This window comes from Blennius ocellaris (assembly GCF_963422515.1).
Source record: "Blennius ocellaris genome assembly, chromosome: 14".
Classification (NCBI taxonomy): Eukaryota; Metazoa; Chordata; class Actinopteri; order Blenniiformes; family Blenniidae; genus Blennius; species Blennius ocellaris.
This window is the reverse complement of record NC_137663.1, coordinates 23,776,655-23,848,743: the sequence shown is the minus strand read 5'-3', so window position 1 is coordinate 23,848,743 and position 72,089 is coordinate 23,776,655. Positions and strand designations below refer to the sequence as shown.

Below are 72,089 nucleotides of genomic sequence, written 5' to 3'. Positions count from 1 at the left end.
GAGCTTAGTCTGTGACAGGTGAACAGTGGAAAGTATCTTCCTCTGCAGAGGGAGCAGTGGATATGTTTGTGTTAAAGACCTTTTCTGGCAATGGTTCTGTGGATTCACAAAAAGCTTCCGGTCTGTCGGCTTGGGGATGTATAGTGGTAATTTACAGTTATTACTTGCAGATAATGAAACTGAAAACCTATGAAGATGGTGTCACTCAAATCGAAACGAAAAATTAAAGAATCCCAATATTATATGAAAATGACCTTGAGTGGAGATGAAAAACATGTACTTATAATACGTTTTCCATGCACAATAACTATGTCTCCCACATGAAATTGCTGTATATATTGTATTACTTATACCCGGCCTGTGTTGGAGCTGTAACACCTCCTGAAATACATTAACAGAGGAGTAGAGATAGCTCTTTGAGAGAGAATACACACCACTGGTCCACACATGAGCAACATTTTGTTGCAAATGGCTCAGATGGCAACACTTAAGGCACACATATTTAAAAGATTTTAAATAAAAGTGCCTAAAAACAAATGTTAATATAGTGATAAGGTGCATAAGAACTCTGCACTGGATTTTTGCATCATCATCATCATCAACAATTTGAAAGTGGATCATTCCAAATATGTCTAATAGAAACATTTATAAACATTTTATTGTATTAATTTGAAATTGTTTGTGACCCCGACGTAAAATGTATATTATCATCTATATCCATTTCCTATGACATAGAATCTGTACCCCTTGTATTTAATGTATGTTATAGTACCTGGGTAGATCTTTTTATGGCATAGAAAATGTGCCACATTAGATAAAATGTGTATTATGGTAATATTTAGGACCATTTCCTATGGCATACAATCTGTACACCCTTGTATTTAATGTATATTGTAGTACTCAGATCAATATTCTATGGCATAGAATATGGACCCCTGTCTAAATAATATATATGGTCCATGACCATTTTCTATGGCATATTTCGTTAATTTAATTTCCACAATTCCACACATGCAACCAGGGATTTTGACTTGTGCATGAAATATTTGAAAACTGTTAAAATATACACCCAAAAAAAGCTTGGCGCTTGGAGCTCAATTGGACTTCGTCTTGGAAGACATTTCAGCCGCTATCTCAGTGGCTTCATTAGTTCATCTGATCCCTTCGCTGGGATCCTTCCAATGAGAATCTTTCCCTCCAAAGAAAATACACATTCGTGTTTGAAACTTCCATTGTGGGATTATATTATGCACAGACCTTGTATGACTTTGGTGGTTGGCAAATGCTTTTGTCTGTCAGCCACCTCATGTGTACATTGCTTTGTCATTGCACAAAGGAAATGTCATGTCAGTGGCGTCTTTCCGCTCTTAAAGGTTAAGTCAGTTCCTCATTGTAGGCTGATCAGTTGTGGCTGCTGACAAGTAAAAGGATTAACGCTCATTATTATCTCTTTCCTTTGACACTTGTTGGTGGTTAGGATGTGTCAGGCAGCAAGTGAACAATATGTGGTCACAGATGGAAGAAGACACAGAGGGGAAACGGATTAGAATTTGACAAGTGATGAATTGTAGTGGATTATACCACTGGTCACCACTCAAATCACAATTATAATAGGGTGCAGTTTGATCTGTCATGGCCGAATTGAATGTTGCAGTATTCCAAAAACAAATTGATTATTGACAGAAGGACTAGCAAATGGGCATATGGAGAGAGAAATAGTTCCTTTTTAGCTCAGCTAGATGCATTTTATTTCACAGACTCAACTGTGGTTTCAAGTGCAAATATCAAATTAGATTAATCTCTAATTTGATGTTGTGGCGTCATCCTTTCATGTGCCATGTCTTGCTGTCTTGCGACGATGTTTTTGTCGTCTTTTGTCCCCAACATAATCAAATTCGTATCTCGTATTCAGCATCATGCTCATATTTCACCATGTTCTATTAAGCACATGGAATCAACGTTGCTTACTAAACCTACTGGGCTGTTGAGCCAATTGTGCATTTCTGGACTGCTTGAAAAGAATGCATAAAATACTTCTCCGGGGAGCGATATGCCCCTGGTTCCGACCAGCAAGTTGAGAAGAAACATAACATCTCAGAGACTACTGTGGTTAGTATTGATTCAAAATGATCTAAGGAAGGAAATAAAGTGAGTCAGTGACGGGGTCGTGACGGGGCTAGGAGTTATAGATAGGAAGTGGTGGTTTGGTCCGTGTCGCCGATTCAATAGATCAGAGGTCACTGCAGCTTCCACTATATAAATATATTAAACATGATGTTTTGACTGATCAGCGTTTATTATAGTCACACTTTTCGAAACGTCTCCTTGAGAGCGGCTCAGACCGGTCCTTTAGGGTTTGCTTAGCGTTGCGACAGGTGTGAGAAGTATAAGTGACTGTTGTGACATATATATGTAAGCACATGACGAATGTCTGCACTCCTTTACCGTTTTGCTCCTGTAATTGCTCCCGAGAACCTACAGTGTCATTTAACATGAAATGTATACGTATACGCGTTTCGCAGGTTCCCTTGGTGGTGGTTGACGACTTGTTGCAGGTTTTCTCAGAAGGCCCTGAAGACGTGGTACGCAAGCGAATGAGGCATAATCGCTGCCAACTGTTTGTTACCAAAACGGGAGAAGCATTAGGGGGAATTAATTCCACTGTGCACGTGTTTGTACATGGGATGAAATGTCTCTCTTAAGCCTATCCTGAAAAACTAAATCTTCCGTGTGCGGTTTGTGTCTGTTCGAGCGGGGTTGGTTGGGTAAATGTTTGCATACAGCCAGTTGCTATTCCTGCATTTTTCTTTCATTTTTTTTTTTTTTTCTTTCTTAAGCAGTTCTAATGTGATGTTGTTTTGAGCAAGATGAAGCATGGCAGGAGCAGGCCTGGCCACCTGAGGTCCATCAGATTGGAGAAATCTCTTTAGTATCAGATCCCCTATCTGATATATGGAAGCATTATATGAATTGGTCCGAGTTGAAAGTGGCTTTAAATTGAATATTGGATAAAAGCGAGAAAGGATGGTTTCTATATAGTCTGTAAAAAAAATAATAAAAAAAACCTGCTTTGAGAAGCATTTTTTCATCATCTTTAACAAGGCAGGAATCGTATTACAATAAAAAAAAAAAACATGTCTTATGACTTCATGGAACAAGTGAATTTTCCGGCTGGCCAGCATTACCGCTACAATAGAAAGAGCCGTGAGTCCCTGTTGTTCTGCAACGAGTTTTAGATCAAAATGTTGTCTCCCAGCAGGTTTCTGGATGTTTATACCAGAAGCTTCCTCTGGACTGGCGGTCAGCTGCTTCACTAATGCCCCCAAATTGTCTACTTAGTAGATTTCATTGCGCAAATGAAGCTGATTTGATTACTGTGGCCTTTAATTAGACACCCAGTCATTCCTGACATTTCTTCTCCAATCAGCTTGAAAAGGTTTCTTAACGATGAGAGCAGTGGGGATAAAGCGGTGTACGCCCGCCCGTGTCAGCGTCGTGTGGGCGTTAAAAGTCGACCCCGGTGGTCCTTCTCACGCTGCCGTTAAGTTTTGATTAGAATGAGATATTAAAGGGCGCCCCGCAGCGTCTCAGACTGCAGCATACGCACAAACCCAACGACTTGGCGGGTCTGTGAGTCAAGACTCGTCTGCGAGGTACAAGATGGACGCAGGTTGTACTTTCTGCGCTGAGATTTTATGTAGTAAATGTCAGCTGATTGAATCAAGAAGCTGAGTGGTTGGTTCTATTATTATTTAACCGTAATGTGAAAACATATTGTTTTCCCATTTTTATTTCATAAAAGTTTCCACAGCAACATTTTGAAAACTCTGAAATGTCTTTTTTATGTTTGGCCACTAGTGGCTGCTGCTGTTTGGACTCAAAAAGTTAAATTTGCCTCCGTTTCCACAGTGATGAACTACATGCATATTTTACACATTTTGATTATTTCACAATTTGTGAAATGGAACAATTCTGGTTGGGGAAAAAATACACCCTTTGTGATTTTAATCCTTGAAAGGCTGGTGAAATTAAAATGTGTGGATAAGAACTCAACACAATATTATTCAATCGCTTATGTTCGCTTAGTGCAGTTTACCAATTGACACATGCTGGATGATGTCTCTCGTCTTCATTCCGTTGTTCTCAAACCTAAAATGTTAATTCACCTGATAACTGGATCACAATTTTACATTAAGGAACTTTTTTTTTTTTAATTGTTCAATTTTTAAATGCAGTTTGTCTCAGGTTTGTGAGCCGTTTTCCATTTTAACCCAGACCTTAAGAATATCTTTGACTTGAAATCTCATAAACAACTTTTTCAGTAATTTTGTGTTTCCATACCTACACAAGCTTTAACATAATTACTGTATTTTTCCCACTCGTGATTCACCGCCTATGAATCAGCGGCGCGTCATGAAACATGGTCACATTGCTTCAGTTTTGTGGTTCTCATTTGCAAAATATTGTACAGCCAGAGCATCCACACAATTTGATCTTGTCACTTAATATTTGATTGAAGAGTTTCATCCTCTCAAATCTCCAATAGTGTTTAGCAGCAATCAGTAGATCAGTTTCCCCCCGCCTCCCGTTAAAACACTCAATCTCTGTTATCTTTAAACACCGAGCCATATTCGATCCCATCTAATGTTCATACTGGGGAAAAATTGTCAGCATGTGGCCACAGTATGTCGTCTGTCAATATGTGTTTTGTTCCACATGAGGACTTTCTGCATTGCTGATACCATATGAGTGTGCCTGACAACACAGACCACGCAAGAAAAAACAACAACCCCAAAGTGGATAATAATAACACTTTCTTTTGCATTATTCCAATGGGGGTAAAAAAAAAAAATCTAATGTATTCAGGTCATTGCATTGCAGATTGTCTTCCAGTCACATCTTGGTAATCAGAGAACAATCAGAGCTGATTGCATTGGAGGCTGTCATGTTGAGCCACACAGTGCAGCTCTCTTCACAAATACTGCGCTGCGGTGGAGAGCGAAAAATAAATGCATCACCGCTGAGCTCCGAGAGGAGCAAACATATGCTGCCGGCGAACCGCCGTGCCCTCTAATCTCCACCCCGGCTCGCATGCTGCAGTTACGCGGATAAAGACTGTATTTTCCATTGAACACAAATCGCAGCGGGTCTGCCAGGTGAGGCGCTCGTATTAGTCGAGACCTTTGTTGGAACATGTGCCGTCGCCTCCTATTTGCACTCTGTCAGAGACCCCCGGAAGACGTATTGGGAAAATATGCCTCTACATGAACAACCTCAGTCATTTTCGATCTGCTGTGTAATTCCTTGCCGGTGATTGAAGTAATCATTTTACATTTTGGACCTTGGACGGCCCCATTAGGGGGGGGGGTTGAAGGCAGGTTATGGGTGAAAGAGGTTTACTAATGGAAGCCAAATAGGTTCATTTGTTCGGCCTCCGCAGCCCACTCTCCCCTCTCACTGTAATTGGCTCTGTTGAAGCTTCACGCCCTCGAAATGCAGTTTGAAAGAAGGCATGGAAAACACTTCATATTCCAATGTGGCTCTCAAGGTTCTTACTGGATTAATCTGCCCAATTTCTTTTTTATCTCGGTTTGTTTACCTAATTAGAGAAAGATCATGTTCGGTTGCCGAAGCTTCAAATATTGAAATTAGTCTCTGCAGCAGCGCATTTTGTACTTCCAGAACAGCACCAATCTCTATAATTGCGTCCATTAAGAGCACTTTATTTCCTGTTGTCTGTACGTGCATTTCAGTTTCCAGCCACAGAACACATGTCCATACTTGCTGTGCACGCTGTGTTTGGCTTGCTGAAGTTCCGACGAACGTGATGGCTGTTTATTTAAAAGCAGCGAGTGAGAACGAGGAGGAAAGGCACTGAACAGGTTTCAAGAAGGCAAACACACATTTTTTCCATATCTTGTGTCAGTCGGATGTCGTTCCAGAGTATTTACCTAAAACGTGCTTTTGTTTGCTTCAAACAAAGCCATTGTGTATTTGTAAGTCTGTGTTATTTGGTGTCGTTCTGTGATCACTGAGCAGCTTTTTGTCATCCTTTTTGATCTTAAGAGGGTTTTGTTTTGGTCTTTATAGTTTCCCATCTCAAAGTTTTTTGCATGTAAAAGCTTGTTCAGACTCAGTTTTTAGCAAATGGATTTTATTTTGGGCATAACGGTGAGTTTTAACAACGTTGTCCTACTTCATGTGGACCAAGATTGCTCGTTTTTAGTGCAGGAAATAAACTCGTCGTGGAAGTAGATGGAGGAAATGGACGTCGTTTCAGAAGCGTTTCACATTTACGTGGCCGTGGTTTGAAAACGATGTTCGAAACGGCATTAATACTTAAGCGATGTCGTTGGCATGCCAGGAGTCTTGACACTCTGGAGGCCGCTACTCTTGTTGATCGGATCGTTTTCAAAAAGTAGTGCTTCTGGTGAAACTCGTGAAATTTTCACGACTGAAGTTTATGCATTTGTGTGTGTAAACTGGGGGTAAGAGAAAGAGCACTGTCTTTTAGGAGAACAATTCTCAAAGAACAGATACGTGAACATCATCTGTAGGTGTTTGTATTTAATCATTGTTATCTCGACACAAGATAATCGTATATCCACGCACCATTGAGATCTTAAATCCTGTCCCTGAAGCCCTCTCACTGTATAACGCAGGACCACGGATTCTAACTACAATCACACAGACAGACCGTATTACACTAAGTGCCTTCATTAAAAAAAAAAAAAAATCTGGGTTGTTTTTTTTTTTTCTGCCTCCATGGTCATTTAGCATCTTGTGGGAATGTTGCTCATCTTTTAGCACTCGGGGGGGCCCTGGTTTGATTTATTTTTACCGTCACCCTCATGATGCTCAGCCCTTGTGGGCTTATTAGATGCTTAACAATAACAAACATGATAAACAAAGAAATTTATCAAGAGACAGAAAGTAGCAATAAAAAAAAACATTTATATGACAACACAATAGATATGATTGATACAGTAAACGATGTATTTCTTAATCATTTACCAAATTTCTTGTTTTCTGTTGTATTTTTGGAATTCTTTCCTTCTATATTAGCAGTCTCTTTTTGGTCACTTTATATTGCTAATATATTCTCTGTACTACTTTTTTCACCTTTACACATTTGGTATTTCTTTGCAATAGCTGTGTGTTTTGTGGTTATTTGCATCCTTTTGCGGTCATTCCGACAGTCCTCTGTCGTGCTCTTCTGCCTCTTTATTCATCTTGCATCACTCTTTTAATTATAATATTCTTTGAAGTCTTGAGCATGAAGCCGGGGCATGAAGCGCTGTGGTTTTCATTTCACAAGTCAGAGGAAATTGATTCACCAACTGCAAGTTATACGTTCAAATGAAAGCGCCTCATGTTGAGGCATTACTCTGCACTCCATGAGTGTAAAAAAAGAACCCCTAGAAAACAAGAAATGACAGAGCTTTTGCGTTGACCTCCACTCAGCTTTTCAGTGCAGCAGCTGCTTCATTTCATCTTAAACATTCATCTGACAAAGAGGAAAAAGGGCCAAAGATGAAAGGAAGCGTCCGACCTGATAAAGAGAAATGGCCCTGCGTGCTGCAAACGCCGTGGTTACCTGCTCTTGTAAACAAATAAAAGTCGCAGTGCAGCTAAAATTAATAACCAGACTGCCGTTTCTCCTCCGCCTCCCGCCTGTGCCAGGATATTGCTCACACAGGCAGCGGTGCAGCGCTGGAGACGACCCGTTTCAGGACACACATAATCACCGCTTGGGATCAGAATTAGCAAAAATATGACGGCTCCTTTTTGTTTTTCTCCAATGAGTCAGGAGTCGAACAATGCCGCTGATGGGAAAAAGGTTTTTTTTCTGCCAGCGCAATCTATGTAGTTTGAATAAAAGTCGCTTGAAATATGCAAATGGCAGTGGGTAAATTATAGTGTGTGTGCATGTTCTCTACGTGTAACAGCGCTGACACATAATAGTCAATACACAGTATGACTCAACATTAATGACTTTATATTGGCATGAGCAGAAGATTAGCTGAACCTCTGCAATTTTATCTACTTTTGACTATTGTGTCATTTATTAGTTTTTTTTGTTGTTTCCTTTTACAAGCGTACTGACAAGTGTAGCTGTTTTATTTCATTTGACAGCGCTGGACACTGCTCCTTTAGGAACTTCAGTCTAGTTCTGTATCCCTGTGGCCTTTTTACAGCTCATAGCTTTTCTATTAGGGCTGCATAATGTTAAATGAACTTGTTATGTGTGATGGTTGTGTCAAGTATTGTGATAATGGAATGATTTGCAATGAATACAGACACTCGGTTGTTTTTTTTTTTTTCCCGTTACATGTGTGTCTGCAATTTCCAATCGTTGTCATTCTTCTTCTCCTGACTCCTGCAGTTCACTGAGTATTTATGTATATTGACTGTTTTTATATTGAAACGGGGATACATTTGCAATGCATTGTGTGCAGTTATCATTGAAATCTACAAAGCTCAGTTTTGACATACATGGATATTAAAAAAAAAAAAAAAAATCTGGAATTATGTGAGTATACTGGACTAGTTTTATCTGAGCCTGAGACAACCGGTTACTGATAGACATCTTCCGCTACCATGATCATTTTATACGCTGAAGTATCTCGTCTGGTATCAGTATGAGATCATTTCTATCTTGCAGAAAACAAATTGAATAAAGCTCACTAAGACAATGACATTAGATTGAGCGCTTCTGTCGTTTCGTCTTCATTGTGACCACAGATATTCCAGTTATGCGACCAGACTGTAGTTGGTTTTATAGAATTGATGCTCCTTTTACACATCATTTTAAGTGAAAACAGGAAAACCTTGTTGAATCATTGAAAACATCGCCCAAGGTAGAACATTTGGAAAACTACGGCACCTCGGCCATAGTAAATAGTTCTGCACATGCTCAATAGATGGACATTAACAACAACGTTTTATAGCGGAGTCACCTGTTATGTCTGTTCATACAAATATCCTGAACTCACCATTTTGAAGATTTATAGCATGTTCTTTCTGCGCACTGACTTTTTGAGGCACTCTTTGCTGTTTCTGTGTTTGGACATCGATTCAAAAATGTTGCTGTGTAAATGAGAAACTTTTCTAAAATGAAAATGCAAAAATTGTGTATTTTAACTTTGAAATGTTCTGTAAATTGGACCTGAGACTCAAAAGACTCAGTTCACCTTTTGAACTTCCACATCTATCTAATGTAAACAAAGACTGACCAGTTTTGGTTGGTATTTTGATATTTTTCCATTGCCGTCAGGTTTTACTGCAAAACCCAAGTAAGAATCTTTTACTTTTTAACTGTTTTGACATGAAATCTTTCAATACTGCATCTCCAGGAATCCTGCAATATCTTGCAAAGCGTGGGCTTTGATTGCAAGAGATCAGTTTTAATTACCTGTCTATATGGCGTGAAATCATCACGTTTGATCAGATGAAGCATTAAACCCGTAGAACAGTAAAGTGGATAACACTGTCCAGAAATCACGGGAAACCAACAATGGGCACCTCCCTGTCATGGATCTATTGCATCACAACCGCAGTAACGTAGGAGACGAGTATGAAGGCGGTGACGCATGACAACATTTGAAATGCACCGAGCCCTTTCTCTGTGAAGAGGAAGCATATTTACGCCCTATGGAAGGCTTATGTTGTGCGTGTGGATCCAGTATTTGTATAAATTGGTGCGGTCGAACTTGGTGTTTCAAAGGCAAGCAGTGACAGTGAGGACTGGTCTCCTGCACCGACACCGTGGCAGACTGAGATTTCCATTCCGAGAGGCACGCGGTGAGCACAACTTTATGAGTTTGGCATTTAGGCGGCCGTTATTGAGCCGTGGCTGCACGGATGAGTGTGACACACCTGGACAAAGTGGAGCGCTGTGTTATTTTCGAATCCGAAACTCGACCTTCCCTGACACACTTCAAGAATAGAATGACACGGCCCATTTACCGACTTCCTCACAAGTGACTTTGCATTTGGCTCCGTCGTGTCTCTTCAGACGGCCTGTTTTGAGGCGCCCTTCATTCCTGCTTTTACATACAGGTTGAAAAACCTTTTGAGGGATTTATTAGGTATTTATTACCCCCCCTCAACAGATGTCTGTGCCAGGCTGGTTTGCATCTCTGTGTTCTTCCACATGCACAACAAACCCTGAACCAGATGTAGTTGAGAGCTTTGATATTCCCTGTCAGTGGCAATCAGCCACTGACTTGATTTTCATTAGAGATGAAAGGAGGAAAGCATAATAAACAAATCCCCCTAAATATTTGTGTATACACACTTGAGCGTACACTGTATGCACACAATGCCTTCAGTCTTTCTTTGTGTCAGCCGATGGGATTGGGGAGGGGTACAGGGAACTAAACATAATTACCTTTGGAGGCAAAAGGTTGGGTTTTATCACAAGGGCTTTTATTTTGATTTATGAGCACATGTCTACTGTAGGTAACCTGAGCCACCAGACCACACACACACACACACACACACACACACACACACACACACACACACACACACACACACACACACACACACACACACACACACACACACACACACACACAACCAGATGACATGCCCTCTTTTAGTTGACAGCTTGATTAAATTCCAGCCTTCAGTCTCCCCGAGCGTTTTGATCAGTTTTACTGAAATAAACCCGTAGCTGCATCAGAAACGTTCAGTGACGCAGATCTCGCCGTTATTTCAGAGTACTCTTTTGATTAAGACGGTATATATGCGAATCCATATATTTATAACTGAGTGGGCAGCAATGGCTGTGGTCGTACGTTTGTACAAGGAGCCAGACTAAAACGAGATTAAAATCACATCATGTAAACGTTTGTAAGTGATTAGATTGTCCCTGTCTGATTGAAAAACTTTATCGCAAAAGCATAAATGGTCGAAGCAGGAAGCAGCATTGCTCCTGAACATTGTACAATCTGTTTCCAGTCACATTACAAAGAAAGGGAAGCGTTTCCTTGCAGTGATTTCAAAAGTAACAGAACAAACTAACTGAATTGCTCAATTTGATAATGGTTTTGAGTAAAGCGGCCAGAAACGGTGCAAGGCATTATGGGATTTATCCACTCATTGAATAGAATGAGATCTTTGGTACATACAAACCCTGTTGATCAGATTACTTCAGTCCATGATCATGTAAACGAGTTAATCTGATCTCTCAATCGGAATTAACCCAGATTGACCAAGAAATAAATAAAGTGAGCCTGTGAATGCAGTGATGATGGTTTAAGGTGTTTTACTTTGTATAGGAACAAAACACTTCATTATAATAGTTTCCATCCACATTTATTTGCAGCATAGTAATATAAATAATAGATTTTTGTCTGTACACAGCTCAGTTGGTAGATTTGTTTGTATGGAATAGTTTTCTGAGCTTTCTAAATTCTGCAGCTGCATTCTGATTTTTAATCTTTTTGGAAACTCGCCGTGAATAATAACACACTGCAATTATTTATTTATGGACACCATGCTGATGAGTTTACAGTGTTTTCACACCCTGGATTGTGTCTCCAGGTCCTGCTGCTGCAGGGAAAACTCCACTCTGCATACAATATGAGGAGAGACTGAGGGTCAGAATGAGGAATCAGAAAGACTTCCTGTTCCTTGTGAAGGTGGCTGGACCTCATGTTTTTAAGCCTGAAGGCTCCGGATGACCCACCGTGCGGTGGGTGAAGCCGGGGTGGATGGAGGATGGATTTTTCATGCATCTATCTTCCTGTCAGCTTGAGGGCAATTTAATTATGATTTATGGTTGTCCCATTAAGCCGTCCCCGCTTCATTACCATAATGTCTCCTGAATGATTCGTAGGAATTTCCAAATTTTGGGTTGAAGCGAAGACGAGTTCCGACTCATAAAAGTGACGATATCTTGTTGTTCAGATGGACACTTTGCCTCTTTCTGTCGCCGACGTTGCCTTGATGTTGGAAGCACATTTAAATTTCTACCGTGACTTCACTAGTCAGCAATTTTCACAAGTAGAATTTATTCAGAAAGCCTACCATTAAAATCCCTCCCGGCAGTCTCCTTGTACCGTGAGTGCAGACAGGCATTCATTTAAACAGCAACTGGTCTTGTTGAAGGCAAACGAACACAATCTAGTAATTTTATTTCTCTTTGTTGATCCTTTCCTTTTCCTTCTCTCCTCTGAATCTTGACATTGCCAGGAAAGAAATTGCCAGTAAGTGTGTGTTGCTGTAGATCAGGGCACCACAATATTATATTGCAATTGCAACACCGTAAAATAAAAGGGTAGCCGAAATATACGATATAAACACTAAATTTGACAAGAAAATTGCTTAACACTTGTGAAATTACATGTCCATGCAGTAAGTCAATTTTAAATGATAAGAAATCCAATTTTTACATTTGGATATAAGATTATACTGTAAAATCTAAAAATAAATAAGCAACTTTTAAAAGAAGCCAAATTAGCTTTAGTGTCATAAAAAAATGATTTTAAATCTTGGCAAATGCCAAATTATTTGCAGTTGATAAACAGAAATTCTATTGTTATGATTCAGCAGCATTTCAGAAGCAGAGGGTCTTTTTTACTTTGGTTTTTTTTAAAACCGTAAACCTTAATTTTTGTGCTTACGATATCTGTAATGCACAGAATAATAAATTGTTAGAGCTGTCCTTCACAGGTTTTGTGATTTTTTATTTTATTTATTATTTAATTTAATTGCAATTACCACCCCGTATTTCTGAATTTGTAGACACCGAATGCGCATGGAACCACTGAATATCAGTTCAGTGATATTGTGCAGGCCTGCTCACAGCCTCTTCCTGTCTGTTTTTTCCAGCTCTGGCGAGTCCCTGGGTTTTGCCCCCGCAGGCTGGCCCTGCTCACGTTGAAGCTGGTGGCCACTCCACGGTCCTCCCGCCGCCGCCATCTGCTCTGACGACACCCCCCCCCCCACCCCCCCCGGGCGCCATGGCCATGAGCACCGACCCCGGCCGTGAGGCGCTGGACCCCAACTCGTCCGTGCAGACCAGCAGTCTCACGGACATCATGGCCGCCATGACGACGAAGGACTCGGACGCCAACGGGCTGCGGAGCGACGGGGCCCAGAAGGACGGGGCGCAGGCCAAGAGGACGCACCAGTGTCGGCCTCATCTGACCGGGAGGAAGCTGTCGCTGCAGGAGAGGGGCACTTACTTGTCGTCGGGCCCCGGCGGAGGCTACACGCACATCTCGCCTCGCGTGGCCCGCAGACCCACGGTGGAGTGCAAGCGTGTGTCCATATCAGACGCCCAGGTGAGATTGTCCCTCTACTTGTTTTTGTATTCCAATAACAAACAAATCAATAATTGTGAATGAAGGTTGACTTTGTAAAAACGCAGTATCATTGGAAAGCCCGCGGTGCTTTCAGGTGAAAATGCAAAATCTTTGTTGCGAAAACGCTCACTGTGTCGTTTCTTACCTAAAACAAACAACGCCCACTAGTGGCTCAACATGAGAACTACATCATTTTCAGCTTTTCTGCTGTTTTAGCGCGAACGGACAATGTTGCATTTTTACTTGGAAAAGTTATGTAATTGGGGCCTAAGTGAGAAAGCATCTATGGGACAAATGCGACCTTCCGAAGATTCCACTTCTTTGTAGGAATCTTCAGTTACGGATAAAATACTTAGCATTGCTGCTTGTAAAGCAATAACAAAAATGAATTGCTGAAGCCAGCAGCAGCCTACAGAAGACTGGTATGATTTCATCTTTGACATTTATGTAATGGAACGAAATTCCACTTTCACTGCAGCTTCAAAAGAACAAATATAATGAGATATGAGTAAAAGTGGCAAGAGTATATCTCTCATAAAACCCGATCCTTTGTTTAAATAGGACTATTAATCTTACTTATATATTCCCATAATCTATTGGTATTTGTTAAAGAAGTAACCCCAGGATTCATGTCTCTCTCTCTCTCTTTTATACGTATTTGTTTTACTTTTTTGGCTTTTTCTTTCTCTTTTTCTGCATAAATGTTCTTTTTTTTTTATTTATTTTATTTAAACCTTGTAGAAAATGTGTGAATCATACAAGACCGTGAGAAAATAATTAGAATCAGTTCTTCATTCTTCAGTCCTCTGATCTGGAAGTGTGGACCTGAGTGTTCCACACTGCGATGGTACAGGTGGTACCATAGCGGGGAGTGAGACTCGCCTCCACAGCTCCATTAAGGAGCGTCGTATCTCCTGTTAACCTGTCGTCGTTCGCCGTCGGTGGATGTGCAGTGATTTAGAACCGCTTGGTGGGCACATGTGTGTCATAATGACATGTTGGAGCAGGGTGTCCTGGCTTTGACAAAAGCTGGGTACTGTTTGATGAGGCAGGCTTGGATTGCTTTCTGCCTGTCAGTGCGGTGCTGGGTGTACCGGGAGGGAGGGAGGGAGGGACTGAGGGGAGGGGAGGGGAGGAGGGAAAGGGGTCGAGGTGGCAGTGATTGTCATGGTAATCACATGAACCGTTTCTGCCCGATTTCCTCAGTGTGAGCGATTACTTATTGAAATAATGTGCAGCATGATGCAGCCCTGGGAACCGGCAGTGCTGAATTACACATGCAAGGTAAAAAAAAATTAAAATATAGAAGAAAAAAAAAAAGCTTTCGTCTTGCTTTGCTGCCTTTCATTTCTCTCTCTGTTCTTTCCTCCAAAGTCGACAGGAAATTGACAATGTCGACGCTGTGAAACTACCTGCTGCCTCTTATTCCAAGTCTGCAGCCCACTTCTTTTCTCGCATAGGTTTTATTGTTACTAATAATTTAAGCCTCGTGATCCCTTTCAATGCATCTTGTAACTGTTAATTTAATTAGTGATTATCTCCACTGCTTTTCAGAGCTGATTGATTACTGTTGAGGGATTAGTATTGCATCTTTAAGAGTCCTTGTGAATTTATTTAACAGTGTTCTCTCCATGTGGGGTGTTTTTTTTTTATATGCTTGAAGATGTATCATGGGCACAATAAGCATATTTACTTTTCAGTAGTGGTGCACACATGAATACTAATACAGATTTTGGTGAATAAATGCTGCAGTGACACAAGTCAGGAGGCTGTTTTGGTTTTGCTTCCTGATTGTTGAGTTAGTTATTCCTGAAGTTTGCATCTGATCTTGGCCCTGACCCTGACCTGGAGGCAGAAGCATGAAAATATAGGAATGTCATTATCAAATTATCCGGATCTACTGGTCTTCCTGTAGCAGCTACTACAGCGGGTTGTTTCCACCAGAGTAGAGCAGACGTTATTTATGGATTTGCTGCTGAAACTGGACACATACAACACATATCTGTACAGAAGGAATAAGGGCCACACTTTTGGTAAAGCTCTTATTATTTCCTTTTCATAGTTGTATAATACAAATACATCGCCTCACTGCCTTCAATAGCGTAGCATAGTACACACGATTGTTGAGAGGGAATAAGATGTTTATGTAATGTTCAGTTTAGAGAATCAGGCAGCCTCTTTAAAAAAAGAAAAGAAAATAAATGACTTCAAATCCTTAAGGTTTTGTTTACTTGGTGTTCAGAATATCTGTACTGTGTATCGCTCTTCTGTCAAGCCAGCAGGCTAAAATAAAATGTCCTTTTGCAGGGGTTAGGGTTGCAGGATGATTCAAGTGGAATGCGTGCGATCAGAGGTCAACATATGGTGGCATAAAGCACTTAAATGAGAGATTACCAAGCCCACTCTGTCCTTAAACAGATTTACTGTTTTTTAATCAAAGAATTCCATAGAATTTAAAGAAAGTGGTATCATTTCAGTTACTTGTCATATTTTAAAAGGTTTAAAAGAAGCTAATATAAGCCGTAACAGCCTTGGTGTTATCCATTATGGCTCTGTACACGACAAAGTTTCACAGTTTCAGTTTTAATATTTGCTTTTCTGTCGAAGGAACATTTCGTGTTTACACGGTAACGTTTTGAAAACGAAGTCCCTTTACATAGAAACTGCGGAAATGCTGAAAGTGGTGTAGTTGGATTCTGTCGTTTGTTTTTGTTATGACAGCACACGCATGCGCACAGAGAACAATACGATACAAATATTAACAATGGCGAGAACACAGGCGTCCATATGGACAGACGACCATGTTGATTTCATGTAATTTTCATGCAATTTTTGGAGAGTATTTTTCCCGAAAAGTTGGTTAAATATTACATACAAACCAATAAACATAACCTTCCTAGCCAACTTTGTTGGTCACCCATCTTTCGTTGGCAAAGGTAACTACTGGACTGGTCGTCATGACATTCTGGAGAGCGCCATTGTTGTTGTTGTACTCACATGTGCAGAGCCGCTATTTACTACGGTCGTGATGCGCCTGCAGCAGCAGCGTTTCTGCCGTCTTTACCAAGTCGGAGCCCCAGCGTTTCCACAAAGTTTTACACAAATGGGAACATTTTCAAAAATGTTCACCTCCGAGCACCGTTGTCATGTCAACAGGCACCGAAAACTCAAAGAATGTTTTGTTATCCCTTTAAAACGTTGCATAAATAAAGGCCTTCAAGTGTTTTTACTGACTTTTTCATCTCTTCAACTCCGTTGTCGAGCTCTCGTTGTTTACACTTGCATGCAAACAATCAATCACGCAAACTATGTGATGATTTCATTAGCAATCCTTAGCACAGCTTCGAGCTTCTCTTCTCAATTAGCAACACTGCTACAGGAATTATATAAATTGATTATGCAATGACTCTTATAAACTGATGCTTTGAGGCTTTAGTCGCAGTACGACTTCGATCAGAACAGTGATATACTTTATTTTCTTCCTTCTCTGTCAAGGAAAGCCAGCCGGTTTTTCCTAAAATGTCAAACTTAATATGACGCCAAACTGATATCTATTCTCAACAAAGCTATCTAGCCTTTTGACGGTGTGAATAAGTCTAAAAAAAAACAACTTAGATATCACTCTCCAGTCTGTGCTCGCTTATTAAAACTAGTAGGAGTGTCATGTAGATGTGGGTGACTCCTGAATCTCCATTTTCCTCTTGCCTCCCCCCCCCTCCCAATTCAGAGAGTGCATTAAAAATTCATGGAAGCTGAATTTAACAGACTGCTGCCATCGACTCACAGACCTGTCATTGTGTCCTTTCCTATCTGAAAATGGAGTCTTAGCTCTCGCACTGAACCATAAAAAGGACTGAAGTTGCTTGTATTCCCCCATTCCGACTCTGTCTGCAGTCTGACACGACACACACACACACACACACACACACACACACACACACACACACACACACACACACACACACACACACACACACACACACACACACACACACACACACACACACACACACACACACACACACACACACACAGGAACATCTTTTCCAAGCGCAAACATCACTTATGAGTGACATTTCTAGTAACCTGAGAGGAATACATACAAGACGATGAACCTTTTTTTTAAAAAAATTATTATTTTCTTGGCTTGTCTTCATGGTGTTCGGGTTTTCTCACTCTGCAGTCAGAGCAGGTACACGCTGAACTTCATGTATTTTTGCTCTTATGTAATAGGAGTGCGGGAGCAGAGATGTAAAATTAATAACAGTGACTTACACCTGCAGGTTTTCATCTCCAACATCATTAAACACAAAAGCTGCTTTAAGCCAAACCAGGAAATGTTGCATGTTTATCTTATGTAATCTCACTCCCGACTTCCATTACATCTGCTGCTGCTTTTCACTCTGTTATGTACACATTGTGTTTACATAATTTCCCCCCTAACCGTGAGAATGTGGACGGATTTCAACATGGTGACGTCTGTTTTGTGTTGAAAAGTTGAGATTAAGGGAGAAGTACCAAAACACTCATTGGAGTAGATGCAAATTACACACATCCAGCAGAGGATGGTGCAAAATGATGTCTTCACGCTGAGTTTTTATGTGATTTTGTGAAGGGAGTCTTGATTAAAAACAATTATATGGCATTTATTTGTGATACAGCCTATTGTTGTGTATCAAACTGCAAAATCAGATTCATATCATTACTTATAGATCAAAATGTTCACCAGATGGGATATTATTTGTGCATTAATTTCAGGAAAATCGTTTGCTGGCCTGTTGTCTAAACTCTATATACCAGGGATGTCAATCATTTTTCACCACATACAGAGCAATAAATAATAGCATTATAGTATATCAATAACTACAACTCTAAATCTCTTTGTTTCAGAGGAATAAAATATACATTTTTTCATTAAGTTTTCATTGAATGAACGATCCCTTTACAAACCTGTAATGTGAATAAAAGAACTGCAATTTCAACATTATTATACTTCAGTTCATCACATGCTTCACATCTTACAGATCACAGTACATTTTTATTACACTGTTTATATCTTCAAAGGTGTAAAACATTTGGCTACATGTAGCTGGAATGCTAACATACAGTAGGGTAGTTAATATTCTGATCAGTATAACTTGTCAATGATCTTAATTGTAGAGACATTTCTACATCTGTGTATTAATCCTGGTCACCTGGACTGATTAACCTCATGACACAGACTGAAGTGTGCCCCTGGTGGTCGGATAAGTACATTGCGGTTAATGTCATAATTCCACAAAGCACCTTAAATTACAGTCTGCTTGAAGGAAGTCACAGAGACGCAAACTGAATGGCCACCAATGAGAAGCTGAATTGAGTGGTGCAGTGGTTAGCTCTCTCGTCTTGCAGCAAGAAGCTCTGGGTTCAAATACCAGCCAGAACCAGGATGGGAAGTTGAATTTCTCCACAATAAATTCTGCTGCTTTTTCCAGTCCTACACCGATTAGTGCAAAGACTGAAACACAGAGTTTTCTCTTAAAATATACCGTTTTTCACCAAATATTTTCTACATTTCACCCCCGACTGCTTGTTATTTTGTCATAATGCTCAGTCATTGACTGTGAATGGCTCTGAGGCAGTGATCTATTCATTATGTGCTGATATTGATCGGCTGTTGAGTGATGGCTGGAGAGATTGGTGCAGATCAGATACAGCAATGGTGCAAAGGGAGGTCTGAACCTCTCCTGGATGGCAGTCGAGGCTAAAAAAAAAAAAAAAAAAAAAAAAAAGCCCTCCAAGCACTTGAGTTTGATGTATTTGTGCATATATGACACATGTGTTTATCCACCAGCCCTGACGGGGCAATAACTGCAGCATCGTGTCCACTGAGCATGTTCTCTGCAAACCGTGAACCCAATAAAACTCCTCTGAACGATCTCTTCTGCTGCTGCACTTTAAAAAAAAAAAAAAAAAGAAAAGAATCCTCTTCATTTGCCTTTCCCCTTTATCCTCCACCGGCCCATTTTCTTTTCATCTCTCTTCAGCCAATCAAAGCAATCCTTTATTTATTTATTTTTTCTAAAGTTGCTCTAACCTTCCAAAGCTCCCCATCTTTCTTTTCCCTCCATCTCTTTTGTTCTGATCCCTGCCCACAGTGTTTCACACCACCGTGCCCTCGTCGGCAGGAAAATCCACCGCCGGCTACGTTACGCAACTGCGCGCTATATCACGGACGAATTTTCTAAAATACCTCGAATGTTCGCTGTGGCGTCCCACACTGTGGCCGTGCTCTCGGTCCGTGCTTCACGTGAACACGCCTTCGGGGTGTCGGGCCTCGACCGGCCGCTGCTCTGCCTCCCCCGGCTGTAATCAGAGAAGCACTTTTCAATCCATTTTCCACACCGCCTGCTCACTTTTCTGCCCGTTTAGCTTCCCCGTCCCAGCGTCCCACCTGCTTTGAGAAGCCCGTCCGCACAACCCCCCCCCTTACACACACACACACACACACACACACAGTCCTCCGCCCTACCGTCCTCGCCGCCGTGCCCCTGGCTGACTCTGTGTCGAAGCGGCGGTTGCTATGGAGCCGCAAATCAGCCGTTTAAGCGGCAGCACTCTAATGGATCTGCAGGCCGTCAACAGAAACTCCAAACTGGGTCGTTGCTTACATCTCGCAAATAAATGACTTTGTGCGCACGCGGCAGACCATTTCAACCCGATGCCGGAGGGGCAGGCCTGTGTGTCTTTCTCTTTGTGTCCCGTACGTTTATCTCTGCTACTTGCTACGCTCAAGTCAATGGTCAATTTCCTGTCCTTTTTGTCTCCCGTCTCACAGGACTGCATCCAGTTGAACCAGTACAAGCTAAAGAGCGAGATCGGAAAAGTGAGTATGTCTGATTCTGATTACTTGTCATATATGTATATTTGTTGAGGTTTTTATATCTTATGTGTGGTTTTTTTGTGAATCTGAGCACGCGGGAACTCATCAGGTCTTTCCTCAACCAATGTATGAAGACGTGATTTGTTTAGCTTCTCCAACTCAGAATTTATAGTCGGGATTGTCGAGCTCATTCTGGTTCAGGGGGCCACATTCAGCCCAGTTTCATCTCGAGTGGGCCGAACTGGTAAAATAGTGCCTTAATCTTTGAATTTGAAGTTTTTGTATTGTTGTGGCGCTGAGTATACGTGATGGAACAATCAAAGATCAAACTATTATTATGAGAAATGACTACAATCTCAACATGAAGATCATTTTAATGAATCCTTCTGATGCACAATATAGTGAAATGTCTTAAAAACTTCTATAACTGTTGTATTATGCATGTTTTTAGGGCTTCTTAAAATCTTAATTAAAGGTTAGTCACGACCATATCTCCTACATAATTTCTCCATCACTATGGCTAAATATCCAATTTCTACTTGATTTTGTATTTTCACGTCCTCCACAAAGGTGTTCACTCAATGACATATAAAATATAGATCTTTAATATTTAGGAGTAAAGTGGTGCGCAGCTCTATAATAGAATTGATGATAGCTTCTCTGGGCTCAAGGCTTAGTTTGCCTACACAACTATAAAAATCACACATTGAGTATTTCTGGGGTTTTTGGGGGCAGACGACGTAAATCTGATGAGCCTGTGGTGATTTCAGATTCCAGTTTTGGACATGTAAAAAAAAAAAAAGTAATTCTTTACGAAGAGATAGCAACATTTTGTGATCATCGCATGTAATGTAAATCTATTTTGAAAGCTTCAGAGTAGATATACAATGAAAGAACGGATGCATCATAGGTCAGCTGTTTTCAAAAGAAACCTTTTTAAGATAAAGGACAGAGAGATAACGTAACACTATTGACAGATACGTGGAAGGAAAAGGAAAGTCCTTTATATCTTTACTTGCCAGATATTGGTATTTGCCATCAGATAGACTTCAAAGATAAATTATCTTGGGAGTGACTCTTGCAACACTCTTAAAAAGAAACTTTAAATGACAATTAAATGAGTAAAGTGACACTCTTGGCTCTCTCATCCGTCACGGTTTATATAACTGTATTTCTTTCAAACATTTTGTCAGCTTTTCCTGCAGTTTTCTGTGTTGGTGCAAAAAAGAACCACATTTTAAAAGCAAAGAAATGTCTGTGTGTGTATTTGTGTGTGTGTGTGGGAGGAGCCAGTCTGTGCTGCCAAAGCATAGAAATGTTGTTTTTGAATGGAATCGGCGAAGACGACATTCTGTCTGCATGCTGCATCCGTCTGTTCCATCACTCATCCACGATGTTGTTTTTAAAGTGAGCCACTATATTTGTCTGTACCGCGACACAGTACGAGAATATTCTCCTGTTTTGTTGTGTCATTGCAGGGGTCTTACGGCGTGGTGAAGCTCGCCTACAACGAGGACGATGACAAACATTACGTAAGTGGAGTCCGGTGATTTAGCAACTGAAGCGCTTCCCCGTCGCGCCGCACTCGTCCTCTGAGCATTCATCAAGCCTCTCACCCTGAACAGTCTAGACAGAGGACCAGTGCTATTGATTTTTTTTTTTTTCTCTCTCTCTCTCTCTCTCCTCTTGTTGCCTAGCTGTGAGTTTCATCCCCTCAAATTGCATCAGTTGCCTTGGAAGAAACTTGGGAATGAGAGGGCGAGAGAGAGAGATTTCTGGTGCCATTTGTAATGCTTGCAGATCTGTCCTCAAAGCCTCGCCGCCGTTGCTCTGTGTATCGGAGGTTCACAACGGGCGCTTTGAGTATGAGAGAGCGAGAGAGAGAGAGAGACACTGGGTCACCTAAGGCTTTTCCATCTCTGCTCGCTTTAAAGAAAAAAGAACCTCCAAATTGTAAGCCGTTCCTTGGCTTTGTGAAACTAAAGCTGCCCTGTGCAGCAGTGACTGAGAGACAGTTTGAATGCGTCAGATCGACTCGAGCTGCCAACTCTGGGTTTAAGATGCACTGTACTTTTGAACCAATGTCAAAACGGGAGCTTCTGGATGTACAAATGCAGAATGGCAAACTGAGAGATGTAGATGTAAGACCGCTGAGGAACTTTACACACAAAGAGTGAAATATTACAACGAGAGGTGGCTTATATAAACTTTGTCTCTGGAGTGGAGTTCTTAACATTCAGCTTTAAACAAAGGTGACCTTTAAAACTGCTCCGTCATGCAGCAGGAGGGAGCACAATTAAATACTACTGACTCATTAATGACGAAAACTTTGTATATTTATTAGGGTAGGGAAATATTTACACAGAATTTATAACATTATTCTACTATATTATACCATATTGTAGATCAGGGTGTCAAACATAAGGCCAGTGGGTTACATCTGATCACAAGAGGCAATCCAGCCCATGCATATTTGTCTTTCTTTGAGTTTTCATATCTTGTCTCTGTGTCATCTCTCTTTATATATACCATTATTTTCCAAATGTATATCAGGCCTGGGAATAAGTCACACCCGTCAGGAGTCATAGACGTACATGCAGGATTTTGCATCGAACGTCTAAGCAACAAAAATGTGATTTTTGCTATTGTATGCATAAATACGAACAAAACTCGGTCTATTTGTAGGTTATTACATTCGTTTTTAATTAGGCCTCCCTTAACAACTGTTAATGAGCGTTTATGAGGCGCCCTCCAGGATACTTCTGGAAAGATCTGTATCATCAGTACATTCACTGAGGTACGCCACAGCATTCCAACAGAAAGGAGTGTTTGTTGTTGTTGTCATGTCTGTGACGGCTACATTTTAATACAGGACACTGTATTAAAATGTACGGGGTGGTACAGTGGCATTCAATAAGTCAAAAGCCTTGTCCAATCTGGTCGTTTTTTGGGGGGAGAAAAAAAAAAACGGAAAAAAACTTCTTGCATTGCAGAAAACTGAGATCTGCAGAGGGCTTCTTCAAGAGAAGGTAAACAGTGGCCTGTTTAAAAATGCATGGGCGAATGCCCAGCAGACAAAGAGCCTTTTTGAAGAGTGCAGCAGCGGGCTGCAGGGTGGAAGAAACATTTTCACTATCAGCCAAACATGAACAAGAGTCAAACTCCCGTGTTGCAGATTGGAAGTGGAAATATTTTGAACGAGGACACAATTGAAATCGTATTAATTTCCATTTTCTTTTCATGGTCAAGACTCGTCCTCGGCTTGTTTGACTCTCATCGAGGTAGTTACAGTATCTTTCATGGCAGCGTCACCGATTTCTCAGTTCGGGTCTCAGTGTTGTGTCCACTACTCTTAAAGAAATTTGTTACAAAATCAATGTTTTCTTTACAATTTTTACAATTTGCTCGCTGGTCCGGTGGGTCAGACCGGAGCCTCTTATTGGTTTTGTCGCACAGTTTGACTCCCCTTGTTTATTGTAAATATACTTTATATGTGTGAGGCATTCTTTAATCTTTATTGCAGATGCAGGTCCATATAAAACGAGAACATACAATTACATAGAGAAAGAAGGAAAACTAGAAAATAAAGATACCCCATATTTAACTGTGCATGGTAAAAAAAATTTAAGTAATTTTTTTTTTTTTAATTAAACAACTATTACACAAATATACAAAACTGCATGTTAAAATATATACAGATTATATCACCAATGCAGTCTTAGTTTAGAGGTAAATCTGTCACAGCATTCAAGTTTCCTCACATACTTTGCACATGTGCAATGAAGATCAAAATGTTAAAACCAGGGTAGATTAAAAGATATTTCTGCGACAGATTAATGTCTGCAGTAAAGCTAAAGCTCGTCTAGATTAATCGTACCAACAGGGTGAAATTTTCTTTGATTTGTTTTTTGTTTTTTTTACATGAATGGAATATAATTCTCTCTTCAATAAGAAGCTTGAAAATGTTGCGTAAAGAGACATTTCATTCGTTCATCAGACAAACTGTTCATTCAACTCCTGAGATTCTTGACGCTGAAAAGTGACTGAAGATATTCTTTGTTCTTTTAACCTCGTCTCATGCGTCCGTCAGTCTCTGTTATCACTCATGGTCACAGTGTGTTGGATCACAGTTGACATCAAGATACAAAAACACACATTCACGCCCACAGCAGAGACATAAATACACCTAAAATGCATGTTTTTGGAGCGTGCGGAGGAAAAGTGAAGTAAAAATCCTCTGTGCAAGTATCCTCAAATCAAAGTGGGGATGTCCCCGCTGTGAGGTGAAGGTACTAACCACTACACCCCCTTTTCATCCGTGCATATGAAGAAATCTTTCATCTTCACCGTCTACATTCTAGTTTTTTGTGTCGCTGGTCGCGTTTGACGCAGATTGTTGATGGAAAGCCATCTTACCTTCCGGGACAGACTGTGGGCTGTCGCCCTCTGCCTTCAATAAAACAGACGCCTCTGAAATGACAATGCCGGGAATCAGAGGAGGAGGAGGAGGACGAGATGAGTAATGAAAGAAAATGACAGGAGATTTTATTTCCTGATCTTTCAGGATTAGCTTTACATGAATTTAATGGGTGCGTTTATTTAAGGGGGCTTGGAGCAATGTATAAATCACACGCATCAAAACACGGGAAGAGAAATGTCTAAACAATACGCTCATTTGGACGGCTTGACTGTTCTGGATTAGTTTCAGTTCTCAACATCAGGTTTCGGAGAACCAAATCCCAAAAAGTTAAAGAAGCAGCTGGTGTTGCTTTGAATGATTTAGAATTTCAGTTTTAACATGAAATCCTGTCCAACTGAGTGACTGAGGATGCGTCATACTACCAAAGGTTGTTGCGTCCTTTGTAATTTTGGCAGACATCCAATCGTGATGATGGACTTTATCGTCCTCAGGGGGCCTGAAGAGAGCTTGGCTCTCACTGAACTTCTTTTAGGTTAAACATGCTGCTAATTATTTACATTGTGAGTTCTTACATCTGTTATATTTGCTTATTGAGTGCCTGTCTTCAAGTGCTGTGAAGTCCCACTGAAATCACACGAGATGAACATAAAGTCTAAATTACATTAAAAAAAAAATTTGTTTTTCTGTGACTCTGAATCATTTTACTCCCTGATTATTAGATTGTGGTAATTGCGTTTGTGTTTGGCGATAAGCACCACTGAAAACATCAAACAAGACATAAGACTTGTAATCACTGTTTTCATCAAATCAAACGTTGGTGGTCTAAGTGTTTGTGTGCTTTGTGATGAGAAACAGTTTAGCTGCTGGTGGTCAGAACCCATGTCCTAATAAATTATACCTTTTGCAAGGAAACCGGCAGATTTTGTAAGAATCTATTGGATACATCAGTTTATTAAAGTCCCTCAAAGAAAGTTTTACATTCCTTTTTTTTTTTTGACAGATTATTCAAATGCCTTCCCCAGTAAGAGATTATATTAATTTCTTCTTCTGGTTTCTTCCTGTAAAATCTCAAAAAGATTTATTGCATTGAAAGTAAGTAATTGAAAAATCAATATCGACTCAAATCGCGGCATACTGGATAAAAGGGAGGGGCAATCCGTCAACTAAAAACTCATTTCAGAGGCCCGACTAATGGCAGACTAAAATAAAATAACGAGAATCATCATTTCTAATAAAAGTAATAAAGCTCAGAGGAAAAACAGCAACCATAAAACAAACCCAACCCAAACCTCAGTCAGATATTAACAGCCTCTTGTTTTCCTCTCTCGTCTTTAAATCTTCCCAACTCCTCTGCCTGAGCAAAATGTCTCTTATGCAGTCATGCCGGTAACGTGTTGCTCTCATGTGGCCACTTTTTTCAGTCACAAGTAATCGAACGCGTTTCCAAACCAGCAATCGCCAATCTCTTTGATCTGCGTCACACCAACTGAAAATGAAATCCTGTCCCTGTTGCAGAGATGTAAAGAAGGATTATCAATGGGGGGGGGGGGGGGGGTCGGGGGTCACCTACTGTTTATTGTTGCCCCTGAGCTTAACTCGGCACCGACGCTGTGATTTCTTACCTTATTCAACCTTTATTCGTCGTCACAGTTTGGATTTCATCTCTCTGCAAGGTGCTGCGTTGGAGTTTTGTTTCCTTGCCAGGCCCTGCTAGTCTACAGATAAGAGTGATGAAGCCTTCACAAAGGGTTCAGTGGCGCAGTGAGGGAGCAACGCGACGACAAATCTTACCCGCACCTTCTTATCTTCCACCTCCGTACAGAATCTACTGACTGCTGTTGTGCTTTGATCTGCTCACCCCACATTACCTCCTCGACACACGAGCGACTGAGCCCATGACATCTTATTCTGTGTTTGTTCTTTACACGATGCACAAAAACAAAATACAGTTTTTTTTGGGAGGGGGGGGGGTTTGGTTGGGTGAAATGAAGGTACTGATTGAATCTTGGATGACGCACTTCCCGCCTACCTGCAGAGTGAGAATTTAGAGAAAGAAGCTATTTACCGGAGCATCGATCGTCCTGGTAATGGCCTCTGATCGGAGTGTGGTCACGATTAATAATAACTCTCAGTGCCGCGATAGCGACGTGAGCCCTGCAGGCAAAAGCAGCCGCAAGATCGCTAAACAGTTTCACCTGTTTGCAGACGGCGTCTCTGAGAGATGCTTTATTTCCCCACATTAAACACACACACACACCATGGAAACTGCTCGAGGGAGGACCCGTTTCTTTTTTCTGGCAAAGCCCGGTTTCTGCACAGTCACAGCCATGGTGAGTTTTAAAAAAGAAAAAAAAAAATACCGAGCTGTAGCTCAGCGACTCAGCTGGTGATGCTGAAATAGTAGAAAATGTTCCACCTTGGTCTGAGTCAGCCTCACAGTTGGTGTTATCGCAGCGTGAGCGAGAAGTACATCGCTTGCAGCAAACAATGCGTCGTCATTGTGTCTTTATTACTTTGAGTTTCTTCATATCGGGACACAGTTGCTCAAGTTATTGTCCATCTTTCATTGTTCATGTCGCCAAGTTTCCTTGGGAAAGACACTGATCCCTAAATTGCCCCCTTTGGAGATCAGACATCTCGTATCGCAACCGTCACCATTGGCGTGCGAGTGTGTGCATGATCGCGACAGCGTAAAAGAAAACGGCGGCGCGTCAATGCTTCCCGATGAACCTGATGGAGGGTTTTGACTGTGAGTTACAGAAATATTGCGTGTGTCATTTTGAGGAAAACAAAAATGAGTTTCATCCATTGTGGAATGAAAAATTGTGAAAAAACAAAAAACTGTGACTACTTCTTGAGCCAAATAGCAGCGTAGGGATCAATACTTTAATATCGCTGGTGGAAGAGCAAGGTTTCCTTTCGATGTGCAGTTTGCATGTTCTCCCTTTGCGCGCTGAGGTTTTTCTCCAGTTTATTCTAACAATCCAAGGACGTGGATGTCGGGTTGAACTCTCAGAGATGCAAATCCTTCTGGTGCATGAGAAAACGCAATGTCATAGCAGAACCAATCGCTCCTTCACAGCAGCACAACAATGCCGTCCTCCATGGTGTCTCGACTCCCAGTCCATATTCTCCTGGGACTTGGATAGCAATCCAACTTGTCCAAACCAATGTCTGTGTACTCCCATTGTAAATGTTCATAGCGTATTGTTCTCCGTGCGCAGGTGTGTGGCTTCATTGCATAAACGACCAACGGCACCAACTCGTGTCCTGGCCTGCTAACTACATGGTTTTCAGTGTCTCTGCGTTTTCCGTGTGAACAGACGTAGTTTTCACAAAGTTTCCTTGTAAATCCAAAACTTTTGTGACATGAAAATGCAAAAACGGGCCTCAAATATTGTTTTTCATCCAAAGCCTAGAATGTCGGCCCAACATGGAATTTGGCTACACACACACACACACACACACACACAGATTTGTCCTTGAGAAAACTATCCGATGCCGTTCGTAATGAAAGATTCAGTGGCCTCCGACTTATCTCTTCAGATCTTCTGCTGACCTTTCACAGAGGAGAATAACATGGATAATAAATGCTGCGGCACTGAAACTTTCATGTATCAGGCTTTGATTCACGCTGGTGCCGAAGGTTACGTCAGCTGTAACATCTCTCGTTGAATATTCCGGGTGTTTAGTTGAAATGTTGAATGTCCTTACATGTTCTGAATTCAGATTATAGATTATGCATGCATTTTTTATTACGTTTAATTGTCTTTTATTGATGTACCTCCTGGCATGGGCTGCTTTAATATTCTTCCTTTCATTTTCATAAATGATTAATCCGATCTAATCTAAATCTTATTTTCTTTTTCTAGGCCATGAAGCTTGTGTCTAAGAAGAGGTTAATGAAGCAGTGTGGCTTTCCACGTAAGTCCCGATTTCATACAGTTGAGCAGAAGAAGCAGATTGAACAGTATTTTAAAAGATTTAAGCTCGATTTGAATGCATGCTGCAAAAGAAGGAGAAGCAGGTCACAGAGGACGGAAGTAATCCAGAGGTCAATCTACATTCTCCGTAGTCCTCGGCCCATCTGTCATCCAATTCCAGCACGGCAAACTCCTCCCCAGAGAGTGAAGACGAACGAGCCACGCCATAGGCTCAAACTCACACCAGCTAGTGTTTACAGAGGAGGTTAACCTATAATCCCAATTCTAAATAGCAGCGTGAAGGCGCGCCATGTTGGGCTAAGTGCTTCTCGGGAGGTCAGATCATCGGCACGTGAATGTGTGGCTCTTCAGAGCAGCAATAACGGAGCTTTTCAAAGCATCCTCCGTCTGCAGGTGGAAACTGTTTCTGACGTAAAAGGAGGGGAAAGAAACACAACCGTAACATTGAAGTAACGCGCATTTATGAAGAAAATTCAGCTTTGATCAGGAAACTGAAGGGATTTGGGGAAACGGGTCGTGGCGAAATCTTGCCTCACTTCTTGTTTTGCGTGGCGGTCTGCAGGTCGGCCGCCTCCGAGGGGACCGAAGGCAGCCCAAGGAGAGCAGCCCAAGATCTTGGGCCCCCTGGAAAGAGTCTACCAGGAGATAGCCATCCTCAAGAAGCTGGACCACATCAACATCGTCAAGCTGGTGGAGGCGAGTGTTTCGCTTCTTCTCAAATACTTGAACCTGTTGCTGCTCGCATTCAGAAACCAACTCACGATTTTCAAAAACAACCAACAGCGCCGACTTGTGGCCTGGCATGCCGACTACATCGTAAAATGCTGCGAAACTTTTCACAATCGAAAACCATTCATTTTCCCTTGAAAAGTTGTCTTGTAAACTGACTCTCTGTTGCTGGGTCACAACCAGACACGCAAAAGCAGCTTTCAGTTTTATCCAACAAATATTTGGAGCAAACTGCTGAAAAACTGCAGGATGGCTCTTTAAAAAACAAATCTGAAAAGCTTTCCATTTGCTGGTGCCTTTTAGTATTCTGTGTTGCACTGTATTTTTTATACTTTTGGTCTTTAATCACTTTCTATTTCATTTGAATGCGTCGGTGGTTTTTTTTCCACCTTTCTCATTATTCTTGCTTCTGCCATCTGAATTGTAGAATTGTTGCTGAAACGTGCGTTTTCAATAAAGTTTCCTCGCCTCGAGCGCAGGGTGGCGACATCAGATACCCGACACTGTTTTAGGTGATGGATCTGAAAGTACTCCATTTTGTGAGATGAATAGTTTTGACACAAAGATCAAATCTTCTAATAAAAAGTGTGTTTCAATTCGTGGAGGATTTTAGATAGAGAAGCAAGCATGTCCTGTTTATTTTGATAGATTTTTGAGTTATTTTACGTGATAATAGGATGTAGACAGCAGGTTGGAAATCCTGCATTCGGCTTATTTGTCACTGCTCTGTCTTCAGATCACCTTTCTGGCTGTGTGCTTTGACTCACGCTTTGTATTCATGTCACAGGGGGGAAGAAAAAAAAAAAACCCGGTGGATAAACCCGGCGCGGTGTGAGACGGGCTTCCCCTCCAGCACATTTATCGCGCGGTCGTGATATCTCTGCGAAAATCCCCTTCAAATGAATTCTTGTGTTTTGCAACGTTTGGAACAGGAGTTGATAACTTCTGAGCGCGAGCAGACTTTTTTTTTTATTTCCTGCAGAGGAAGATGATGGCTGATTGTGACTGTGCGACTCGAGGAGCTCGCCGCACCCCCGCGATATCATCGGAGTGTTTATGCGATCCGGGCCAGATGGCGGGGGTAACCTCCACCATGCTCGGGAGCGAAGCTCCAGCAGTCAGTCAGCAGGAAAGCGGTCTGGCTCGCCTGTGCCAGAAATATAGATGTTTTGCTTTTTTTGGAGGAAAGGGAACTGGAGTGCTTGTCCTCCCCTGTGCTCACCCCAGCAGAGAAGACACACACACACACATATACACACTCATCTTTTCTCTCTCCCGCCATCACTCTCTCTCTTATAATGGGCATATGTGGGCAGGAGGAAGACCTGCTGTCCCCCTTCGTCTCTCCCTCCTCCATCTAAATGTGCTCAGTGGCTCGCGTCTGGATCACGTTCATTAGAGCCGTCCAACTGAGTCCTGCGAGAGAGCCGTCCATCGTCGACTCACGAAGAGACTTTTTTTTTCCCTCTCGTTTTCAAACATTAAAGCCCACGCCGAGTGGAGCAGATTAAAAGCGATGAAAAGTGATATGGTCATTTGTCACAGATGGCTGGGAGCCGGCCTCATTCTCACAGAGGCGTCAAGCTCTTATAAGAGCAGACACTTTTATTAAAATCATAAACCCAATTTCTGTCATTAAAGATAAGTTTTTAATGCATTCCAGTCACTACATTTACACTATTCGACCTCTTCCAATTTAATGGCTTGACTGTTCTGTACTCGGTACAAAGACTTTCTATATAAAACATTTATTTCAGTGCTTTGTACAAGCTGATGTGTTCAAACGCGACTGGATGTCTCAGAACATTTTCATGCTCACATCAGTGAACAGTGTTGTTGTTGCTTTAAATCAGATCTCTTCCTCCAGCAGCGAGGAGATATTTAAATTCACCCGTCACTTTGCATGTCATTGGGAAGGACCATTTTTATTCATTTAACTACGTTGTCAGATCTAAAAGGTCTAAACTTGCTCGTGTTTCAGCGAGTCAGAACATTGTCCAAAAGTCGCGTTTCTCCCCCATTTACGTGGCGTCTGTCCATTTTTGAAAAGTTCCGCCTTTGGAAACCATTTTCCCTGTCCACACAACAATGCAGTTTCATGTAACCGCATATTTTTTGGCCGATCAGAGTGAAGAAATTTAAAACGCCGCCTCAGCGTTGACGTGTGGTCTGATATGATGATGTGATGTCATCACTGACTTAATCTCTGTTTTTGGTGGATTTCTGTGGTAGTTACAGTGCCACCTACAGGCTTGGCATATGTACTACATTGTTTTGAGTCATTTTCATGGTGTCCTGGTCGCGAATGTTTCCTGCACCGATGCTTGTGTGAACATGAAATAGAGAGAAAAACGATTGTTTTGGCTTGTGTGCACAGGCCCCGAGTTGGAACATTTTCAGAAAGTTGCATTTCCCCCTGCTTGCATAGAGTCGGAGTGTTTTCAACAATCGCAAGGTCGTGTTTTACTGCAGATGGAGTTGCAGGGTTTTTCAAAGAGTTGCTTTTTCTCCGTTTACAGGTCGTTGGAAAATGTTTTCAAAAACGTGTGTTTTCAGCGGCTTGTTCTTGTGTAAGTGGACGCCCAAAACATAACGAAGGTTTCCCATTTTCACTTGAAAACGTTGCGTAAACGGGGCCCCGAGTATGAACTTGACAGCTTTTCAGCAGTTCCATTCAAAAAGTGAAACGCATTCCTTTATTCATACGACCTCACCCTTCAATGTCATTTTAAGGAGATTTGCAAAGTAACTCGTCACTTTTTCTGAGGTAAATATCCGACCCGCATCAGTATTCAGAGCAGAGTGCAGTGTCAACATCTTCCAACATGTCTGGAGGGGGTCTTTAATTATTTGTGGAAAATATTTGGCTGTCGGGGGGGAGGGGGGGCTGAATTCCCAGAGGACGCTCTCCTCCTGTGTGCGCCCTGCACACACACACACACACACACCTCCAGCACTTCTTTGTTTTGAGTGTCTCTGCTCTCATTCTGGTCGTCATCCGGTCCAGAGCAGCTCATTTGGATGCAGCCCGTGTGGGATGTTTCACCTCTTCACCCCGGTGAGCTCTTTGGTGGCTTCCGCTGTATATTTAGCATTGTGGTCTTGTTGAATAATAAAATGTCATCCTGTATGAGTTTTGGCCGAGCACAGAGTGCTCCAGAATACGTCTGCATTCACCCAGCTGCCTCCGTCAGCAGTGAAATCATCAATAATTGCCGGCGTGCCAGGTCTATTGGCAGCCTCACACGTCAGAAAATAACAGAAGCGCCACCGTGTTGGACAGATGAGGAGGGGTTTGACTCATTGAGCAGCTCCCTGTTTTTTCCTTCTCATTTCTTCTTTCAATCATTTCCACGAAGGCTGACCTTTGTTTCATCAATCTGGAGACGTTTATTTCTCTGCCTGCTGGATGTTTGTGCCTCTGGAGCTCCTGGGAAAGAAACTCTGGGCCTGTTTGGTGTTATGACACGTCTGAAATTCAGCTCTTGAAATCGTTTGTGGGCAACGCCCTTCATCCAACTCTTCTATTACAACCTAATTTGAATATAGCTGGACTGGACAACTATAATATAATAACTTGTGAATGGGAAATAACGGTGAATGTTTTTCTAAGTTTTAGTACAATGAGGCACAAGTCAGAAATGTTTTTTTTAATAACATTTTATTTCACCTTTATTTATACAAGTCATCTTGTAGAAAATGGAGACACATGTCAAAACACCTTGCATCGGGGGTATCAAACTAAATCTGTCTGCAAGAGGCTCCAATCCGGCTGACTAAACCAAATTGAAAAATATTTAGGAGAAAACAATGATTTTTGAGCAAATTTCTTAACACTGAGACGCGAGCTGAGACATCCGTGGTGCTGCTATGGAAGGTATCAAACAAGCATTATCCTCAAAGTCGTGCTGCCAGGGTGAGTTTCCAAAAACATATAATGTAACAGCTATAAGAGTATTTTGGAAATTTCACCGTATTTTGCACCAGAAAGTATCAACAAAATTGGCTTCATGCTGTGATTGTATTCATTCTCTGTAATAATCGTTTGGTTTTCCTCATGTATCCTTTGTGCCACAACAAAGAACATCTTTACAGTTTAAAATCAAGATTATTATGTCATTATTTGTGGCCCCTGAGCTTAAAACCAAAAGTATAATCTGTGAGCAACATGTAGGTGGATGAATATGAGGGCAGCCTGCCAAGAGCGGATTTATAGACTGCAGTTGTTCTCATGTAGAATAATTCATAGAGAGCCAGTTGACTGTTGAATACAAAGTGAAATGATAGTTAATGTGTTAAAATTCAGTTATAAATCTTTGGGGGGGAAATGTGCTGGGGTATTTGTATATAGAACATCAATATAGTCGTAAAGAGGAAGGAAGGTGGCCGTTTCCTAGCAATAGAAGAAAAAACATGATTGATTTCGAACAAAGAAACCTAATTTCAGCCTCAGCTTCTTCGAAGATTATCAACGTGAGCTCAAAAGGTCAATCATGATCTCTGTAAGAGGACAAAAGCTCAACGGAGGGAGCTGCTGAGGTCAGGATACAGGGTGAATTCATTTCATTTAATTTGCCTTTATTTATTCAGGAGACACACATTGAGATTAATAATCTCTTTTGCAAGTGTTTCCTGGTAGAAGTACATAAGTGAAGTCACAGGCACTTTCTTTTCATTGCAGAAATGTAGATTTGTGCACGGTTAAAATAATCACTGGCTTTTCCTGCTGTGACGACATGATACGCAAACTGCAATGCCTCAAACGGTACGAATGCAACCATACACAACAGTGTCATCATCAGAATCATTGTTTATTTAGATCGTGGCAAACACCATTGACATTTAAAAGGCTTGCGGGTGATGATGTTTAAATTTTTTAAATACGTTTTAGATATATAGTTGTGGACCTAGATATAAAATACTGCATCAGGAAACATGGAAACTATATATCTTTTTTTTTTTTTTTAAACAAAAACCCCAAAACAACAAATTGTGGTCTGTACTTTATCTTGCAAATTGTCCGTTTTGCTCTCTCGAATTCTGTCCACTGATCTAAAATGTCATCTGCCACAGTGCATGTCTTCACACGCCTGTCGTTTTCTCAGGACACTTATTTCTTCCCCAAAATTCCCCCCGCAGTTTGGCTTTGATGCTCACGCTTCTTTGCATGAAATGAGATGTAGTTTTCACCGTCATTGAAGCTCTCTGATGTCCACTACTCTGATGAAAACAGTGAGATTCCCAGTGAACGCGTTAGAAAACGGCAGTCACTCCAATTGGAAGTTAAAGATGATGTCACTTTCTCATTTCTAAACTTTGCAAAGTTGATTCCGTTTGCAGCCACAGGGTTTTTTTTCCCCTCTCTCTTTTACATGCAAATGCAAATCCTCTTCTTTTTTTTCTTTTTTTTTATCCACATCAGTAAAACTCCAGTCTGTCAGTTCTGCTTGACAAATCCAATCAAATATTTGGCTCTTGCTCAGATTTTGTATTTGTTTTTTTTTCCATTTTAATCTGTTTATTCACCAACAACCAAAGTTAAATAGCAGCTTCCAACTGGACAGGAGAGTTTCACTGGCATGTGTTTGTTTTCCACCGTCGATCAGTGGAAATAATAAAGTAACTGCATGTAGTCGATGACCTGAATGTATCTTTTAATCAGCTTTCTCTGCATGAACCTTTTCTTCTTTAGACCACTGGGAGAAAAGAGCTCGGTGAAACTTTTACCAACCAAGTCTCCAATTGGTTTTTAACAATATTTTCAGTTCTGGTGGTTGAAGCACTGCAGCGTCCCACTCAGCTTCTTTTTTTTTTTTAAATACCCCAGTTTGACTTTGCTGCAGGACCAAGTGTTTTATTCATTTCTAATTGAATGCACCAACTCTTGAAAGAAAATAGCTCTTTGCCCTGCTGGTTTTTTGCAGGTTGACTGGATTTATTCATTAAAATGTTTTATTTGAGATAATTTACTGTATAATTATGCATTTGAGACGAATCGGTCCGCTCACATTTCCCTGTTTATTTCCCTGGGACATTTGTGGATGTCTCCTCAGAGGCTACATTCTAGTCCACAGAAAGTCTACATATCTTTACTTATTTTAAATTTTTTTTAAAAAGAACTGTTTGATTTATTCACTTGTCATCACATGGTTTTCAAAAGAATTGCAGACATAACACTGACACGTGAGACGTGCAGACTTTTAATGGAGAACGAAGTTTGACTTTCTTTGATAATGTTGACTTCTTAATATTTTGTAAAAAAAAAAAAAAAAAATACTTGATGTCAAACCTTTCATGACGTTCTTGTATCACATTGCATAAAATGAAGGAGTTTTTTTTATATGTATATTATTCTTTTTACTTATTCAAACAGATTTAGATGAAACTGAACAGTTTTACATGCATGCTGTCAAGAAATCACCAGTATTTTATTGTCGATATTAATAAAAGTCTTCATCTGGATATGAATCCTGTAGTGTGTCGGTGATGAATGCAAGTTCCCAGCACAGAAGCAATATGTTGCTCACACTTTATTTTTTGTGTTCCTTCTTAATATTGATTGATTTATTTATTTAATTTTGCAGGTGCTGGACGATCCGTCAGAGGACAACCTTCACATGGGTACGAACTCCACGTTTCCACCCTCTCTGCCTTTCTCCGGCACATATGTCACCCACTGGTTTCCCATCATTAATTCAGAATTCAGATGGAGGCCGCTTTCCTGTCCTCCTCGGGGCAAACGCATTATGGCAGGCCGCCGTCGGTCTCATGTCCTTCTTCCTTCTCCTCTTTTCTCCCAACAGTTTTCGAGCTGATGCGTAAAGGGTGAGTCGACCGCACGAGCTTTGCCCATTTCCACCTCCTCCGTCCCTTCCTTCCACTCATCTGGGGTTTTATGTCGCCTCAGTTTAAAATGTTCGCATGAAGATGATCTAATGATGGTTATTAAAAAGAGAATGGAGGTGGAAAGCGGCACGTGTGTGCATGATTAAGTCACTCTCCCTCTCTTTCATGAGGCTCTGGGCTCTTAGTTTTTACGGAGTGCCTGTTGTTGCCTCTGGCAGGAAAGATGACAGTCAGTTGAGCTGATTAATACGGCTATTACCACTATTGAAATAAGCTTTTTATCTGCTCTGCACATGACGTGCAGCTAAAAGGGCCACTGCTTCTGCTGCCGCTAATAATGTCAGGACACCGCTTGTAAACCGCTTCAGTAGTAGAGATGTCACAAGTACTTGTAATGTGATCACTTTTTACTCTGTTAATACCCATTTGTGTTTTGGTTAAATATTCCTACATTCATAGCGTGATTTTGGCCATCCTGTACTTACGATCAAGATTATTACAACAATGAGAGAAAAACACTTGAAATATTTCATTTCACAAAAATCTGAGACATGTGACTTTTTGAGAACGGCTCCCGAGATGGAACTTTGTGAACATGCTCAGTCGTCATAGTGGTGGAAAAATGGAACTTTTTCAAAACGCTTGAATTTCTTTTTTTCGGGCAGCTCGTTGACCAACTTTCTTCTTCTTCTTATGGGAGAAAGCAGCGACCTTATTTCACTTCAAATTATAAAAGATATCCTATGATCCTGCATTATACTTTGTCTTCATATTACCATCATATTTATTACAACGGTTTTACTAAAATGTGTAGTGAAGGTTCTTCACCTCTGCAAACGTCACAATAATCCCTCCTGCTGTTGGTAAACCCTGCCTCTTTGACATCATGTTTCATTTCCATGCATTTAAAGCTGTTTCTCTTTGCATATGTCATCATAAAGACAACAAGCGGCTCATTAACACCTCCGATGCGTCGAAGCATCAATATACCATCCGACTAAAAACTCTGTAGCTGACAAGAAAGACGAGCCTGGCAGAAACTTAATTGTTAGGAAAAAAAGACGTTCACATATTTTTTTTGCTTCCAGGTTTGTCAAAGCATGTCTTGTGAACGAAAACTCCTCAGTTTCATTTGTTTAGAGACTCTCTATTTCAGAGTAAAGAGGTGTTCACTGGGTTAAAAAAAAAAAAAAGAAAGACAGGACTGATTGACTGAAAATGCTGATGAAATGAATGAAATTCTGCATTAAATGACAATGATTATAAAACAAATGCAGCTTGGGTATTTCGATGCAACGTCCTCATGACCCCAATTACAGCTAACTGTATTCATTTGGCCAAAATCTTTCCTCAAATAAAAATGTTTTCCAAGTATGCAGAAATAAAAACAATTAAAATCTACATCTACAGTTCCATTTTCTACCCTTTTCACTTCTTCCATCTTGGTTTCACAGTGTGTCAATACCCACAGTCTTTATTTACATGCTCTTAAAATGTACCACAAATGACATTAAAGGATTCCTCACCAGTGACTACACCCTGTGGTTCTACTGTCAACACCAATCTGAGCATGTACAGCATTTTTTGTGACTTCTGGCAGTGTGGCGGTGTTTACATGTACATAGCTTCTGTCCTGCGAGCGACGCTGCCGTCGCGCCGTGAGCTGTGGGTGCTGCTGGTGGGCGCCGGGCGTCAGCCTGCTTTAATGAGGCTGACGAAATCCTTTTCTTGAAATGCCCCCATACTCTGTGTATGTGTGTGTGTGTGTGTGTTTTCTCTCTCATGCTGCCCGACTGGATGAATGTTCAGTCCAGTGATGGAAGTGCCCACAGACGAGCCTTTTTCAGAGGAGCAGGCGCGCTTGTACTTCAGAGACGTCATCCTCGGCATAGAGTACTGTGAGTAACACACACACACACACACACACACACACACACACACACACACACACATGAAACAAGCCATGTGTCCTGCTTCTCAGTAATAACGTCGTCTGGCCATGTCGTGACCCTCTGCCTCCGCCGTGCCCCGTGGGGCCGGGTTGTCGCCGTGCTGTTCTTCTCATCAGTATTGACCTGCTGTTTAGTGGAACTGTTTTCTCATTTGCTCTAGTAGATCAATTCCGTCAGGCTATGAGCCTAATGATCGGGGATCAATGCGGCCTCTTTCTGAGCTGATCCGGGAAGTGACACCACGGAGACTCGTTGAAGACACACATGCATGGCACTCGTGCCACCCCCCCCCCCCCCCCCCCCCCCCCCCCCCCACAGAATTAATTGAAAATGTCACTTTTTAAAGTGATTTCAGTCTCGACAGATAAAGCATACCATGGCGACACAAAGACTGCAGGTGCCTTTGCTGATGCCTGACTGCAAAAAATCTAACTGTTTGCGAGATGTGGCGCTGTCCAGTTAGATTATCACATCGAAGCTAATAATCTATATACCTCGCATGAGAATCTATGACTCGGTGTCAGTATCACCTTTTGGTTGTGCATCGGGTGTGAAGTCGATCTTAAATTGCCTCATAAACGTCTGGAGAGGAAAAAGCTCTTCAGAAGTCATGATGGTGGTGAAACCTGAAGTCGCTGTAAAAGCAGAATATAAACTAACCATAAAACACTAAAATATGAAATTAAATTCAACCACATTGAAGTGAGTCGTATTGATTTCTGAAAAAATGTTTCCCTCCATATTATACCTTTCTTTCTGGATACTTAATATTGATTGTTTAGAAGCGTCGTGACAAAATGGATAAATAGATCATGAACCATGAATTACAAACTCTTAAGCCAGAATTCATCCAATCACAGAAGCTGCTCAGAAAGTTTAACTTTCATGACCTTCAGTTCAGTCTAATGCGTGATGAATTATACAAGAATCTCAACTTCCGTTGTGTTACTTTGCAACTTTTTCTGGGGGTAAAAACAAAACCCTGTGCGTTTTAAAGCAGCAGCTCCTTGTTTACTTTCCTGCTTTTAAACAGTCTAATAAACCATCTCAACCGTTGCTTTTAAAATGCAGTCAGATTAACCTCAGTTTTGGCTTTGGAGGGTTTTATTTCTCATTATTAAATCGGCCTTTAACCTCCTGTCTGGCACCGCGCCGCTCCATGATGAAGTATCTCAATAATACACGGCTCTCAGAAGACGTCTGGGAAGGAGAAGAAATTCCAGGCCAATTTATTTGCTCTAGCAGATTGCTATCAGATTTACTACATTTATTCACATGTTCTTTTTTTTTTTCCCATTCATTTTTTAGCTTCTCCGTCACCCCGAGAGGCACCGCTTAGATTTATACTTCCACTTATTCCTCATTTGGATGTTTGTCTGCCGCAGTCGTATCAGATACTAAAGAAAAAGCGTCTTTGCTGTCCCCAGTGCATTACCAGAAGATCGTCCACCGGGACATTAAACCCTCCAACCTGTTGCTGGGGGACGACGGTCATGTGAAGATCGCGGATTTCGGCGTCAGCAACCAGTTCGAGGGGAACGACGCCCTGCTGTCCGGCACCGCCGGGACCCCGGCCTTCATGGCTCCAGAGACTCTGTCGGATAAACGCAAGAGCTTCAGCGGAAAAGTGAGTGAAACCGTGTGGATGTGAACGCGGGAGGCGGTTTGGAGCTCTCGAGTGGGCGTGAGGCGGTTACGAGCCGGAGGCGCCGGCCTCAAACCCGACGACTCCACAATGAGAACAATTAAACTGTGATCACATGTCGGACCTCTGCGGCTCTCGTGATTTTTACCAGAGCCAAGGAATAACGAAATACTGCAGAAATCAGCCTCGACCTCCAGTCAAAGGGAAGTTTTTTTTTTTTTTCCTGGAGTGATCAGATGGATTAACACTCGCCTTTACAAATAGATAAAGTAGATATTTAACCAATCAGGGCATTTTCATGATAATAAATGTACATTATGTACATTGATTTCAAATACAGGTTTAGTACTCTTGTTTAGTTTTTTTTTCTTTTCTGTCTAATAAGTTGCATTTAAGGTTAATTAGTGGCTTTGAAAGTGTGGCTGCTATATTTCTGTGTTTGTCAGGTGATGAACATTATCCAGTGACATTAAGAAAGATTAAAAGAAATATTTAATAATGCTTCATAATAAACATGGCCAATGTGTCACTCAGCAATAAACTCACTTTGACGCTGCTGGCTGCTTTAAAAAACAAAAATAAACCTGGTTTTGAGCAGCAATATTTGCGTCATGGGTTCAAAGACTTGTGAGACTGGTGTCAAATTACCGTCCCCAAATGCTTCAGCTGACGCGGCACTGATGAATCAGGTTGGCCAAACTGAGGAAGAGTGTTTTGGGAAAGTAGAGTAAGAGCATCAAGCTAAAACTCAGTGGTGATATGTATATTAAAAAATATATTCTTTGTGTTCTGTTTTAAACTTCAACCCTTTACAAGACACTTTCTGAAATACAGGTTTGTTTTTGACATTGAATAAAAATGTGAGAAAAAAAAATGCACATTTACCTCACAAGTCTTAGTAATGAGCCTTAAGGTGTGAAACCAAACAATGAATGCATAAGTAAAAAAATCAAACGTCAAGTGACAAACTACTGAAGTCCATTAATTTAACATTACCCCCTTAAAAAAATTTTTTTAAATCGCAGTATTATTCATTTGTTCTGTGAGAGAATCACATAATCTCATGATATATTTTCTTTCACTGTCTACATTATTCCAAGAGTGTAAATCGCGACTATCTTGTTTTTATATTGGTGGTGTTGTTTTTAATTTCTCATTATGTTTTATACTGTTTTTCTGCTCTTGTTATTGTGCACTTGCTGCTGTACCAATGCAGATTTCTCCATTGTGGGACAAAAAAAAAGGATTAACTTATTTTATCTTGTCTTGTCGTGCATTATGCATTGGCTATCACAGTCGCATCATTCAACATTGTTACATATTTGAAAAGCAAATAAGACACTTTAAGCAAATGTAAATGATTCAAGAAGTTAAAAGTGTCTTGTCTATAAATGGTTAATAACGTCTTTTGGGCACAATAACATGAACAACTTTATGTTTGGACTTTCACAACTGAAATTGGTTGCACAAATACTTTAATCTCTTTTTATTTCTCAACGTGTATATAAATGAATGAACACTTTCCGCCGTCAAATACAGATACATGTGAGTCAGATTTCATGAAAATATGCGAAAGTACAGAGGATTCAATGTTGTTTGATATCAAAACTGGACTGGAACATTTTTTTCTTTCAACAATTTACAACACAAACCTTTACTCACTTCTTTCTTTCCACTGTTTGCAGCTCGTGCGTTCAAAATGTGGCACCGACGCTCCAGGCAGGTTCCGAAAAGCCTCATTCCACGAATAATAATAATTAAAAAAAAAAAATCCTGTCCCTCTGACCTACACTATCCCTTCATGATGATGTTTCCTCGTCTCCTCCAGATCCATAAGCAGAACCTGTCGGTGGACGAGGGTCCAGAAAAGAGCATTTGATTGCAGACAAAAAGCATCTCTGCGCTCTAAGAGCGCCTCGAGTGCTTTGGCCTGCCGTTGTTCAGGCCTTTCAACAGACGTAGTGCCCGACTCGCTCCGATTAGCCTCCCAGATAGAGATTCGCTTAACCCGCGTTCCAAGGAGCAAGTGAATCGGCGGCGTAGAACCTCAATATCCGACACTCGTATGTCACCGCGGCCCACTCGGCTGTCGGTGGAGTTCATGGTGTGTCTGATAACAACGGGAGGGGAGTTTAATCATCTGGGAGCCATGAAGGAAGGGAAAATGGATTTCCAGTAGAGAGCGCAGAGAGAGACGAGGCTGAAGGCGAAGAGCCTCTGCTATCTGATCAAATTCAACCCTCATGGTGTGGGTGCTGTTTCTAAATGTTTGTTGTTGTTGTTTTGTGTTTGTATTTTTTAACATCACTCGTTCTGCCTCCTTTGAAGGCTCTGGATGTTTGGGCCATGGGAGTCACCCTGTACTGCTTCGTCTTCGGGAAGGCAAGTGCGAACTTCGTCTCTCGCCGCATGCTCAGTTTACAGCTTGTCGACTCCTCCCGCGGCTTCTTCGGGTTATTAATCATTTTAATGGAAATCCGTCAACACTTTCCAGGCCTCGCATCAATAAAAATAAAGAAATAAAAGAATGGGGCCAGCTGCACCGGAGGGAGGAAAATTAGTTTTTTTTTTTTTATCTACCTTCTGGGACTGTCCTCACCTGGAAAGAAGCTCATGTTCTGTCTTTAAAGGCTCCTACTCACAGTCATTTCAAGGCACTTTTACTTTTACAATTCCACATGAACAAGCAGAGGAGACGGTGGAAGGGAAAAATAAAATTTTAACAGGAAGAAACCTGCGGAACCAGACTCCGAGGTGGAGATTTTCTGCAGGGGTGTGAATTTTCAGGTCAGGCTAGTCGAATGTATAAATTTATTTCAACTTGGATTTTATAAATTCAGGTGAATGCATTACCCAAGAATAAAATTATTCAAGTTGTCATTTTCGTAGCATTTAGCACAGAAACGCTCAGTATTGAAATAGATGGAGAAGGTGGATGTGGTCCAGGCTTTTTCCTTAGTTCTTCACTAAAGCATGTTTTGCTTGGTTGACCACCATATAACTGACTCTACAGCGTCAGAGATGAACCTGGCTGTAATGATAGGAGCTTTTGATGCATCAAATGTAGACACATACCCCCCCATGGTGAATAATAAAGTAATTCAGTCCAAAGTTTCTTTGAAACTTCTCAATTTGGCAGTTTAATTTGTCTTCACTGGTTTTGTTGAATGACTCCCAACATTTTATTACTTGAAAGTCTCAGGGTTGTCGCACAGTCCCACTGTGTTATGCAGTTTATGTGTTACTGTGGTTGTTTCTCTTGGAACTCCTCTCACTGTACCGTGATCAACCACCCTTTCAAAGAAAAATGGCGAACAGCAGCTTTGCATACAGTAATTTGATGTTCAAATTGAAGAATTAACTTGCTCGCTGAGGTTTCAGGATGGCAAAATCGTGTTAAATTAGGAAGAAATGGGTTGATTACAAATTAGAAATGCTAAAAAAAAAATAGTATAAGCTCCCTTTTTTTTTTTTTCGATTGTATGTTGTATTACCACTGTTATAACGGTTCTCTCGTACTCGCTGAGACGCCCGTTTTTCAAATCCTCAGACCTGATTTCTCGTCATCGTAGCTGGATAGTTTGTGCATCTTCCTGATGATGATTTTTTTTTTTTCCCACTCTGCAGTGCCCTTTTATTGACGAGTACATTTTGGCTTTGCACAATAAGATACGGACCAAGCCTGTGGATTTCCCTGAGACGTGAGTGCATCATTCTCGCTTTATTGAAAAAAAAAAAAAGGTTGAGTTATTCCTGCATCGTGAAGCTGAAGTCTTCAACATTGACTGTCTGCATCTCATTTTCCTTTTTTGTTTTTTTTTCATGACAAATTGCTCAAACTTGGCTCAGTAGTCGGTGTCTGCAGGCTGCAAATGTCACCTGTGTGCGATCAAAACAAGCAATGGAAAAGACAGAGGACAGAGGGAAGGTGGCCTGATGGAGGCGGGGCGGCGGGGGTGGAGGGGTTTTGAGTGGCAGCTGCAGTGTGCGTCAGACGGTGTGCTATTGTTCATGATGAGGGTCTTTCCACAGCGGGCTCAAAGGACTGCTACTGTTCATGGAGCTAATTTATGAAGTACTCCCTTCCTCCACATGGATTTATCTTTTTGATCTAAATCTTTAATAACACAGAATTTTTTTTTGAACACAATCAACAAAGAAAATGCATTACTTTCAAAGCATTTTGCAAATTTGTTTATCTCGTCCTGTCGCATAGCTTCGCAACACAGCTTTTTATAAGAGCAGGAGCTCGGTCGCTGCATGAACTTGCATGAACAAAGGATTTGCTTTCCTTTTGTGAAAGCTGTTCACTTAGTGCGAGGTGTTCAAGGACATCTCTGAGTGTCGGTCATGTGTGTTTTCACATAAACTCTGTCTGCATCGTATGTGCAATACATACAGACTAAAAGGTTCTCGACACGCTTTTTTTTTATATATATTTTTTCAACTAAATATGTAATATTTTCCCCATTAATGCAACATTCGGCTGAACGATTCAACACTAAAGTGTTATCTAAGTATTATACATCAGTCTGTCTTTTTTAGTTCATTAAAGCGGCTTATAAACAACAATAATTCCCCACAACTTTGCGTAAAAAGAATTTCCCCCAGTGACTAATAACGCATTTCTATTCTAACAGACACATTTTTAGGGTTCGGAATTTGTGTCTTAAGTTAAAGGGAGATGTTATTTTGTTATATAACTGAATGCTTTTAGGTAATTGTATTTATTGGTACTATTATTGATTGAAGTCAACTGTTATCTTAAGTAATTGAAAATGTGTGCATGCATGCATGTGCGTGTGGTGATTTACAGCTCGTGTTTTTTAATCGTTACTGAAATGCCCTGAATGTGAAAGTACTCATGGATGAAAACTGTTTCCTCCTTTATGTAAATTCTGCAGATTTTCTGATCATTTCTGGAGTTTGTTGATGTAACATTCGGAGCCCGATGATCCATAAATCATTGTTTTTGTCCTTGGTTCCAGTGAAAGAGAAGCGCGTTGAGAAAACGACTTGCTTCAGCTCGAACATAAGAAAATTAAGCTTTCACTTTCACAGAAAGGAGCAGAAATGCTGCTTACTTCACTTCAGCTGATAAATTAAATAGCACTGGCTCAAGGATACTTCTCTATGTGGATCTTTTTCAATAGGTTTATATTGAAAAAGCTCAATATTCAAAGCACTCAAAGTTTATTTTAACAAGAATGTCTTTCAGCAATTCAAAAACACAATGGATATATCTTGAGTTGAGATTCGATTTTGTATTGAATAGAAGTGTTCTGGGAAATATCTGTCTTGTTTCTGAGGAGTCAGATAATCCAGTCCTTGTATACGTTATTGAAAATACTGAAATACACAGCAAGGGAACTGGTTTGGTCCTTTTATTGTGTCGGTACATAGAGTGAGGTGTATTTAGAGAAAATATTCAAGAAACATTCACAACAACATAGCTTTATGGAAATCTGGAGTTGGAGAGCGTGAATTCCTGTCACAGCACGTAGATGTGAGTTATTGAGGCGTTGTATGGTGTGTGGAATAATGATATCAGCGTCTGAGCCTCTCGGCATGAACGCTAACTGGAGTGAGGACTCAAAACAGATTTCTTAAACACTCCACGCTTTCATCAGAGAGCCCCGGCCTTCACGTTCTGCAGAGGCTCGTTCTTCTCAGATTCTCTGAGTCGGGTTCAGGATTAGATGTTTCAGTTTGCTTTTCGTAGTTCGGTTGTGTGCTTCCGATGGCTGCACTGGCAGGTGAGACGAGGGAGACGTCTCATTACCGTGTGTGGTAAACTGTGTTCACATCAACATTAGTGTTGGTAGGTATTTTATGAACATGTCAGCCTCACTTCGTAACCCTCTGGGCTGCAGTCAACATCGTCAGTGTGCAAAATAATAAGCTCATGGTGAAAAATCCAGCAGCCTGGTTCAAACAGAGCAGATCTGAGCCACATGCAGACCTTCATCGACCAACATGACGCCAATAAGAAATACTGAATGAAAAAGAAATCGGTGTACATGATGCATGCAGGACTTTGCTTTTTATATGATTTCTGCTTTATTTGTTTCGGTGCATAAACCTTGTGCACGTTGTTTGACTTGTGGGCTCATAAAAAGAGGATTAATTCAGTTTTCACCAAGACATTGCCATCTGAGTATAAATTGAATAGAAATAGAAAGACTTTATTTATATAATGCAGAAGGAAATTGGAAAAGCAGATGACAAACTTCACAAAAACGTCTCTTTTGATCGTAAAGGTTGCAGACCTCTGGCCTAAATGACCTGTAAATGGTTCAATTTTCATTGAACGGAACTGAAGTTGACTCACATCTCAGCCATGCTCAGCAGCTCTACCTTAATAAACCAACGAGGTCTGAAAAAAGTTTTCACTAAATTAGTCTTGTTTTTTTTTTCTCAAATAGACCAAAGGTCAGTGAAGAGCTGCGGACCCTCATCCTGCGGATGCTGGATAAGGATCCAGACACGAGGATCAACATCCCGGAGATCAAGGTACCACAGACCGCGCACCAGGAGCTTTGATGCGTGTTTTTGCCGAAGCAGCGCCTGAAGTAACTAAGTAAAACTCACGTATTTGTCTTTAAAAGTAACACTGAAAATAATGTTGCTGTCAAAATGACTTTCTTATCCAAAGATGTACTTACCGTATTTTCTGGACTGTAAGTCGTACCTGACAAAAAAAAAATGCATTATTTATGTATTTATTTTTCCACCATTCACTTTACAAGAATAGATACAAATAACTTTTTTTTTTTTTTTTTTATAATTTGTTAATACTGTTATGTTATACTAAGGTTTGAAGACCTTTGGCCCAATTTATCGTACAAGTGTCATTTCAAATCCTATTCCACTTGAATCCACTTCGCAGTAATGTGGAAAGACGACACAATCGGCTCAGTTTCTATTTCTGTATAAATTGTACATATATTTTAAAAGTATGTTATTTCATATAATTATTTGATCAAATTCTGCTGTGAAGGTTTTTTTTGTTGTTGTTGTCGTTGCATTTGTTTGCATTGTAAGACAATTACAGTGCGAATTGAGGTTTTTCTGTGGTACAATAGCAGCTTTCAGTTGTCATCCAGTGACACCTAGTGGTTGAAGATGGTATGGACCGATATATTAGTCACATGAGCAGCCATAGAATTTTTAAAAATGTGCGAGGACTTGAGTAAATGCACCGTATTACACATTTGCGATTCCACAGCAGGCTGGAGGTAACGGCTGGCCTGTTACAGACCGTTTCCATGGCGCCTCGGAGAGGCTGCCATGTTTTCACACTCTGCTGTGTTCAGATGGACCACTGGGTGACCCGGGGAGGCACCGACCCGCTGCCTCTGGAGGAGGAGCACTGCTCCGCGGTGGAGGTGACCGAGGAGGACATCCAGAACTCCGTCAAGTTCGTCCCCAGCCTCTCCGCAGTGGTGAGACCCGACGCCCTTCCAGTCCTCCAGCTCCCAGAGGAGCTGTGGTGCCGCGTGAATTCGTCCACCTTTGACGCCTTTTATTCTCTCTGGCGGTTTTCATTGGATGCGGTGATCAAATGTGCGTGTCGGCGTTTTGCAGATCCTGGTGAAGGCCATGCTGAGGAAGCGCTCCTTCGGCAACCCGTTCGAGTGTCCGAGCAGGCGGGAGGAGCGCTCCATGTCTGCACCCGGCAGCCTGCTGATGTAAGCACACGCGCACACACACACACACACTCTCTCACACGCCTCGCCCATGAGGACGAACCTCCCTCCCACACGCCAAGACGCCACCTCAGACCCTGACGCGAGCCGGTGCTTCACACCTGTCTCCTCTTCATGCTGTATCAGGTTAACTGGCGCTCGTTCTCACAGCGGCTGCTGCCGCTGCTTTGTGTTGCCATAGCACCATAATTCATTCTTTCATTGTATGCGGCGGTGCTTACAGCCTTTATAAATGTTTCTTTTTGTGTCGCTTTTAGCTTTCAAGGCAGGAACGGCTAAGAGTGAGTGAGGGTGATACAGAGGCGTGGTGCCTCGGGCTGACCTTGGACATGCTTTGAAAGAAGAGAACATCTCATCTCGGTTTTAACCCTGTGCAGCAGAGGGCAGATTAAAGCAGCTGCAGAGTTCCTTGCAGGTCCCCCCCCCCCTCCCCCCCCCCCCCCCCCCCCCCCCCCCCCGCCCCAGGGGGACGACGTTCTAAAACATGCGTCCAGCTGAGTTTGTCAGGAAGATGAAGCAGAGTGTAATCCTCCCATTGTGAGGCTTCATTAGATGACATCTCCACAGCCTACGCGGAGGTTTCCCTGTTAGGCTCCGGGCCATCACAGAGCTGTCATCTGAGGTGAAGGTGTTTCAGAAGACATGAGCAGTGTGGGATAATACTGCCCCCTGCTGGTGGATTTTAAGAAACGCTCCAGTGAGTGTCAAAGTGGTAGAGTGCATGCAACCAGGTTTTTGCGGACCCTCCAGTGAGAAACATTCAATTTAGAGACGTTTGACGCAAGAAATTATCAGCTATAGATTGACAAAAGTTAGTATCTTCTATCATGTGTGAATGACACACAAGGTTGCTTTGTAGTGATTCTGGATCAGGGGTGTCAAACATTAGGCCTGAGGGAGAAAACCGGCCTGAAACCGGCTCCAATTCAACTGAGAATACCATAATTTCTTAATACATTTCCTAAGCGTGGTGGACACAACACTATGTTGAGATTGTAGTCATTTTCTGTAGTAATTAATTTCATCACGTATACTCAGCACTGCAACAAAGAAAAAGTAATGTTTGGATTTAAAGGTTGTCATGACAATATTTTACCAGTTTGTCTGCCTCAACGTGAAATTAGACTGTATGTGGCCCCTGAACTGAAATTAATTTGACTCCCCTGACCGAGGAGTGTATCTGTGTCAATACTTGAAGGCGTGGTATTGGTCCTCTCGCAACGTACACGACTATCCAAAGTGTCCGAACTCTGTCGTCGGCCTGAACTTTTAACGTGAAGCATGTGCGGAGTTCACGAACTCGGTCGGTGGAGGTTCTTGGTTCGACTGCGGAAGGTGGAGACGTTGACGAAGGGATCAGACGGCGTGAGATCTGATGGTTTCCAGCACCGTCTGGTTGAGGAGATGGTCCAGCATGTGCCCCCACCCCCCCCCACCCCCCCCACCCCACACCTGTGACCTCTCCATCTTTTCTCCCCACTGTGCTGCAGGGACTCGTGGCCCCTCCGGCCCTCTTTAAAACTCCACCCCTCACTCAGGTAACACTCTGTGCCAAGCCGTGCGGCACACTGTCCTGTCCGTACATCCAACCATCATCATAGACCCCCCCACCAGCTCTCAGCTTAAACCCCCTCCCATCATGAGCATCCTACAGATGTTTTGTCGCTTCCTGTCTCGTCCCCGCTGCTGCTGCCGCCGCCGCTGTCATCGTAACGCCGATTCCCTCTGACGAAGCTTTGTGTTTTTCACATTCGTCCTGTGACGGTGCACGGAGAAGCACAAGGAGAGAAAAGTGATGAAACCGATGCTGTCCCCCCCCCACCCCTCCCCCCCCTCCACCTCTCTGTCTCTCATTCAGAAAGGGGAGCACAGGAGACGGACCCAGAGAAGGAGAGCTGGAGGACTTGCATGAAGACGAGCCTTCGTCCTGAGATCTCTCACCGGCCTTCACGCCGCCTCTCATTCCTCCTCCGATCAGCGTTTCCCCCCCCCCCCTCTTCCTCCTCGGAACCCGCCGGCTTCTCCTCTAACGCCAACCCTCGCAGCTCCGAGGAGATCATCACTTTACCGTTACTGGATCGTGTTTTATCTGTTGCTTTTGCGCCTGGTGAGTAATCGGGCCTCGTCTTCAGCCTGAATCCAGCCGTTGCCACCAGCTGGAGAGAAGAAACTCCTGTTTCACCCTCGTCACAGACTCCAGCATGTGAACCGTCTCGTCAGGGCGCCGGATTTCTCATGCGCCGTTTTAATATTGTACAAAAATGTCTCGAGGCGTCTCGTGTGTCACTGTTTGCATACCCGTGCCATTGATAGTTTTTACTTTAGCAGGAAAACGTGGAAGAGTCCGTTCCCCCGTGCTGCCTTCACTGACCTCCATCGTGCTGCGATTTATTTTAGCGTTTTCGTGGCCGTTTGCCGCTGCTCCCTCGCCTCCGTCGTCACGTGTCACTTGTGTGTGTATTTCTGTTGTTTTTCTTCCCGTGGATTTGATGTGAACTCAGTGTGGCAGAAATGAGGACAGGCTGAAGTGCTATACAGGAGAAAAACATTGCATATACATCCTAATTTAGAGCTTCTTTATTATGCATTATTCCTGACTGCAGAGCTGATCGAAAGCACAACTCTCGCAGAAGAAATCGAATCATCTCCTAGAAATCGCAGAGGAATTGATGGTATACACACACAATCCTGCAGAAAGTTCTAGTTTTTTATATTTATGTGCACAGTAACTGAAAGGGAATCCTCTTTTATTTTATTTATTCAGGACTCCAATCGCAGTCGGATGATTTCAATGTGAACAGCGAGTCTTATAAATGAACTTTGACATAGTAATGGAAACGTTTTCTCCCTCACTGCTGCATTTTTTTATGTGAATAACATTTTTATCTTTTTTTTTAAACATTTGATGAGCATCACTCATTTCCTAGTAAGTTCCATCACTGTAAATTGTACAGAGAGTCACAAAACGAAGCATGGAATTCTAAATTTGCATTGGTTGGGTGCAAATAAAGCTTTTTAACACAACAATTCAAACACAATGGTTTATTGATAATGTTTGTTTGCTGATGCAAAAGTGGAAAAGCAGATTTTCTTTTTTTGGAATTCAAAATGTGAAACTTCCATCTCTTTTAGATATATCATATATGATCAAATCTTTCAAACCCCCCCCCCCCAAAGTCATTTTTTGTTTGTTTTTTTTTTCTTTTCCAGCCATTTTAATGACTCATAATCACACTTCCGCACATTTATTCTATAGAAGGTGCATCAATTCAAGTCCAGGGACTACTTGAAGGTAGCATGAAGAAATGTGTAATCTCACTTTATGCGCTAACCGTCTGAAATGACTCATCTGAGCAGATCCACTGTCATTCAGATTGTCTGCTGAACTCTTGGTTCCTGCCGAGTCAAACTCGACTTAGTTATAATGTTTTTACTCCCATTTTGATCCTTCGTTTTCGGGCTCTCTGCCACTTTGAAGAGAAGATGCTCTAAAAGCAGCATTTCAATGTCACGATTAGGCCCCAGCTTCAAGTGATGTCAACAACAACATCACTTCCCCATCCTCTTCAGCGCGGCTGATTGGAAGCGCGCGGAGCGGTTCGTCGATTAGTCTGGCTCTCGGCGTCCTTCAGTGAAGGATGCTACGTGAAGCGCAGAGGACTGAACAAAAAAGCACTTCACGGGATGTTGTTCAGGCACTGTGTTTAAGGGGTTTCTGTCAGGAATGCTGTTGACATTAAAGCCGGCTGTGTTTTTTTTAATATCGAGCCACCCGGAGAATCGAGACTTTGGTCATTTTTTTAGGTCTGAACGACGAGAGACGGAGTAATCTATGTTGGCTGGTCTTCAGTGAAGGCCTCCCGCAACCAAAAAGGCTGACGCGTGTGCTCAGCGTGCCGTATTTATCTGCTTTATTTATACTTGACCCTTCACGGTCGGGTTGGTTCCTGTCGTTTGCATGTTTGTGTGAACATTTGTGTCACCGGTGCAATCTTCTCGTCGTCTTTCCCTCATTCTCTCTGTACTTCCAGACAAAAAAAGACAAAAAAACACTGCTTACATTTCTACATTTGCACTTTTGCCACTCTGTGAAGTCACGGCGGTTACGTTACACACGGGTGGCAGCCATGAAAACAATGTACAGTTTCAGAAAAAAGAGCTAAACCGTGTGCTTCATCCTGTAAAAGACCATAGTTACTGTGCTTTCTGACACGTTGCTCTTTGCTGTGTGTGTGTGTGTGTGTGTGTGTGTGTGTGTGTGTGTGTGTGTGTGTGTGTGTGTGTGTGTGTGTGTGTGTGTGTGTGTGTGTGTGTGTGTGTGTGTGTGTGTGTGTGTGTGTGTGTGTGTGTGTGTGTGTGTGTGTGTGTGTGTGTGTGTTAAGGCAAAGTGGCCTTTAACAGTTTAACTGCTGATATGAAGTTGATCTTTAAAAAGAAGGCAGCTTTGTGTTTTGTATCGTGACAAAAGACGCAGTGATGGACGACCACCACACTTTCTATACACAGAACTGTGTGAAAACCCGCAAGAGGCTCCAATCTGGGCCACCAAAGTGCCCAGCAAATTGCAGGAATTTCAAATTACTTTAATTATAGACCTTTCCATCCACGTGTACTCTGTGTCACCACAAAAAAAACAACAACTTTAAATGTTAAATTTGAAGGTTATTATGGCCCTATCGTCACTCGAGATGAAATTGGGCCTGTATGTGGCTCCTGAACTAAAATGTGTTTGACAACCTTGCATCAGATGATCTGTTCTTGGATTGAATTCAAGTTTTGAAAAACTTTTGAGAGTTCTTTAGATCAGAATATTACCTATAGAATTATGGAAATTGGAACCTCATTATTTTAAATAGCATGTAATAATAGTTTCTGAGCCGGATCAATTATTAATGATGGAGCATCCATACGTTTGGTCATATTATTCCCTGTTTATGTATTGGTTGACAGTTTCCAACAAGCTCAGCAATTTATGGAGCCGTTTATCTTCATGTTGAGCCTTTTTTCAACCCTCCGGGTTCAGCAAACGGCACAATTCATCTTTCTTAACTATTCTCCATCTTGTGTTCTAAAGTATTATTTCAGCCGCGTTGTTTATTTCTGCCCATTGAACATCGATCTTCTGCAGCTCACAGTTTGGACCGTTTGGACTCGGCTCAGTTTGTCTTTGAAAGCATCTTTAACACTCGCGGGGTTTTGTGGGCGATCCTCCATCACTGTCGGCGGCTGGTCGCGATGCATAAAAGGTGCGAAGCAAAGCCTGGACGGGTTTTTTTCCTTTCTCTTTAAATCCTCTGCAGTTTGGCCCTGCGGTGACACTTGACATCGATGGGCGCACGGGAAATGAATGATGGGGGGGATTTTATCAGGATTTCAGGTCGTATTTATGTCCAAAAGAGGAGGGCTGTGAGGGAGCGTGCATGTGTGTGTGTGTGTTCTGAAGTCAGGGACTTGGATCACTGCTGTGTTACGTGAACGTGTGTGTACGAGAGGTTGTGTCTTGTCTTGTGCGTTTCTCTGAATGTAATCACTCGCCCGTGTCAAGTGGCGGGAGCATGGCACATCCCTATATGGAATGCATTCGTTACAATGTAAATATGTACCAATACATATAAATAAGCTATTTTTTTGCATGCTTTTTGTACACCAATGTAATCAAAGACAATAAAAAAACAAGACTCAATCCAACCCGATTTTATACATTTGTTTTTGTCTGTTTGTATTTGACAAACTCTACAAGCAGCCGTGTGACTGAACATGGTTTTATTGAGTTGAAACTGCTGATCACAAGGTGCACAGGAGGGAGGGATCACTCTTGACAGTGGGGACGTCCCGCCGCACGTTTACGTGCGCAAGTTCTCTTGCTTTGACAAAGACAACAAGCGTGGAGAGGAGCGGACGACTTGTGCACACACGCTCCAGAGTTTTTTGTTTTTTTTTATTTCACCTGTGGGCCCCGGCGGAGACGGTCGGAAGATGTGGAGGTTGCACCCGAGAGTATGAACGAAAGTAAACGAAGGCTATACCCAGTAAAGTACACACAGAGCTGAGCTCGGCCACCTGCGGCTCTACACACTACAGCAAAGAGTCACAGTCACTCGGGATGGGAGGATGCAGTTGAGGAGATACAGAACACGGGGAACGGTGCCGTCGACTGTGTCCTTTTTTCCCATTTTAGGAGTCCGTGTGCAGACGTGTGCTGTGGATCCGCAAGACCTTTAAAAGTCGCGTGGCTGTTGGCTTGCTTGATCCCAGTTCACTTCTGCAGAGAGGGAGATCCAAGAAAATATGTCAGGGATAACAAACGACAAGCACCTGGTGGTTTTAATGTTTTGGGATTTTTTGCACAACGTTGCAAATCCCTTACTTTAGATATCTCAGTTTTTATGCTGCCTGCCTCTGAGTCCGGATCCTGCAGGACAGAAGCCACAGGACAGGATCCATTAAGACCCCAAAGGCCACGTGCCAACCCACACTCCCTCATCATGACATGAGAATATGTGAACAAAGAGCCTACTCTATGGCCTGGACTTCACGGAGCACTCACGTTGGACTGGCCAGTGCCTTTGGCTTGTCTTGCATTTTCTTCAATGGTGTAATAGACGTTCGACTCTAAACCGAGCGACTCGGTGTCCTGCTGTAAATACAAAATGTTTTTTGCCTGATTCGGTTAAAGAATTCTAGCTGTCCGAGTGGCGACAGGCAGCAGATTTAATCTTTTATGAAGCGTAACTGGCTGTACTTGCAGCGAGCACATGAGGCCCTGCGTCCGTCATGAGTGTTATGGGAACAAACTGCATTCATGTGATTGTCAGTATAAGTTACAGCTCCTCTGTTGTCTGGGGGGGGGGGGGGGGGGGGGGGGGATTTGTTGCTGGGGCACTCACGTGAAATGCAAAATGAGTTTGTGTGCTTAATAATGGTGAAATGCCTCTGCTGCCATCTGCTGCTGCACATTAAAAAAACAAAGGTCTCCATCAGCTTACCTGTGCTTGCGTGTCCGTGTATTTGAATTTCATGTTCTTGTAAAATTCTCTTTTTGGTAGCAAATACAGCAGCACCAAGTCGCACACTACAGTTGCCTGAAACGAGAAGAAAATGTTGCTTTGCAAAGAACTTAAAAATTAAAATTTTGGGGAGTAAATTAAGTTCCAACATACGACTCCAAAAATCCCAACTCCAGAGCCTATCGCTGTCAGCGTCGGGATGATATCAAACTTTCGTGCCTGTGAAGATATTAATTGATACACACAGTCATACAGTTGTTTCTTAGGTGGCACGTGCTTCAAAATGACTAAAAAACAAACTTGGTGCTCACCAGTGACTGTACAATGATATCAAACCTGATGCCGAAAACCTTGAAAAGGGTCCTCATCTCAGTTGCATTCACCATGTAATGCTTTGCGTACCTGCAGGCAGCCATCACAATATGTTACATGCAATATATTAAGCACCTGTGCTGCTTTATTTCATAACCGCCCATTAAAAGCTTCCCTCCCTCCAATAGAACCATATCACACAGCAGCTCTGTTCTAATTCACTGCTCCTAATATGAAAGTATGGCTGGCTACACATGCAATTACTGTATAATCAGCACCCTTGAAAGCCAATTAGCACTATCTAAATAATAGCCGGGCCTGTGTGCAGCATCAGAGAGCAGGCCGGTGCTCATTGAGCAATGACGGAGTGAGACAAATCTGGGAGAGCTGTGTTGAGCTGTGGCCAACGAGAGCGGGTAAACATAAACTGCAGGCAGACCTCGAGCATAGCAGCAATATCGGGAGCAAACACTGAGAGCAGCCACACCACAGGAGGCCGAAGGACTGAGAATAGTGAGGGATGAATGTGGCGACAGTGTATCAGTACCTCAGGCTGTGATTGCATCTTGAAATAGAAGATTCAAAGGTTTATAGAGAATAACTTCCACCTGCTCTGAACACTTCAGTTCAGACAAGTTGACGTCGGCTCATCGTGGATTTCCAGATGTGTCGTGCGGTATAAAGCAAGGTTCAAGGCATGGCAGTGGCTGGCAAGATGCAGGTGTCAAATTATAATTGTTCAGGAGTTGTTTTATAAAATGTATTTTACGATTCGCTATCCTTTACAAATAAAAAGAAAACCCTGACTACATAGGCTTATTGTGGATTTCTTGGTGTATCATTCGCTTAAGGCACAGTAGTGGTCGGAATGAGAACGATGCTGGTGTCAAATTACAAGCAATTCTGTTGCAATTAAGAAGACTTGGGGAAATAACTTGAATCTACTCTGAACACATCAGTTCAAACAAGTTGACATCAGCTCATTGTGGATTTCCTGATGTATCATGCAGTTGAAAGTCTTGAATCGGGAATTTAATATTGTAGAAAAACATGTGCAACTATTGTCTTTGACTTGGTATTATTATACAGTATTCGAAGTAAGATTTAGAGAAATAAGCCATTTCTAAACGCTGATGTGTCACTTCAACGTTACAACAGCGGTTTGTCTTTTCTTCTTATGTTGATTACTCCATTTCAGCCATTGAACAAAATAACTTTTTTAATAAATGCTATGAAAAGCAGATCTGGTGGCATCCTACCAAAAAAAAGAAGATGAAAACGACCATATGAATCCTCTTTGACTTTAGCTCTTTCCAGTTTAGCTGAGCGTGCAAAAAGACACAATGTGGAAAAACGGCTATTTTAAATCCTCCAAGGTTTAACCTACAAATCTTGCAAAAAGTGTGCAGTCAACATGAGTCAAGCTGGTGCTTTTTGCGTAGGACCAACAATGAACTGTGGAGATGTACTGTGTGTATATATACATATATATACATATATATTCACACACACCTGAAGTTGTAGCCCACGGACGCTCTGGCTTTGTCTGTCTCAGTGGGGTTCCCATACAGCCCGTGAAATTTGTACTTTGGTTTACAGTTTGTTATAGCCACGTCAAAGTTGCATGTCCAGTCCACAACAATCCCAATGGCTCCTCCCTGTCAGGACACACACACACGCACACACACACACACACACTGGTTAGGTCAGTTGAGCAGACAACAGTCACTGCTGCCCACAAAAACTCACCACTTTGGCTATCGTCTCGAAGCTGAAGCCCGACAGCCTGACAATGTCACCCAGTTCGAATATCGGACAAAGAGGGGCGTTCACCGGGTCGTAATGACAGCCCGAAATATACTTGGCATCTACGCCCTCCACCAGGTTACTCCTGCAAACACAATCAGTCGTCACAAAACAGTCATAGCATACATTTGTATCCTGACACTTTTTTTTTTTAAGTCCTATTGATGATCTGAATTTTTCTGTGAGAAAATTTGCATAAACTGTTATATATGGCTTTTACTGTATGTGGTATCTATTGATAAATATATTCAATGTATTGAGTAGATGAGGCTTCGTCAGCTTGAGGAAGCAGACAGCTTCGATAATACGGAAACATCAATGTAGTAAGTTAGCAAAAGAATCAGGATTATATTCTGTAAATTCTTCATTTCCTCCATAATACAAGTTATTGTAGGTTAGTGGGACTAGATCGTCTGTGAACAATCTTTCAAAAAAATCTTGTGGAAATCATTCGATTATTATTATATATAAAAAAAGGTCTCAAAAATAATAATATGCTTCTACATTTTTCCCAAATATTCCAATGAGTGATTGATGAAGGGTTGAATGGTACCCTCTGAAAATCATTTAATTTATTGCGTTTATACTGGATTTTGGTGTCTGCGGTCAATTGTGAAAACAAAACGCTTTAGTTAACGTTTTATGTGTGGGTTTACACAACAATGGTCCTTGGAGCCACTGAAAACACAACTTTTTGAGAATGCTTCCCAAAGTGCTTTAAAAAAAAAAAAAAATTAGATTCTGTAGTATAACAACAGCGCCCACTAGTGGCACTATGGGCAACCTACGTTGTTTTTCAGTATGATGGCCGTCAAAATGTGTTTTAGTTTGAAATTATGTTGTGTAAATGGATTAATGTTCCAAGTGACAACACCTTGTCCTTTAAAGAAAAGTGTTGCATTTACACCACAGCAGCAGATACATTACGCTATAAACCTTAACAAAATGGAGAGTTCCCAACATTTGACAGATGAGGAATTGGATGCTATTAGGGTTGAATAATAACAATAAAACTACCAATATAAACTATGAAACTGGAATACAGACTCTGAGTCATGTCATGACAGAGGCCACCATGTTTGTTACTGATTCTGTCTGATCATTGTTTAGTTTCTGCGTCAGTACAGCTGTTTGCTTCTTCAAGCTGAGGACAAGCTGCAGGCAATACTTCCACAGCAGTGGATACTGCAAGCTTTCCCTCCTCTGAACACCACTTGTGAAAGAAAACAACCCAGTATTTTTTAAATATGGTTGAAATGTCTGCATTAATTTCATGGTAAAAAATTACATTTGGCAGGAACCCGCAGCATTGTTCTTATTGCATCGTTCTAAAATCTAAATTAAAAAAAAAAAGCAGCTAAAATAATCCCTGTTTTGCACTGATTAATCCAGGCATTTTCCCATCTGTACCATCGGCTGGGCTAATTTTAATTTACACGAATGAGGTCCTTCACCTTGTGACGCCAAATAAGGGGAAAGTTACAGAGTTTTTGATGAAGAGCGTGTAGTTCTCTGCAGACATCAACAGAGGAGGGCTGGAGAGGAGGAGAAGGAGGAGAAGGAGAGAGGACGGTCAGCTGTCGCCATACGTGGCTTCATGAATCATCACAGATGATGTATGTCACATTCGGGCGATTGCGTAATGAGGGAAGTGCCACTGAAGCTTCACTAATTCGATAATCCGCTTGCACAAAGACCGGCCGTCCACTCACTCAGGTATGTAGTGATCGTCCTCAACAGGACACCAGGCCAGCACCTCGCAGGTCTTTGTGGCGTTCACGCAGACTCCAGTCATTTGCCCTTGAAAGGGAAATATCGGAAGAGTTCAGCATGACGGACCAAACTTCAAACTGAGAGAACACAGCACGCGGGGAGAGCCGAAGGGCGACGTGACGGGCGAGAGGCGCAGCATTAAAGCAAATTGAAATATTTTCTGCCTCCTCTCCGCGTCTTATCTCGTGTTGGAATCGACAGCGGCACGCGGCGAGATATAAAAGTGAGGCAAAGCAAGCGCCGAGGCGGCTCTTTTCTTTATCTGGTATCGTTATTTTTTTCTCTCTCTCTCTGCGTGTGATTAGCTCCGCTGCTATCGGCCTCGCTCATCGTGCGCTCGAGGAGTTCACAGACAGTTCTTCCGGCAGGCGTTCGGCCGCTCGGCTCCGCTTCCCTGACCTTTCGCTGGAGCTCGGCCGCCTGGTTGGCTGCAGGCTCGGGTGCCCCCAGACCGGCGTGTTTGCTTGTCTGCGAGCGTAACGACATCACGGCGCCTCTAAAGGGACGGCGGCACCTCAAGGTGAATTTGAGCGGTCTGGAACGGACAGATCCCAAGCTTTAGCTAACATGGGGGTTTATTGGAGTCGAAGTGAGACGCGGAGGACTTGAAAGGCTCCAATTTTATCCGCGAGACAGACGGACAGAGGTTCTTTGAACTTGCTGAACATACTATATGCTCAGACCTATTAAAGATCCGGTTGTTTGTTTTTCAGTGTCTGTGTGTGCTTGTCATGCCAGTTATTACAAGTTGTGAGCGAGCTCATGTATCATGCCTGCTTGCTTAAGGAAGGGCTTTACTCTTGTTTCAGAGATCTCCAGCCACGAACCAAATGTTTGGTTGCTAAGACGAGGTTGTTGATTCTAATTCTTTCTTCTTTTTTTTCTCTCTCTCTCTCTCCCCTTCGGTGTTGGACAAGACCCGTCTATGAATTGAGTCTCAATGTTTACCCTACAAGTGACGGATCAGACCTGGTGTGTTTTAGAATCTAATGTCTCACAGCAGTTCTCGGCGGCCACGGCCCATTTGTCAAATAACTTCCTTCATAAGCTGATGTGATCCTCTCCTAAGGCACCGTCCAGTACAAACATTGGCTCCTGTAAGTGGTAGCGAGGCTTTTATCCGCGACAAATTAAGGCGTCAAGACACCAAAAGATCTGCGCCGGCGGGAGGTTTGGAGCAGTCGGACACTCGGTGAGGTCCGACTGGATTTACCGTGTCCTGTACGTTTGATAATCCCTTCTTCACAGTCCAAGTGCGACTTGCAGCTGTTCTTGCCCTTGAGCTGTGAGGGACGACAAAAGCAGAGTTAGTGTGTGTGTGTGTGTGTGTGTGTGTGTGTGTGTGTGTGTGTGTGTGTGTGTGTGTGTGTGTGTGTGTGTGTGTGTGTGTGTGTGTGTGTGTGTGTGTGTGTGTGTGTGTGTGTGTGTGTACGTCCACTGAGCCCAGTTTACACGACCAAACCAGCAGAATCCAAACAGGAAACTGTGTGTGTGTGTGTCTGTCTGTGTGTGTGTGTGTGCGCTTTGTTCTCGATACAACAACAACACAATTACCCAATTACCGAACCAGTCTTGGAATGAGACGCCATTTCCGTTTTGTTTTACTATGTATGGTAGCGTATAAGTGCGAGGCAGCGGGGAGAAAAACAAGCCGGGGCCTTTTCACATACCTCTGGACACTTTCCCATCTTCTGACCTTCAGTTATGATGTAGTTTGTCATCACCACAAAAGATGAGTCCCCCTGGAGTTTTGGATCAAAGAAATAGCGGTTAGTTTGGTTTTATCGTGCCGTAAAATCACTTGTGATTGCGGAGGAGCCATTATGTAACGTGCCGGACTTAATTATAAGCAGCCTGTCAAACATTGCTGAGTTGCAGTGTCCTGAAGTCACCAACACCTTTTACACACCAGAAAGTCACACGTAGTTGAATCCTTGTTGACTTTTAACCTGAGAGGCAATTAGATGTGACACATTTCAGCTTTCTTTGCTGTGGTTCAGAGAGAAAGATGAGTGCAGCTCTTATATTCAGTCAACATTGCATTTGTAGCTTAAACAAACTCTAAACAAACATGGAGAAAGACACTGTTTTGACATTTATTTCTGCTTTATGACATTAATCTCTTAATAACTGAATTATGAGATCTACATGCTTTGTTTAAAAGGCCCATGATCACCACTGGAAGTTAAGTTAACTACACCGAAGCCTCTACCTACACACTTTCAATTTGATTCAGCATGAATCCTGACATCCTCTATACCTGACTCCGGTCTAAGGCACCGTTTCCTCAATGTTTTTAGGTGAAAGCGCTTTGTTTTCGCGTTTTCGTTTCAGCAAAGTCAGCGTTTTGAAAACGTGTGAGGAGTGATGAAAAGCAATCTCGTCTACATGTGGGTTCCGTTTGATTGTTTTAGTAATGAAACCAAAAACACACGCATGCAGAGAACAATAGGCTATAAACATTAACAATGGCGAGTACGCAGACATTTGTATGGACAGACGACCAAGTTGTATTGTTATTACCGGTGAATAACTATTTTGCAATGGCCGTGGTGAGCATGTGCAGTAGCAGAATTTCAGTAAAGTTGAGTTTTTTTACATTTCTATAGAGGTGTTTTCAAAAAGTTGTGTTTTCAGTGGCTCTGAGCAGCGTTGTCATGTAAACGGGACACCCAAAACGCAACGAAAGTTGTGCATTTTTAATTGAAACGGTTCGTGTGTAAATGGGGCCAAAAGATTTACTGCTACAAAGTTAAACAAGCTAAAAGGTTTATAAAATAGATATGAAGGTTGTATTGTCAGTGGCGCCACAACAGCTTGTAGTTTCAGCAAATACATTTTTAATATAGAGATGTTTCAAAAAATATGAATAAAGTCACTTATATTCTTTTATTGAAGATAACATGAGTATCTGTTGAATGTGTGCTGAGCTAACCTCATTTCGGGAATTTAAACAAAAACTAATTGCTAAATTATTGGATTATTTATGGGCTTGTTCCTGCCACAATTCATTCTTATCTTGTCCTGGGTGTTTTCAACTATCATCCTTTTCTCATTATTAACATGTAATTCGCTTTTTAAAAGGCAACTCTTTAAGTTTCTATTTACAGTTTAAAAAATATACAGTTTACAGTGGAGACAAGTTAACCAAAAACTGTTTTCTAATGCACATGGATGTTCAATAGCAAGAGAAGGCAGTAAAAATACACTTAAATTCATAGATAACCTAACCCTAAAGTACATTCTGTTACTGATTCTCTCCAATAATTCAAAAACAATAAATGCTGCAAACAACTACTATTATAATCCAGATTGTTCTTTTAAGAACTTGACAACAACAAATGCTTCAACCTTTACCTAAGACATTCGATTCATTGTAGAAAATTAATGGACTTTTAACTTGGTTTTTTGGTTGTTTTTTTTACATAAACATAATTGATGATTTGAAAAAGAAAATGTGGAAAAGACCAATAATTGTCATTTGCCTGTGATGAAGGGTTAAAGAGCCACAAGTCCATACATGGTGTGGGTCACGTTGACACAACACAGGATTTTAACAAGGAAGCGGTTGTTTATCTGTATATAAAACTGTCAACATGATCACTGCAGGACCTTTACTGACACAGTTCAACACTGTGATGCTGAAGTTTGTTCTTTATTGAACCGAAATGTTGAACTCTGCCTGAAGCAAACAGAGTTCATCCAGTAAAGCCTGAACAAACAGAGACGGACAGTATCGGTGCTGCTCTTGTAGGTCACCATCAGAGCACAGGTAAAACATGCCAGTGTTAAGTTGTAGGAAGTTTAATAATAAATGTGTTTTAGTGACTGAACAAAATCCTGGCTTCATGTGTGACACGTCTACTTGTAAACATTGCAGACTTGGTGTTCAGTGTGTGGCGTCACCGTGGAACGGAGCCGGCTTCACTACCCTGCTGAAAGTCGTGACATGAAGCAGGTTTTCTGGGGATTTGTCTTCATGTCACAGGTATTGTTGAATCGGCATTAGCTCCATTGTCAAATCAACAACTGTGGCCTGTTTGAAGTTTGTCGCCACACGCATTACCGTGATGAGCTCCGATACTAAAACAATGTCTCCCTTGGGAAGAATCACACAAAGAGGTGGATTTGGGGCTGAATTGAGTGGGAAATACCCGCTTGATCAAAGTTTGTGTTGAAGAAAAGAGGCCTTTTCATCTGGCTGGTGGTTGTCACACGGTGCGATGTGCTAACCCAGCCCTGGAGCAAACAAAGGTCCACACCCATACCTCACAGCAAACACTGCAGCCCTCACAGTGTCTTCTTTATTTCTTCCCCAGCAATAACAGGGCAATTTAGGTAAACAAAGGAATATATTCGATCTGTGTGCTCTTCTTAAAAGCTGTTTGCTTAACTTGAACACGTATTGGTTTTTTGGGGTTTTTTTGGAACGCACCGAGACACCTCCGTGTTGACAAAGCCAAATTACTGCCAGGGTCAACTTTACGGACCTGTGGAGGATTCACATTCGCAACTGTCATCGTCTGATCGGATCTGGCAGAAAATCAAGCCAACACGGATGTTTTCAGATTTGTCACAGTCTGACTGTCGGCCAGTTTTCCTGGAGGATCGAGCAGTTTTGACGCCTCTCGTCTGACTCACCCGAACGTTTATTCACTCTGACAGTTTGATTTACGGACTGTGGCCGTTGACTTTGTGACATTTGACTCCGACCCAGATTTACTACAATCCATCCAATGGTCACTGACTTGTGTGATGGGTTAGGGTCTCAGCTGACCAGTGACTGACCTGCGGAGGGAAGACGTAGTCGGCCCCATCCCAGACTCTCTCGACTCCGCTCACGTTGGTGTAGCCCACGCCTTTCATTTTGGTGAAGACGGAGCTGACCGCCGTGTCGGTGGACTGGTAGCCCTTCTCGTAGATGAACACCCACCTGTGGGCAGGCACAGAAAACACCTTGTCAGTCCTGTCGGCACCTGGGAGTCCCACTCCGCCCCGGCTCGGATGCCCGAACCCGCGGGCAAGGGCATGGCTACGGGTGACAGTGACGCGACCTTCTCTCCAGCCGGCGGCACACCTAACGGGGACACGTGTGCAAGAGACGGCTGGTTGTGCAATGTCACAGTGGTTTCGTCTCGTTCTTTTGCCACGGTTCTGACAGATCTGACATGTTCAATCTCAGAGGATAGACATTTAATAGCTCCAAAACATGTTGGGGAGGATCAGAGGACAGCTGCAACAAAGTGTTGAGAAAGTAAAAGCAGCTCGAGCCTTTATGGGGCTGGTTGTTGCCTGCAAACTGTAAAGGAAGTCTGCCAGCTGATAATGCAGGTGAAGAACGTCATTTGAAAATGTCCGTGTGATTAGCAAAGGTTTTGATTTTGACAATAAGTTATGGACGGTAACCTACCAAATACAATGTATTCCCAAACCGTACCAATCAAGATGTTAGCAGTTCAACCAAAAACATATTTTCACATCTGTGATTCTCTGTTGATTCTTGATAACATTAATCACAACCTGGTCCGAGTTGTTCAGAACATCACGCCCACCATGTCACTCATGTCACTATCAAAACCCTAACCCTTATTATCCCAATTCAAACTACAATACAAGTAACCGCTGGGTCATCAGACACTGGCAATAATCACAATTGACGACTTGAACATTCTTTGCTGTGGAATATTATCATTTACATTACATTTATATGCTCAGCCAGTATTGTGTGAACTTGTTTGACATGAGCTTGACTGTCACACGAGTTCATTCGTACGGAAATGTCGCACAATGACCGACTCCAGGAGAAAAGAGGAACAAGCACAGTGGAGACAGAAACGGTTCATGTGAGAGCAGTTTAAATAACCAGTGCAGGTTTACCAAGACTGTCTCGATAATCAGTGACCCATGTTTTCCACACACTCGCACACAAATTGATTTATGATGTGCACGTTGCTGAGGCGTCACTGGAGTTCAGTCTCTTTGTCAAGGACACTTAGAATCTCCCTGTGAGTGCCAGAGGTTTGTCTTTTACCTCTTTGCAATGTTTTTAAAAGATTATCTGCTTTGTCAAAATTGTTTTGTTTTTTTTCGTATTTCAATTCTTGACAGTTGGTTGAATGAAAAAGACTCAAGTGGGAGTATCAACTTGATTAATAAACACCAAAAAACCATCCATTAGGAAGATAAATGCAGCTGTAAATGAGTCTGAGCGACAAAAGTGCCTCACAGTTTTTGCAAGATGCCCTGAAATGAAATTAAAATATCATTAATTTTGTTGAATGGCAGCTGCTCAGACAAATGCAAATAGAGGCTTGAAGAGGAACAAAGCAAATATGAGCAAAAATAAAAACAGAGCGTTAACTCCCTCTTAGCTCGAGCTGGAGGGTTCTAATTTCCACTTGCAAGACTACTTACACCTATTAACTTCAGAAATAATAAAAAAAACAAAAACATTATGCACGTCTTATATAAGAATTGCTCCTTCTGTTAATTTGAAGGATTTCAACCTCTTTTTGCTTGTGGTGACATGAAAAACTTCACTGCACGACATAACTCTTCGCCGAATCCGCAAGAAGTTCAATGTTTAAATATCTCCCATGTAAAAAACAAACAAAAAAACAACTGTCAGGGTCACACATAGAAAAAAAACAAAAAAAATGCCTGAATCCTTTCTCACAATATGACTTCCTTTGCATTCAATTTCCTCAAACTGAAGCTCGTCATTGTGTTTCTGTATCTGTTTGTGCAGCCTGGGGGTGTGGGCAACAGCTGGTGAGCACTGAGCAGATACTGTATGTACACACACACACACACGCACACACACACACTACTATTTCATATGAATAAGTTGTGAAAATCAATCACCCCCTGGCAAGGAGCCCTTCAGCCTAACGTGTGTTGCAGTACACGCTAAATCATTTGTCTTTGGACAATGAAGGCACCTCACAGCAACAGAGACATCTTCAGTGCGGCAGAGCGAAAGAAGGTATATGCACAAAAGACGCTTTTTTTTTTCTTTCTTTTTTTTATATCGGCGAGGCAAATCAAATTATGTAAGTCCGAGCTTACATTGGAGGGGAAGTGGAGAGAAAAAAAATAGAGCACATTAATGGAATAAAGAAAGCGATGAGCGTGGAAATAATGGGAGGATCTTCCAAAACAGCAGTCTAAGTGAGATCTGTATCTGCTGCGACAGAAGGAGAACGGGGAGGCAGCGAGGAGGCTCCTTCATGTACGGGGGGGCTTTTCTTCCCACCATGCTGCAGCAGCCAGATTAGTCCTCATTTAGCGACGAACACAAGATTGGAATGAGAAGCAAAACGCAAACAATGAAATGGCATCAACTCAACAGTGAGAGGCGTGAACGTTCAGCAGAAGAAGACTTTGTGAAGACTCAAGGTTTTAACTTATAGGTGGAGATCGAACCCCATCACTGCCCCGCACTTCAATATGCCACATAAAAAGAAGAATTCATAGGACTTCCCAGCCAAGCCCCTTCATGTGGGATTTATTTTTGAGACTTGTGCAAATCGCTGAAGTGGGGCTTGCCCGAGGAGGCCTAATGAAATCACGGAGAGTCCAGCCACACAACAGCGCACCAGAAGAACAAGACATCCCCCCCCCCCCCCCCCCCCCCCATCGCTGCCGGCCGGAAGTCCTCCTCCAGCGCCAGGCCGTGGAGACGGACGCTGCTGACGAGACACTCTGAGGTTCACCGGTCTGCTGCTCGGTCCCTGAAAGACGCGGCCTGACTGCTGCTCAGACGCGTCTCCCTGCCTCCTTGACTCGTGAAGAGAAGAATCTGGACAGCTTAATAATCACATCTCCTCTCATCCACATCACCCACCAACCTTAATGTGCCCCGGTGGCTTGGGAAAGGCATGTGTCAGAGTGGGGGAGGACGCAGACGAGGGAGAGCCTTGATATTAAAAGACAAAGGGCTCCATCCACTAAAGTCATGTATAAAAACAGCTGCAACGTTTTGTCTTGTGTTTGTCTTCGGAAATATTGTTCATTTGTTCCACATGCTGGTCGGAGGATATGCTGGTTGATTAATTTGCAGTTTTTTAATGAGATTAATCTCATCTGGCTCCCCACGGCTCTTATTTGCTGACTTTTTATCGGATTCTGTTCCTTTTTATTGCTCCTTGCAATTCTTTCTGAATATATTCTGTTTGTGACAGCTTTTGACTTTTAGACACAAAGTGAGAGCGCAAAATCTTTCTGTTTTCGCTTCAGAAAAGTTGCGTGTTCACAACATTTTGAAAAAGTGATGTCCATTTACTCAGCATGAGCAGGAACACTGAAAACAATGTTGTTGGCCTGTAGGGCCACAAGTCAGGGTTTTTTTTCTTTGTAAAAGTGCCTTGAAAGGACTGTCGTATTTGGCGCTATATAAATAAAGTTCAACTGAATTGAATTTTTATGGAATATTGGTTTAATTGAAGCAAAAGCTTCAGTCGAATGCTCCCGCATGTGATGCCACTCGTGGTATTATTCTTTGGTGAGACGTGGAGATTTAAAGTTGAAATTCATGAAATTTAGCAGCTTTATATCTCAGTAAGTCAGATCCCAAATATTGCAGAGACTGCGCTTCTTTTTTCTTCTTCTTCTTCTTCTTCTTCTTATCAGCTCAAGCCAAAGCTACATCTCAGCATTTTTGGGATATGGCCTTCAAGGAACAATTTTCATCAACTTTTTTTTTTTTTTCTGGCAGTGGAGATTATTGTAATTAAAACCTCTTAATCAGCAGTGTGTCGACTCAAATCGGCTCACTTTCGAAGAAAAAAAAAAAACCCAAAACAACCTTGCCCGCAGCGCGAGAGGATCTTCTTGGGATGTCTGAGCCCCCTGCTTCCATTTTTGGTCAACGCCATCATCACCAGCGGAAGGTAACACGTCTGCCCGCTGTTTGGCAGCGAATTGGGCAGCGGTTGATCGTTATCTGTGCGAGCATATGCCTCAGCGTGTTCATCACACACACAGCTCCTCAGGTTGTGCTGCTCAGAGGTGCGTGGAGGGGAAGGAACTGTGCACACACACACACACACACACACACACACACACACACACACACACACACACACACACACACACACACACACACACACACACACACACACACACACACACGCATACACACACACACGCCGTATGAGTAATCTCCAACCAACAAAAGCAGAAACCTGGGTGCTGTCATGTGAGTCAGACTTTCTTTTTTCTTTAAACACACAGAATTGTTTCTCCAGCATAAATTACGCCAACATGTCAAAGCAAGTGTGTTGAGATAGTGAGTGGTGAACCTGACGAGCACGCCTCGTGTTTTCTTTATTTTTCTGCCCGGACTTGAAAATTTCCGATGATAAAAATCTGCCCTGTTTCCAACTGCTGCTCTCGCCCATTTGGGCCATCGGCCGGCGTGTCAGTCACTGCGCCCCTCGCAGCTCACCTGCAGCACCTGAGCCGCAAGCCTGACAGCCTCGGTTCACTCCTGGAACAGGAGGGGGACACAACACGAGCTGGGAGGGGTGGGGGGGGTGGGGGCACAAAGTTCCGAGGTCAGCCCGAGAGGTCATTCCAAACAAGACGAGACACGCAGAGCAGCATTCCATCCCGTCTGAGGGGAAAATGAAAGGGGGGGGTGGAAGGTGAGAGAGAGTCTTACCCAATGATGTAAGCCAGCACTCCCAGCTGGATCAGCCGACACACCACTCCCACCCTCCGGTTCCTCACCAGCACCTGGCGGGGGGTCTCGTACTCAAAGAAGAAGTCGGAGAGGGCGCCGGTGATCTGGCTCTTCATCTTCTGACACCGGCTGACCCACATGGAGGAGGGTCCCCTGCCTTTCACCTCACTCGCATATAAAAGCACCAGAGAAACCCAACGCTGAACCTCCCCCTCCTCCTCCTCCTCCTCCTCCTCCTCCTTTCTCCTGGTCTCCTCTGCCTTCGTCTCTCAGTGGCAGTGAGGGTCCTCTGCCTGCTTCTCATATGTCACGTCTGACGCGCTTCATGAGAAGTCCTGAGGTATAGGACTTCCTCCTTCCCACCCTCCCTCCCTCTCTCCCTCTCTCTCGCTCCCTCTCTCTCTCTCTCTCTCTCTCTCCCCAGCCAGTCACATTTCTGCATCCTCCCATTGACCTCGCGGCTTCATCTCTTGGCATTTCATTGCATCTTGCTCTGCACAAGTTCCACTCGCAGGAATTGTGTCTCAACTTAGTTGCAAGTTAATAAAAAAAAACAACAGTTGCCAAACAAGCACTGGACCTCCTCTTCTTCCTCCTCCTCCTCCTCCACCTCCTCCTCCTCATCTGCTCCCTTTGTGCAATCAGACCTTATCGTCTCCACTGACACTTTCTTCCTGCATGCTGGGCAGAGATACACAAGCTGCACACACACACACACACGCACACACAGAGTGAGCATTTCACAGTTCAAGCTTGTTTGCCTACACTCGTGTCACCGTTTGTCAGACAGTAAGCCGTCTTATGTTTTATCATAGTTTTCAGGAAGGGGGGGGCGGGGGGGCAGGCAGACATCCTGCTCCTATCACATGCCGGGAGGTGTGGCGCTCACTCCTAATCCGTGCTCATAGAGGAAGCCAAACAAAACCTATAAATAAACTCAAAGTTTCAGTTTTGTTGAGGGGAGGTTGACATTGATAGAAAAATTACGTAAAAGGTCATCCATCCATCAGAGGGAGAAAAAAACAACTACCTCCCTCACTTGTGCGCGGTGCTTTCTAATCTCCGGAGATTAGCGAATGGGACATCTTATTCTGGAATCATGTTAAAAATCCAAATCTAAATCTGGGAAAATCCTGCTCCAAAAGACACGTTGACATATGTTCCAAAAAATTCCCACAAATCAGCCCCGCTGGGAATTTTGGTGGGATTGTGAGGATCGGATCAGATTGTAAGGATTTTACATGACGGCTGTGGGACCAAATAATAACCTAAATACTGTGAGGGAAACAATGGAATGTGCCAAATGGAATAAAGCTGCTCTTTTTAATGGGACGTCGTCGGCTCATGGATGACTGACAAACGAGAGAGACGGGATGTGAAATCCTAAACAGTCTGATTTTTTTTTTTTTATTGCAAAATTCAAGAAACAATGTAGATGTTTGTTTTCTGGCAGGAGTTTAAATGCTGTGGACTTTACATTTTGGGGGATCAGAAAAAGGTGGTAATCTTCAGTGAGCCGGACTGCTAAAATGGTGCCATCATAACTTTTGAATTCAACCTGCAATGTTTTGCTTTGTTTTTGTTGAGTATGTGTGATGAAATGTCTAAATCACGGTATCATTGTGTTTCTAACTACCAATGAGAACAACAGAATACATGCAAACAATAGTTGCGAGAAAAAATTTGAAAAGTGTTGCTCATAGGACTTTTAGAATTTGTTTGATTAAGAACAAAGAAAGACACTTTTGCTTTAATCACCAAATATATTATTATGAGTTGTTGTTTTGTTCCTTTGTTTAAAAAAAACATGTCTCTTACTCCCGATTAATCCGATCAAATAAGAAAATGGTCACACCATGTTTAAATCACAGCACCTATAAGAAAGAAACATTTTTCATGAGAAGTTTATTGAGCTATTCTTTTTGCAAATATCACATTTTTTCTACAACTACAGTGAGAAATAATCCTTTTTAAAAAACCTTTTAATGTCCAAATCATGAAATATGTGATGTTTTGTTCAGTTGGACACTTTCTCTTCACACTTTACTATAAATAAATGGCCCGTAATGTTGCTAGCGTATCACTTTTGTGGCATTCAGAGGATAAATCTCTCTTTTAAAATGGTTAAACTCACAGATGTTGAAGCTGAAATGCAGCACTTCTAATGAGAAGAGCACAGAAAGTCTCCCACCTTTACCAAATAATATTTTTGTATGTTTTTCATCAGTAATATTTCACTATATTTCATCAAGATTTCTTCATTACACTAATATAACATTCTTCTGTCAAAATGTGAAATGTTGCAGTTGAGTGCACATAAAACAAAGTTGATTTAGTTAGAAAAGCCATCTGCTGTTGAATTTTTAATTTTTCTTTTTTTTTGCATGCAAATCCTGACGTCCTGAACTTGAACGACCTCACATCACAACTGTTAACCTGCCCATGCTTCGTCGCACTCAAACAAGTACATTTTCTTGAATATATTTCACATATTCTTATATATTATTGATGGGATACAAAGGCCATAGAAAGGATAAGTCTTGGCACTACAATGAAGCACATTTTGACGATTCAATTTGTCTCTATTGAAGTTTAATTCAGTCCTGAAATATAAACGTCATGCTGAAATGATCAAAGAACGCATGTATTTTTTTAAACAGATGTTTTTAAGCAGACACAACACTGAGACCCCAGCTGAGATATCAGTGATGCTGAAATTAAAATATCAAAGTAGCATGTTTCAATGAATTTAACGCCTATTATGGCACTACTTTCCCGGTTCGGCCCACTCGATTGACACTCCTGCTTTGACTCAACACATCATCAATGCTGAGACATTGTGTAGATATTTTCCTCTTCACACTTTTAGAAACAACCGTACTTGATGAAATGATAGTAAATAGAGATCCTCGATAAGGTGTGCTGCTTTGCGCGTTCACAAAATAGGTTAAGCTTTCACCTTGTGTGTGTTTTGCACGTGATTTACTCCGAATGACTCCTTGTGTTGCTGCATGCTGATTAAACAAGAACAATCTGCAGGAAATTGCATTGCTTCCGTGTTTAATTGCCCGCTGCCACCGCGGAGTGTTGAGATGGACGGCTGAGCCCCCACAAGAACAGAAATGTGGATTTGGACGTGTTATTGGAGGAAGTCATTAAATTTATCAGAGCGTTACAGCAAATAAAATCAGAATTTGCCCCAAAAAAGAAAAAAAAACAACAACCCCACAATATGAGAGATGAGTTTTTGTGTTTTTGTGACTTACAACCAAATCAAATTTAACATGTTTAACTAAAATGGCTCGACACACAGCTCATAGATTGTCCTATATAGTTTTGCTATAAGTACAAAAACTCTTACATTGCTGCTGAATGAAGTGTGAATTACTGTTTAGGGCAGTTTTGTCGGCGGTTTTAGCGCCTGGCTTTAGCATCTGGTTTTAGCACCTGGTTTTAGCACCTGGTTTTAGCGCTTTATGCTCTTTGTTTTAAAAGAAACCTTTTTAGACGATTTTGACATTTTAAATGTTTTCACTCTTTTTTTAAGGCAGTTTTTTTTTTTCATTTTAAGTTTTCTTCTTTTAGAAATAATTTTACGAATTCTTTTAAACTGTTTTTCATCATTTCTTGTGTTTTTAGCATTTTTTTCTTCATTTTAGCCATTGAGAAAATTCATGCTTGTGAACAACAGTGAAAGAATGTGTTGCACAATTTCCTCTCATTTTCTTTGTAGCTCTCCACCTTCATGAAGACATGCTGCTGCTTGAACCTTTTAGTAAACAAACAGTTTGAACTGGTCTTTTTCCCATTTTAGTTATCGCGCTTCTTTATTTTTTTAAGCCTTTTTTAGCCAGGAGATAAGAGTCCATTTGAAAATGACCCTGATGTGTAAATAAAATGTTTAATCACCTTTCATGAAAGCTTCCAGGAGCCACTACAGAGAGGCTGATGAGACACAGGTGGCTCCAGAGCTGCAGGTTGCAGACCCCTGACAACAAAATCCATCAAGGTAAAGATTCAGGTGCTTTTTGCTTATCAACACCCAAACAACCTGCAGATCTGCAGGCTGAGCCTCCAGCC

General features: G+C 42.0%; 2 protein-coding genes across 6 annotated transcripts; one reads left to right on the top strand and one right to left on the bottom strand.

Annotated features, from left to right (window-relative positions):
* Positions 1-12,974: 12,974 nt before the first annotated feature.
* On the top strand, positions 12,975-49,357 carry camkk1a (calcium/calmodulin-dependent protein kinase kinase 1, alpha a; the record flags this gene model as incomplete). Its single annotated transcript, XM_080508318.1, has 16 exons — positions 12,975-13,298; positions 20,137-20,184; positions 21,660-21,713; positions 28,474-28,525; positions 29,108-29,241; positions 35,859-35,895; positions 36,078-36,099; positions 37,930-38,018; positions 39,500-39,699; positions 42,046-42,099; positions 43,345-43,418; positions 46,143-46,230; positions 47,034-47,162; positions 47,305-47,408; positions 48,917-48,964; positions 49,285-49,357. 16 exons carry the CDS (start codon positions 12,975-12,977, stop codon positions 49,355-49,357), a joined length of 1,530 nt encoding a protein of 509 aa, XP_080364444.1.
* Positions 49,358-53,120: 3,763 nt separating this feature from the next.
* On the bottom strand, positions 53,121-68,258 carry p2rx1 (purinergic receptor P2X, ligand-gated ion channel, 1). Of its 5 annotated transcripts, none has more exons than XR_013936932.1 (14): positions 67,989-68,258; positions 63,113-63,257; positions 59,995-60,066; positions 59,538-59,607; positions 58,264-58,351; positions 58,006-58,086; positions 56,495-56,636; positions 56,258-56,403; positions 54,745-54,835; positions 54,587-54,652; positions 54,413-54,508; positions 53,944-54,063; positions 53,794-53,838; positions 53,121-53,688 (listed from the first exon to the last, which is right to left on the bottom strand). XR_013936932.1 is itself a non-coding variant. In XM_080509272.1 (14 exons), exons 1-14 carry the CDS (start codon positions 68,147-68,149, stop codon positions 53,683-53,685), a joined length of 1,299 nt encoding a protein of 432 aa, XP_080365398.1. In that variant the 5' UTR covers positions 68,150-68,258; the 3' UTR covers positions 53,121-53,682. The 5 variants fall into 5 exon arrangements, 4 of the variants coding, with proteins under 4 accessions (XP_080365398.1, XP_080365399.1, XP_080365400.1 ...); XM_080509272.1 differs by having other exon boundaries at positions 53,974-54,063; XM_080509273.1 differs by having other exon boundaries at positions 53,974-54,063; positions 59,550-59,607.
* Between the last annotated feature and the right edge of the window lie 3,831 nt (positions 68,259-72,089).

Excerpts from the sequence above, each read along its gene's own strand:
- p2rx1 (XM_080509272.1), bottom strand. The coding sequence starts at position 68,149 with ATGTGGGTCAGCCGGTGTCAGAAGATGAAGAGCCAGATCACCGGCGCC. Across the intron at positions 60,067-63,112 it reads ACTACGTCTTCCCTCCGCAG|GGGGACTCATCTTTTGTGGT; the intron begins GTCAGTCACTGG and ends CCAAAACTCCAG. Across the intron at positions 56,404-56,494 it reads TCGAGACGATAGCCAAAGTG|GGAGGAGCCATTGGGATTGT; the intron begins GTGAGTTTTTGT and ends GTGTCCTGACAG.